This window comes from Saccoglossus kowalevskii, chromosome 22 (genome assembly GCF_978046115.1).
Source record: "Saccoglossus kowalevskii chromosome 22, keSacKowa6.1, whole genome shotgun sequence".
NCBI classification, from domain to species: domain Eukaryota; kingdom Metazoa; phylum Hemichordata; class Enteropneusta; family Harrimaniidae; genus Saccoglossus; species Saccoglossus kowalevskii.
This window is the reverse complement of record NC_140662.1, coordinates 12471849-12543937: the sequence shown is the minus strand read 5'-3', so window position 1 is coordinate 12543937 and position 72089 is coordinate 12471849. Positions and strand designations below refer to the sequence as shown.

At 38.4% G+C, this 72089-nt stretch overlaps 1 protein-coding gene across 1 annotated transcript; it reads left to right on the top strand.

Annotated features, from left to right (window-relative positions):
* The first annotated feature begins 21171 nt into the window (after positions 1-21171).
* LOC146729009 (polycystin-1-like protein 2) lies at positions 21172-46589 on the top strand. Its single transcript, XM_085495750.1, has 26 exons — positions 21172-21250; positions 23374-24117; positions 24286-24402; positions 29688-29807; positions 29999-30118; positions 35413-35526; positions 35707-36706; positions 36803-36981; positions 37678-37848; positions 38744-39033; positions 39122-39226; positions 39420-39464; positions 39565-39696; positions 40137-40236; positions 40321-40379; positions 40776-41012; positions 41105-41582; positions 41993-42090; positions 42198-42428; positions 42545-42715; positions 42812-42972; positions 43140-43722; positions 44177-44300; positions 44551-44657; positions 45529-45694; positions 45892-46589. Exons 1-26 carry the CDS (start codon positions 21172-21174, stop codon positions 46587-46589), a joined length of 6429 nt encoding a protein of 2142 aa, XP_085351876.1.
* Positions 46590-72089: the final 25500 nt, after the last annotated feature.

Here is a 72089-nt window from a genome sequence, read left to right as displayed (position 1 = left end):
GTAATTATGGTATGCTTGTCTGTTGTCTCATGGAATGTTCGCGGATGCCGCGATTCTATGAAAAGGTATCAATTATTTGAGTTTCTCAAGCTAAACCACCCAAGTAATTTTTATTTCCTCCAGGAAACCCATACCATTCTTTCTGATGAGCCCCAATGGCAAATAGTCTGGAGGGCTCCTATTCTATTTTCACATGGTAACTCACACTCAGCTGGTGTAGCTATTCTTATAAAACCCAATTCAAATATTAAAGTACTAAGTGTTAATAATGTGGTTCCAGGGCGGTTGTTGCATGTGCTTGTTAATTTGGATGGCTCTCTGGTTAACTTGATAAATGTATATGCCCCAACTGATGGGACAGAGCGCCTGGCTTTCTTTAAGATTTTGAAAGGCTTTTTAAATAAGGTTGGACAAGAACCAATTGTCATTAGTCGGGATTTTAACTGTACTACAAATCCCAAAATTGACAGGGTCAACAGCCCTGAACCTCATCCAAGGTCAGCTAGTCTTCTCTCAAACACAGTTTTGCATTTCAAACTCACTGACGCCTGGCGTCATGTTAACACCACAACCAATGAATATACTTGGATGCGGAATGATAGTAAATGTCGTATTGACAAAATATATATATCAAAATCACTTGTATCCAGAATCAAAGACGTCTCTATTCAACCACATTTTAACTTTTCGGATCACTGTTTAGTTAAATTAAATCTTACCTTTCAACACACCAATAACCAAAATCCCGTGTGGTGTTTTAACACCAGTCTTCTTCAGGATGAAAATTTCTGCAAAATAATCAACGGGTACTGGGTTATATGGCGTCGGGAAAAGGCACGCTTTGACAATATACAGATGTGGTGGGAGATTGGAAAATTTAGAATCAAAGAACTAACTAAACAGTACACTACAGAAATACGCAACAGCTATAAACAAACAAAACATTTTATACAATGTGAAATCAATAATATTGAGCAACAATTGCAGTCAGATGCTAATCTTGCCACGAAACTGAGAAAAAGTCGCTACTTGAACAACTAGTGAAAAACGAAACAAAGGGAGCTGCTATCCTAACAACAATGATGCCCCTACATCTTTTGTCTTCAATATGGAAAAACAAAAGGGTAGCAAAAAAGTTATAGCTCAGTTACAACAGAATGATGGCAATATCACTGATGATCCCAATACAATGCGTCAGCTAACTAGGGAGTTCTATTGTAACTTATTTTCGCCAAACCCAGTTTCATTAGACTGCCAGCAAAGATTACTTTCCAATCTCCCTCAACTTGATTCTACACTAAAAGACAACTGTGATGCGGACATCACACACGAAGAACTCACAGCAGCAGTAAAACTCATTTCAACTGACACTTTCTCAGGTATTGATGGCTTGCCTGGGGAGTTTTATAAACACTTCTAGCCGATTTGCATGAAGTTTTCTTGGCTTCAATTAAGAATGGTAAACTGCCGCTTTCTTGTAGAAGGGCTATTATAACCATTTGACCTAAAAATACTCCCAAGCCCAGTGTCTTGTTCGAGTCAACAGTGCCCTCACAAGTCCATTGTCATTCGCCAAGGGTGTTCGATGTCGGGTGTTCTGCATAGAACCTTTACTACACAAGGTTAGAACTGAGAGTGATGTACACGGTCTCCAAGTCAGTGAACCAACAAATGAAAAGACTAGCTTGACGCCATACGCTGATGACGTCAGCTTCTTTCTCACCCACAACAACGATTTCTGCTGGCTTCAAGAATGGATCTCCATTTATGAACGATCAAGTAATTCCCGCATTAATTACGGCAAGTCACAAGGTTTATGGGTCGGGCGCTGGACAACTAGAAGTGATAAAACCCTCAATATTAATTGTAACAATGAAGGACTTAAAGTCCTAGGCACATTTCTTGGTAACACTCCCACTTGGATGGACAAAAACTGGCAGGACATCGGGGACAAAATTGAATCTAAGATTGGACGGTGGGGCAAATACGCTCCAACCATGCCTTACAAAGGTCGATCACTAGTCATAAACCAGTTAATAACATCAAAACTACTTCACAGGCTAGTTTGCCTGTGTCCCCCTAGTGAATTTATTATTAAAATTCAGAAAATAATTGTTGATTTTTTCTGGCAAGGACGCCACTGGCTTCCCGCCGAGTCAATTTATCTAGCGCCCTCACAAGGTGGACAAGGACTTATACACTTACCTTCCAGAATTGCTTCTTCTCATTTGCAGTATATACAACGCTACCTCTACTCTAATCTAAATCACCCTTTTTCTACTTTACCAGTTACTTTCTTCGTCATGCCAATAATCTAAAATATGTTAAACAATTACTGATTACAAATGTACCGGTTTCTCTGGACAATATTCCAGTATACTACTGCGAGTTACTGAAAACCTGGGCTTCTTTGTAAACATTACGAAAAGATCAGCCAAAATCATACAATGCTGTCTGCCAAGAACTTCTCTTTCACATCAACTTAATACTACATCCAATACAAGTTCCACTTGTTCTTACTCATTTTTGTGAAGGGGGTATAACTAAAATTGGTGATCTCATGTCGAACAACAGATGGCTAGACACTGAAAGTTTATATGGCAAAGTACCATGTTACTCTAAAAGGTTGCTTAAAATTGCACTGGATATCACACACCGGGCGATCCCAGTAGGAATGAAAACAATTATTAACAATTACAGTAATGTTAGCACACAAGTCATTGACTCATCTTATCATCTTGAGCCTCTTTATCGTGATGATGATAATAATATACTACTCAACCGCCCACTTTATAAGTTACAGAAAGGTTCCATCTACAAATTTATCATTTCTACTAATTACCTATTGAAACACACTACGTACCGTTACAACATATGTTCAGATATACTCTCTCTGACAGATGAACATCGGCCAAATTACAACGACTGCTATATTTCGCCTATTACAAAAAAGGAAGGCGACCTCCAGTGGCGGCTCATACATGGCGCCTACCCCACCGGCAGCTTTCTACTGAAATCTGGTCTCCAAAATACTGATAATTGCCCATTCTGTAAACAAAATAAGGATATAGCTCACATTTTTGTAACATAACCAGATACAAGTGCAGCAGGAAGTCTTGCTAAACATGCAAGTCTAATTTAGTACAGTGATTGATACGACGATGATGAAGTTATGCCAAAAGTCGAATCAATTAGGCACCTAAAAAGGCCCTTCGCCTGGTGAAAACAGTACAAATAATTTTAAGCGTCCAAACCGAGGACAGGACTTCGAGGGTTGCGTTTTTTGCGTCCAAAAAACTGAACTAGAGATATGCAACGCTATTTTTTGAAAGTGGAAGACCAGTTTGCATCAGTGTTGGGACTCCCAACTCATAGGCTAAAAAGCATAGACTTACTTTACAGTAATAAATGGCCTAACTATGTAACTGATCGAAATTATTTTTGCACTGCCTGAAAGATTTAAGATAAAATATGTAACATGGAAAATTTCAAATATTATAGCAGTAGAAGAAATCCAATATGGCGGCCAAACCAAGTACTTTTCACATAGCAAACAAGTTTAATGTTTGATATGTAAAATGGTTCTGAAGATAATAGTTTTTGACGTTTATCAGAAAAGCATGATATTCATGATATTTGTATAACATTTACCAATGATGCTACAAAAACAAAAATATCTGTCAGTGCCTAATGTGAACTGGTTCACCTATCAGTATAGGAAATTCAGCTCATAAAAACGACGGAAAAGTGGAAGAAGAAACTGAACGACAAAAATAAGCCCTTTAACCATGGACCCCTATGAATTCGCTCTATAATTTAATTCAAGTATAAAGTCGGCCACATATGTCTGACTTGTCATACAAAACAGAATTCGCCCCGGACAATATATATATTCAACTGAAAGTTCCAGATCTACTGACTCATAACATTACATTATCTTACTACATACTATGTCGACGTTTCAAAGTTTTGCTAGTGTAAATAAAAAATACAATCCATGGTCATTTTAAAATTGAAAATTCCAGTCATCGTGGACCTTGTAACAGGAATTTACAATACATGGCTATTTCTAAGCGAGTATATATGGAACAATTTTCCCAGACTACATTTGGAGTCATTACGTTCAAAAGCAAAATCCTGCTTTGTTAAAGTGGATTTCTGATTTCAAATTTGACTGAAATAGCATATTTTAAGTAAGTTCGTTGTGCTAGCCCTCACGGTTGTCATACACGCGATTTAGAAACAAGCAATGTCAGGATTTTGGATTTTGATTGTAACCTATTATGCTTTTTACTTGTTTATTTCAATTTTACCCAGTATTAGTACTTACATTACGAGGCTCTGCGTAAATAGTGGATGTTAATCAGGAGAGGTCATCATGAACAAAAACGTAGTGCAACACGAACAAATATTGTTTTGAAAAAACACAGTAATTACGTTCTCTCATTAAAATGTGTTTCCACTCATTATATATAATAACCTGAATGTGAACTAACAGATACGGAGAAGCAGTTATAAATGGAAATGATTTCTATTTCATTTTGAGTGACATTTCAACAATAGCTGATTTTGAAATTCCTTGTAGTTAATGACAACATTAATGTATGTTGTTGTTGTTAGTTTCCTCTACTAAATGTCGGTCTGATAACACAACATGTGTTGTGTACTATTTTCCTTCATTACATCCTTTCAAATATATTCCTTTTAAAACTTTACATAAATTAATCACAGTAAAATTGAACATTATTGAGTGATAACATACGCACTTGTCATTATATATATTTTTTCGTTAAGAAAAAAAAAACTTTATATTTGTATGCATGTATAAAAAAATGAAGTAGTAATATTTCCCGGACATTTAATACGAACGATATTAATGAGCCACAAGTTTCGGATTGCCCTTATACGGGGTATGAACCTACTGGGTATGTTGACAGTACACATGAACTCTATACAAAGTTTGTGACGAAACATCCACATATGTGCTTTTTTATTTGTAATTTGTACATCCCCTTTTTAACATATATATTGTTTCCTGGTACCTAGAATACGATTGTGTATTACACATATTGGAATAAGCAGAAAAAAAATCAGAAATTGTCAACATTCACCATGGCGTCATCATTATTGGCTTGAATCATTGTCACATTCATTCCATATCCACACTATACAATTTGTGTATACATAAGCTATTGAAATAAGATTGACAGCTATTACAGTATAATAAACGATGTACGTCAAAAATTCGTTTTCGCGAGGGAATATTCTAAAATATGCTATGGTCATCAGAAAGCATTTCATATGCTTTTTCATTCATACAATGTGTGACGGGCCGGCGCTACCAATCAGTTTATTGATTTATTGAAAATAAAACTAACATAAATGTAGATCGTAGAAATGAGGGCGTCGAGCAAATATTTAACGTTTTAGGTGACCAGCATTCAAGAAGGTTTAAAATTACACCAGTTAATTAAATTACATCAAGTGAAATTAATTAACTGTCTCAACAATGAACAGTATTCTGAAGAACAACCTGCGACAAGCACAATGCAATATATGATGTGGTGAAGATATATCGACCTCAATACATATAGCTAATATACTGATAACATGCGCCCTATATAAATCCTGTTCATCAAAATTCTACCAGATTTTTTTTTTTAATTTCAAATTAGTATTGCTAATGCAAAGAACCATGTGCTATTTTTGCCAACATACTTTGGTCAACTCAATTAATAAGAAGAACTATTAGATCTGAAATTTGCTGCTCAATATTAAATTATATTATTCACCGTCTGGGACAATTAAATAAAGATTTCATGATCCCAAATTAACGAATGCATATAACTATAGATCGACATATTTTTTTTTCTTGTAGGGACAATTATAATAACAATTTAATTTAGCTCATATTGCGTACAATGTTTACAGGTTTTTTTAATTCACTCTGATTACTCCGTATGTATTTTCGATGGGACTAATTTTGGCAGAATGTGCTGGAAGATAAAATGTACAAATGCACCCATTCCACATTTGTGTTGTTGAGTTAACAGAACAGGGAACAACAATTATTCATTTGTCTTCGTTAAGGTAGCAACAGGGGAAATACCATTGTTTAGCTAAACTGATCTGAGCAATACAAATCAAGACATATTTAAGGCAAACTATATATTACATGAAAGTTGAAATATTCAGAAATTTGATAGTTCATGTTTGCAAAGATTGTTCATGTGACCGAAGATTAACTGGATCCTGTCGAAATAAGAAATCAAATATTTTTTGCCCGGCGATTTAACCATTTGATTTGGGGTTTTCAGAATAATTTATCTGTGTAAGGTTCTTATAAAATGTCATGAACGTTTTTATGTGATTATATTTCCAATAATTATCATAAAAACTAATTATTTCTTTAAAAAAATAAGTCACTTCTGAAACTCAGTTGTCATAAAACAAGAAAAAATGTAGCAAAACTCTCCCCGTCGACACTTTTATTGTTTGATATTCTGACAACACTTGGTGTTTATTTCAAGCGCGTACTGTGAAAGGAAGTACTGCCAACTTTTTTTGAAAAGTTCAAAATAGTGCACATGTGTGAACTGAGTAAACAATAAAAAACAAATTTACCTGGATGTTCGTTCTAAAACAACACATTTTTATCTTTTTTGCTTTTGAGAAATTATGATATTTAATTGGTATTATGATTGCACAACCATTTGTCATGTTTTTTTTTTACTAAAATAAACAACATCGAGGGTGAAATCGGCGAAAATCGAATTTGCGAATATTCATTGCACCGGTTCGCCAAAATGACGTCATATTCACTTCATTTTTTCAAATGCTTTGTTATGCTAAACATGTTATCTCAGTGGACTCTTCCACAAACAGAGCGTGGGTCATCCCACTCAAGTACATATACTGATTATGTAATTGCAATCATCTCCTTAAACGTATACATGAACAAACAAATGAAACTTCCAAAGGATCATCAAAGTTACGACGTGACAAAGTTACTTTGTGATGTTATACACCGGTTATATCAATAATTTGTCTTACTCAGTCAAAAAGCCATTCATTTTTTTTTTCTTTTTTAACATGAAATTAAAGTAAATATTTACTTAGTTTTAGCGAGAGCTAACGCAGAGCCGCCATGATTTGAATCATCAGTTGACCGGTACGTGTCTTACGTGTCAAGAATGCCATTGACGAATCATAATGCCGCATGGTATTATGATAGTAGTGATCATAAAAATTACATTGCGAAAGTAAAGCGATGTGCTGGCATGGATTTCAGTTGAAAACTGTATGAAAGTTTTCGGAAGAGGTGATTGACATGATTCGCGATGATAACAGTTCGAATGTATTTTACCCAATCGCGCAATAAACACGTTGTTTTTTTTCCTGAATACAACGTAAACTGATCGTGATTTCGCCTTTTACTATATTATATTGGGGTGGAATAGATTTTGAAGGGATTTTAGCTTTCAATTTAAAAGACTGTGTCTATCGTCAGAAAGTATTTACTTACAAACGAAGAGGTGCTAATTTTACAAAATTGACTAGTATTGTTAAGTCGCTACCACATTGTGCGACTAGGTCTATGTTGTACAAGTTGTAGTCCACAACTGACAGGATGCGTGTCGGTCTGTACGTAATTATAATAACAACCCCCAAAAAAATAAAATAAAAAAAAAGAACAGCAGACCTAACTTCTTTATATTTTTGTGTAGGCCAGACAAATTTCCACATACAAAAATACACATAATATTTCTATTTAATTTATTTTATTTTATAATATAATATTGTAACTGAATTCACTGAACACATCTTCAACCGACCACACAAATTGTAGCCATAATTGAACAACCAAGAATACAACAAATATCAGGCTGCATCATGAAAACAACGAGATAGCGCATAACAACCAGTCATTACAAACATGAAAACCTTCACCCCTCCCAATACACCCTACAGCATTAATGGTTCCCACACTCATTTGCATATATGTACAACAAGCTTAGACAATAGCTGCACCTGACTCATCAAACTTTTGACCAACCACTCATTCTAAATATTGTTGAGTGAGGGCGCTATTTACTAATGAGAGGATTATTTAAAAAAAAATAAACATATATATATATAAACAATGTTTTTCGATACACTTAGAGATTATCAGAAGTGAAACTGTTTGAACAGCCGGACTCGTATTTCCTATAGCTCATAGGCGTGACCCTCACGATGAAAACGAAAGTACACAGCATGGACACTGATAAAACTTAGAGGGTAGCATGCAACCAAATTGACAAATTTAACAAAAACACTTCTGAATGGAAACAAAAACAGCCTATGTCAGGTATAGAAGTCACATCATGCAATAAGATCATGAAATTTATCATGATGCGCTTCAATGTTATTAAAATCCAGATCATTCAGATCATTGAGTTACAAAAATATAAATAAATAAATAAAGTTTATTTGAACAGTCGGGCCGCCACCTGATTTGAAAAGACACACGACAGCCCTTTGCCATGAGAACAAGAACAACATTGAAATAAAAGTACCTTTGACCAGAGCCCCCACAACATTGAACAAATTACTTTCAGCCTGAAGTCACAGTGATTCCCATCATGCAATGTGAACATACAATTTTCCCAGAATACATTGCACTGAATAATAATTAAAACCAAACATCATAAAATCAGAAACAACAAACACAAATTCCAACATGCAATTGATTGAGGGATGGACTTCTATAAATTTCCCAGCATGCATCATCAATTTGGAATAATTGAACGTCATGTAATCTTAAACGAAACCTGGACTACATTTACGATAAACTGTACAAAGATAGAAAAATTCAACAAACTTTGCTACATACAGAAAATAAAATTTCACTGCATGCATTGTGATTACAACCTTCACCATAATGCATGCATAATTTAGATGTAATTCAAATTTCAAATATAAAACTTAACTGTGTGAGCCAATTTAATCAAACAATGGAGCACGGAATAGTGGGAGTTTTGAAGAATCCACTGATTAAATTGGAAATTTTGTAATGACTGATATTATAACAACTCTATGTAGCCAAAATAATTCCGTTTATTTTCCTGGCTGGCCACTGTTCTCATCGTAAATATCAACATGTCTGACCTACAATGGCAATTAATGAGCATGTTTTTGTTAACAGAAATAATTAATGTGCATGGCTTGAATAATTTCAATTAATTTTGTGAAATTAATTTACATAATGGTAAAGTGACATAAGATAATTTTCTCTCCGATAATTATTGTCATCAGCGAGGTCACTTGGATGGGATCATATTCGTTCTCCACCTGTCTCTACCTGGGGATATAAGCTTGTTAACTCGATAGTTCAGTCTAATATATAGATATTGCTAGCAGAGTGGTGACCAAAGCTTCCCCGGGAAACTCAAACCTTCAGTCAACAACTCAGCAAAAAAATAACAACACTTTTTACATCCTAGATGATTCTGACTTAAACTCCGCCCTCTAAAGTAGCGTGGGTCAATCACATAATGATGACTCATTATAAACAAACATTAAGACAATCATATACACTTCCGTTGACATTATTATTGATATCACTTTTAGGATGAGTTTGTATCTTTCAACAGCGAACATGGGTGGTCAACTGCCGAATTATACAGGTAAACAAGGGGGTCAATTACTCGCTTCAAGCTACTGTTAAGATGAAATCTGCTGACAACTCACAATAACATAGGTATTGTCTATAATCATTAGAAAACTTGTCTTCAAACTTGATTTCATCGCTTGCAATAACGATATTGCAGCTTAAAAAATAAATGTGTCATTATCAGACAAATGAATGTCGACGTAATACAGATTCATGGGCATCTACCAAACTGCCGCATAGAAAGATTATTGTAGATTTAGAATGTCAAATTTAAGGTTGCGAGACTATTGTTTGCATGCTTGTTTTCATTTTTTAATTGTAACTAATGGCTACAAAAAGTCCCAGGAAATTATATATTCGTGAAATCACCAGACTTCAAGCTTTTCAAAAGTGTGTTTTTCATGTTCGTGTCTGCATTCTACAACGCGTTGCTCAATCAAACGTAAAAAAAATACTTTTTCTGTAAACAAAAATAATTACGCATTTTTGCTGGTGATGAGGAGCTGTTTTTTACATTTTCCTAGTTCAATTGTCTGCTAAATTGAATGTGTCTAGTTAGTTTTTTTCAAGCAATGAGCTTTAAAAAGTAGCGTGCTGAACTTTATTTTTAGTATTAGTTGCATTGCCCCAACTCAAACCACACGTTGATAAATAATCCACAAAATAGCTTGTCTGAACACATTCAAGTTTCTCTCATTGCCACCTTAAAGCTGTGAAAATGATGTTAATCCGACGACAATAAGTATGCTTTATATTCGTATTTTGAAAAACATGGACTAGAATAAGTTCATAAAGTCATGGCAACGATTTTCATGTTTTTTTGTCATCGCAACTGATTTGTTTTCATATTAAGGTCTGTTTCAACATGTGTAGAAGCATTCCAATGTATGTAGCTATAAAATATAATTGGAAACCAACAAATAAAGGAATGGGATAGCTATAGTTCGGTAAAAATCGACGACTGTATGACACATTGTGTGACAAATTGATATGATATTAAACAAAATACATCGATGGTTCAGAGTTAGTTAGACATTTTGAGAACAATAACATTCATACTAACAGCCGCGTGTGTTTGATTAGAACTTCTAGTATGTAACCCCAGAACACCCTGCCATGACGACGCTCCGAATTTTCTTGTTTGACCAAATTTCCCGTTTTGCAGATATTGCAAATAAACTTTGCCCCAGTGTTTTATTCGGCATCACAAGGTCGATGATCATCATCATCTTCTTCATCGTCATCATCTTCTTCATCGTCATTTTATTTTCGGATACGAACATATTGTTGATATGGCATTCGTCACTGTATGTTGCGACAAACCATTCGGTCGCTATATCCATAAATTTTCTAGCCGCGCCTGGGTGTATCTTAACCTTGAACTCCTTTGGTCTGCCACGCTTTCTTCTAATCTTGCTCGCAATAAGATTTACTTGTTCTATACTAGACAAAGTGAAATGAGTGAACTGAACCAAAGTCACTAGTGTTTTTGACTGAACCTCGTCTCAAAAACCCCACTTCCTTTTAATGTTTTTTCACTGACTCGAACAAATGAGATGCACATATCTACATTACGAGTGCTGGCGAATAACCATTGCATTGTATTGAGTTAATCTTTGAAACGTATATGCACACCCATTAAACCTGGCTTAAACACCGCCGAGGCTGCCTTGTTAACCAACTTACATGAAATTCTATGTTATGTTGACTTTATTATTTGTAAGTTTATAGATCATTTCATCAATTAATAAATGAATGTAAAAATCATACTTTTCAACATAATAGTCTCGCCAGCTTAAGTAGAATTATCTAACTTACCTATTATGACTTATATAGCAAACATTTCCAATAATATTCACAAATTATACAGAGGCTTATATATTGGTTTACTGTGCATAAATAATACTGAATGTCTCCTATATCAAGGTACCGATTCAACGCTAAGTATGATTCTGGGATAAATGTGGGAACCCGAAAACAGTCTTCAAAATGAAAATATAACATATTCGAAATACTGCTGATCAAGTTGGTGTACTCAATACAATAACGATATTTAAATCTGTAGTGAATACAAGTTGCACAATTGCCTTGTAAAATCTCAAGTTTGTGTGTCCGTGTGTGTGCATGTACGTTTATATGCTTTTGAAAATTCGCAATATATCTCGAAGGGCAAAATAGTGTCTTCAGATTTGGCACACATGCTCCCTATTTCTCTCCAATAGACGAGATCATACATTTAGGAACAAAAGTCAAGGTCATATTTTTAGTATATGTATTATCATTCATATCCAAAAGGGCTTGACTATCAGTCACAGTATGTATTTTTGTATTTCCATATGGAACACATAAGACGTCCGAAAGAGCGAAGCCAAAGTATGGGCTTATGCATTTCGGTATTGAATTACTAGGACCTTCAAATTGTCACTTGCAACTTGCAATATTTGGTTACATTGAAAGGTCAATAATTAAGATCAAAGTATGTGTTTATGTATTTTTACAAGGTGAAAATAGCCATCCCTTTCAAACTTGGGACACTTTTTAGAATATTTGTTGGTCTTAGGGATGTGGGGACCATCGTATTTCTGTCATTTGCTTTTATTTTTCTACCAATCTGAATTTTATAAAAACAAGTACTTAAAGTCGAGTATTACGTTTTTTTTGAAACTGTGATTTACATATTGAGACAAGCGTGCTCTGTCTGAAATAAACAACTATTTCTCTGATGTACAGTATGAAATAGTTATTGTGCAACGCTTGAATAATTTTAATTAAATTCGTGAAATTAATTTACCTAATGATAAAATAACATAAGTTAATTGTCTCTACGATATTATTCTTATGGTCAAACTGTGGGTTTCCATGGCACCAGAGTCGTGTGATGGTCTGTTAAAAGCTATCCATTTACTTCAGTAGAAGTATTTGGAAACCTTGTTCTGCCAGGAGTTGGAAGAATATACGAATAAGGGAGTTGCGATGAGTGTTATACGCCTTGTGTGGTTTGGATACCTGCTTTTTCTAGCTATGAAACATCGCCAGGCGGCAGGTAAATAGTGTTCCTTTAGTCTATCACATCCGTTGACAATATGTACTAGACAATAAACTAGATCACTTGGTCAATCTCTCGTCGGTGATACTAGTGAACGCAATATTCTGTGTCGTCAATTTACAAACAGGTTACATGTAAGTGTAGGGGTTTATATCAGGTTGATACATATACGGATCATAACAGAAGGTAAATGAAATATATTCCTACGCAAGTGAATTCTTATACATAATGACGTCCGTATATGTTATTTGGAAACGATTGGCAATGTTCATCAACAGCATTTTCCAGTATACATGAATGTTTCAAAAATAACATTATATGTAGTAGTGCTAACATCTTTCCAGATTTCTGAAAAATAAAAAAATACTTTTCTTATATTACATACATATTCAAGCTTTGGATGTGTTAGTGGAATTTTATTTCAAACCAAGCTGCCTTTAAAAACGTCACAATCAGAGTGAATAGTCAGCTGGTTCTAATTTTCTAACGTTGCAAATACAAGTGTCGCTGGATTGAAACTTCGTTTTTGGAGTTTCAGTTATATTATTGTGTTCTATAAAATTTCATTTTAGAAAAAAATATAAGTATTTAATGATACTGGGGGATAGCTCTATGATGTTGTTCAGACGACAGGCGTGTGGATTAGTGTTAAAGCTTTGGAGATCATGAACATTTGTTTGCACTTATTTTTTTGATAAATTGATCGTCAATATTTGATTTAGTGGAATTCCCATCCTATGTTAACTTTCAGCATTGCATAACAATAAACATCAGAGGGAATCTATTTTATAGAGCAATATTGCTTCACATTTTTGCAATATTTTGCAATATTGTTATTTTCACATTGTTAATACATACAACCATAACACAGTAGAGTTACAGAGCGAACTACTTCAATTAATGTTATTGTATTTCTATATATGTCGACATACGTCACGCAGTTATAGCATTTCCATAGCAACAGTTTTCGTGTTTCGGACCGCCCAAACTTATTCCCAGACTTTTCCGCCTTCCCAATTACATTTCTTGGCTTTAACTTTTCCAACATTTCGGAATCTTCACCACATTGCAAAACGAGCTCCCGTCCTTAAAGATTATTATCGTAATTTTTATTGTTACCCGTATGAAAGATATATTCATGTCAGTGTTAATGATATTTATATTTTCATTATCAATCTGTTGGGTTGTTTTGGGCAGAAAAGAAAACTGCATTCACAATAATAAAGCAGTGTACAATGGTATAAAACGTTCGGCAATCTGAAATGCAAATTTTCAAATTTCTTGTAATTTCAAATCGCACATAAAAATGTAAAAAGTTTTCTAACCGTAACAGAGTAAACTAATATTATTCAGTGTTTATGACAATTGCAAATGAGCCAACACTCTCTACATTGACTTTAATACATCCTCACATACAACGATGTCTGCATAGTTTTCCATATTTAGAAGCTGTGAAATGACTATAGTGATTAAACAAAACGCATTTAGTGCATGATGGTTAACAAGCAATCGTAGAATTTCAAAATGTCTATACACATTTCATGCTTCACAATACAATACAATTCTCCATCCAATTGGTGCAGATTAAAAATTGTCTTTGCTACAATCCCTTAAAAAAATGATTAATTGATAATGTTTCAATTTTGTATTGTCGCAGGTTATTATCTTCCGATTTTCATAGTCTTAACTCATAGCACGCGGAAAAAGCTCACTAGGTCTCAACTAATTTAATAAATTCGGATCCTTACTAAACAACCCTAATATTTCTATTAACTCTTAAATCGAAAAAAACAAACAAATTCTGTTTTGCAATTATCCTGTAATGTTATTGCCATTGTGAGCTTCATTCTAATCATGTACCAAAATCTCTATTTATATACAGTATTTTTTAGTGATGAGATTGTGTTAATAGAGGTATGCCTTCATAACCTATTTAATAATGTTGATGATCCTCATGTATCTTGATATCCTCATCTTTCATACTTCTATTCATATATCAGACACATACAACCCCTGAATATTTTCTAATGTTGCATTTCCATTGCCATACATTGCATGAGAGTTGCAAAACATTATCTGGACAAATTTGCATATTAGATTTAAGCATATTAATGTCATCACATACTGATCATATACAACCATCTTATATTCAACTTGTCAGAATCCTGTGTTTCATGATGTCATATTGGTTCAGTACATCCAGTACGAATGAACACGAGAATTTCATAATGTAAAGTTCTACTATGTGCTCATTGCAGAAGTAAACGGTCAAATGATGATGTTAAACACTAATGGAGAAGAATGACCCAGTACAGGAGATCAGTGATAGACTAGTAAAAACGACTCGTGTCTTGTTCAAATATAATCTCATTGTAGTGTGAGCAAATCGTTCTGAGAAAAACAGAATAATTATTTCCTCATGTTTATCAACTTCCAAAAAACATTTTGAATAATTTAGACACATGAACTAATGTACTAAATAAAAGAAAACGCGTCTTTTATTCATTTCATTGCGTTCTTCCTTCACAGGAGTGAACGTTCGGATTCAGTCGTTCCATGGATATGAATATCAATGAAAAGACAAAATGTTAAAAAGTTAAAGACTAATGAGATGATCTAAAGACAGATAATGAAATCCATGTCAATGAGCGTAATACACAGACTTGCTTTCTAGATGTGTTTAAAAACAATCGTACAAAACTAAGGTACGAAACATGGGATATAAATACTTGACGTCATGTTTGCGAAAATAATTGGTTCTGTAGATAACTATAATTCAATACAAAATTACAAGGACAGAAATTACAGTGAAAATAATTGTAAAATGAGATGTATTGAAACACATCAGTGATTGTTTAATTAATTGTGTGTTAACCTCGCCTGTGCATGCATTGTAATCCAACCTTATGCGCAGGTTTGCTCTACCTACAGTTTCTATGGTGACAATGTTTGAACAGTTTTATGTTAATTAATACGACTAATTATCCCCACAAGCAAGATGCAATTAAAATTAAGTATGACGTATTCATCATTGTTTTGTCATGTTATACATAATGTTCACGTTATTTTATAAAATAAATTAGTAAACATGTTACACACAATATCTCTGCTTGCGCACAATTCATATTTAAACATTGGCGATCATGCGTTTATATTATTCATAGATAAACAATGTCACAGCTACCGACATTACTCATATGTAAAGAAAAACAAATGTACGTTGCAAATTTTCTGGTGACGGTCACAAAAATAGCTCTGAGGAGCTAGTCTAGTCTGTGACCGTGAAATAAATTATCTCAATGAGGTGGTGGTCTATTAAAGAAATATGTATCAAGACAGGTAATATCAGATATGTATACAATATTAACATTATACTGTGAAATGATAAAAAATAAATTAAAATACATACATATATTATCAGAAATATAAATAAATTAGATTGAAAGAATAAACTCTTTTAATTTTGATTTAAACTGATTCCTTTTAAATGCATGTCAAGAATTTTAAGAGAACGAAACAATGGGGCAGAGTGTGCACGAAAATTTGAAAAAGGAATGAGACGTACTAATTTCTTTTGTAGGCGCGAGAGGGGTTCCAGAAAAGTCTAATAAGTGTTACCCCAAATTTCATGTTAAATGAGGGAGAATTAGAGTATTATATAAGAGAACAAGAATATAACTTGAGACATAATGTCTGATATGTGAGATGACGCCAACCTTGGAACTGACAGTGTTAGTAATTTTGTTAATGTGTGAATTCCATGACATTGAGGGATTAATGTTAACTCCTAGATTGGTGACATTGGAAACGCCCTCTATCGGCGAGTTGTCGATTTTTAGGCAGCCATCAAATTTGACGTGTTTTTAACAGGTTTTATTATTATGTAGTTAGTTTTTCTCAGTGTTAATTGTGAGTTTATTTGCTTTACACCAGTCTACAACTTTTTATTACTAACGGATTATTACTGTTAAGATTAATTCTGTTAGTTTTCATGAAGTTAGATAAATTAGTATCATCATCGAAGACATTAGTACAGGTGTTAATATCGTTAATATAAAGTAGAAATAGCAAAGAACCGAGAACTGATCCTTGGGGAATTCCACGCTTAATTTGTCTTAGAGATGACGTACTGCCGTTTGCATTGACTGTTTGGTACCGACTATCTAAATAACTTTGAAGCCACTGAAGTGGAGACATCTAACCCCGAAATGTTCAAGTTTGCGAAGCAAAATAGCATGTTCTGTGGTATCAAAGGCTTTTTTTAGGTAAATGAAGATGCAAAAAATGACATAGCCTTTGTCCATATTTCCATAATGTCTGAAACAAGATCACCATGCGTAAGTTTAGTGCTATAGTGCTTACGAAAACCATATTGAGTGGCTAAGAGAATATTAAATTTATCAAGAAATGTTAGTAGCTGAGACTTTACAGTGGATTCTATAATTTTGCGACTGGTAAAAGTGAGATAGGTCTATAATTACTGACTTCAAGAGGAGACCTTTTTTATAAATTGGGGGTAATTTGGGCTACTTACAGTGTATCTGGAAATATGCCTGTGGTGAGGGAGAGGTTTATCATGTAAGCTAAACGACCAAAGATATTACGGGGTGCGTTAACAATTAACCTGGGATGATCTGCACTCATTGTTTTGTTTGAGTCAAGATTTGCAATTTGTTTTAGGACGTCAATTTCATTGACAAGGTGAAAGAAAAATGAATTTGAGAGATTATCAGCGGGGAGGTAATGGGAAAAATGTTTTGATGATTGGATTTGGAAAGGAAGATTAGGTACGATATTGATGAAAAAATCAGTAAACTTAGTGGCAATGTCGATGTCTTCAGACAACACTGTACCATCCTCATTGCAATTTAATTGTAAATGTAGCTCTATTATTATTAATATACTATTGATAATTTGCCACGTTTTATTTCTATTGTCAATCTCGTTTTGCCTTTCTAGGAGCTTTGTCAGAAGATTTCTATATTTCTTATATTTATTTCGGATTTCTACATTGTTGGGTTATTTTTTTTAATTTTTTTGTAAAGTCTATTTTTTGTTTTTGTCGAGGAAACGAGGCGTCTGGATAGCCAAGGTTTTCAAAAAGAGTAACATTCGCTACGACATACATTAGAAAACAATTCGCAGACTATTTTGAGGGCCTGATTGGGATCATTGCAATCATAAACTGACTGTCAACAAATATCATTTAAACCAGAAATAAACAGATTTAGATTATATGAAGAGAAATAACAATTGTAACATTTTGCGATTTGACTTAAGTTGTGAAAAAAACATTTTTAAAAATGGAAAATATGAGGAGGTGGTCACTGATATCAGCATGCAAAGTACCACACTCAACATAATAGTCGGCGATGTTGGTGATCCACGTGATCAACGATAGTAGTATTATTTGGGGTAACTCTAGTTGGGGCGTTAACCAATTGGGAAAAAAATATAGCTGTTTAAAAGTGTAGCATATGCAGAGTTTCTAAAAGAGGCCGTTCAAAGTGATATCAATGTTGAGATCACCCAGAATGATACATTTCTAATTTGCAGTGAAAAATAGTTTAAGGCCTAGTCAAAACTATTAATGAATTCCTGAAGAGGGGTGTTGTGTTTCCAATAAATAACTGCAATTACAATATTCTTTTTATCAAGGGTTGTTTCAACCTAGATAGATTCACAATGGGTTATTTGTAATTAATTGAATCGAGTAAATGATAATGAGTTATGTAAATGCAAGGCTACACCGCCACCTTGGGAATGTTGATGACTAGAGATGATAAGTTGTATGCTGCAATAGTATAAAGAGAACAATTTAAGTTATTATGTAACCAGGACAGGGCTATAATGGGGAAAGTGTGGTTAATAACATTGAAGAGGGGAACAAGTTCGTCAAAATGTTTGGAAAGAGATCTAATATTTAAATGCAAAACTGAAAAAGATTGTAGATTGTTTTTTAAGTGTCTACCTGTATTAAATTGTTCCAGTGAATATTCTTTAAAGTTATATTTAGTGGGTTGAGCTGTTTCCGCCATGGAATATTTACAGGTACAAATGGAATAATAATATTGTTTACTTAAACAATCTTGTTGAGGTCTTAGTATCTTTCTATATGTATGGCAGGCGCTCCGGGTACTTTTCTTACATATATTTTGCCACTATTTGTCAAGATGAATCTGTATTCGTTGTTTGTACGTTTCTGGTTTGCCTGGAAAAATAACTGTTTATTGCGTTGTGTCAAGTTTTCGTTGATTTAAATGAGGGTACTACCCCCCCGGTTCCAATATCCCGTGTTGTTTTACCTTTGAGGTGTTTTTTTGCTAAAGACAGTCTATTTTTGACAGTGCGTCTTGTAAACTTGACGATTATAGTTGCCGGTTGATTTCCACAACAATTTCTCCTTAGGGTAAACGATGCGATATGTCAATATCCTTAGACGATATATCAACACAAGCCTCCGCTGCAACTTTTACAACCAGATCGTCCGAAATTTTCACCATCTTCTTCCGTTACACCAGATATTTCAATATTATTTCTGCGTGAACACTGTTGCAAGTCATTTGTTTTATCCCTTGTTTCTGTCAACCTTTCTCTAAGGTCGTCATTTTCAGCATTCAGTTGTACGATCTGTTCTTTGAAATTGTCAAAGCAATCACTACCGTATGCGACGGATTACTGTAATTCCAATAGTTTAACGTCCATGTCAGTCTAGTTTATCTACATTGGATGTCAGTTCATCTAGGGTTGCGTGACTTTGGCACGAATGGGAAGCAAACAAACTGACATTTTTTACAAAGATATAAATCATCTTGGCACAGCTTAGTCCTTGCTTGTCCGCAGTCCTGACACTTCATCCTTGGATATGGAATCGAATGTATATTGGTAGTGTTTAAGGTGAAAATTGAAAATTTGATGACAGTGGCTTAATGGATGTTTCATGTCTGATACAACCATTAAGTTTAGCGACATCCTGTCACAATTTCAATATGCAACTCATATGATAAATATTGCAAAAAAAGTTTCAACTCATGCGCCATTTAGTATATTGAAGTATGACAAGCTCTCTGTTATCGACGTATTCCTAACAACGAATTCATGTAAGGCTAATGACAAGCCTCGATGAATGCAATGTAATGTATGTTGTGCGCTAAATAGTAGTTTATAGATGCATACAGCATTTGTTTGCCCCCTATATGAAAATGCCAAATTATCATTGAAAATGTATTTGCATTTCAAAACTTGTCAGGATGGATGACATCGCAACGTGTATCGTATTGTTAAAAAAAAACATGCTTGATTCACGCATCTTCGTATCTATTCGGCACCAACTGCGTTGTACACACATTGGATCTGTCGCATGATAACCCATTAATTAATAGAGCAGGTGTATTTATTTTATACCAGAATGATGATTTCTCGTAATAACACGTTACTTCAGCATGTTGCTGGTTGGCGATATGTGTATATGTCACATGATATCACAAAAACAATCCTGGCGTAAGTGTTAATTAACAAATATGTGTTTGTGAACAGAATATAGTCCGTTCCGTTTGAATGGCGTGTTTTTAATTGTTATCGTAAAAAATAAATTTCTTAATAGCAATTTTGTAATTCCAGGAGACAAACTCAATTATAAATACTTGACTTTTGAAGTGTCTGAATAGTAATAATGAACATATTATCGCGATCAATAGTTTAGTCGTTGAGTGGTTTAAATACAAGATACTCCTTGGCTTGTTACATTGCAATGCTCAACGATTTTTTTTATCGATTATAGAGATCTATTTATATTTTAAGATTTTGGGGTCCCGACAATTCCCGTCAGTAAAAACCAATTACGTTAAACCAGCTATGGCATACACATTTCGACATCTTTTTCATTGAACACTTTCTATGGCGGCATTTCTGTGAATTGCAAAATTATGAGCTCAAAAGCATAGAATAAATTGACGAGACGATTATTTTATATCCAAATAACCTGTGCATACGAACTCGCCATATTTGAAATAGTAATCTATGGAAAATTTGTTTTTGAAAAACAAAAAATGCATATTTGCCAATTTATAAGCCTCTGTATATTTTTTTATATAATGTTGAATAGTTATTAATCTATTTTTCAGTAAGTGAAGCAAAATACGTATCTAAACTATGAAGCTCCAAATGCATGTTTAGTATCAAACAAAATGTTAATGTAAATTATTTAGTTTGACATACTCGAATATTATCATTATCGCAATTGTGTGCATGGGCATACGTCACTCATTTGTAGTTCCTAGAGCAAAGCTAGCTACTTCATCATTCTCCTTGACAGAAACTATGGGTCTTTTATCACAAAGCTAGGTAGTCGCGAGTGAACGCCTACTCGTCTCTGTTATAGGTTAATTTAAATATTAATAACCGTATCTACTTTTCTGCCATGCGTCGCTTTTCCGCGTCGCTCCCTATTGCCCCAAGCGACGTGGCAGAAATGACCCGTGGCAACGAAAGGATCTCAGAGGAAGTAGATGTACTGGTCCGTTGCTATGCGAGCGAAACTCGTGCAAAAGGTATAAAATTTATTTTAAAATCACGCCCAGTTGCATTTTATTTTTGAGAAAATTACCTGAACACCTTTTTATCTATCGATTGTGTCCTTCGCTATCTTTTTTTCAAACATCACTAGTTATGCAAGCAGGAGTGATAAAACCTACCCCGCGTCGCCCCAGTTGTTGTGACGTCACATAGCAGTTGAACGAAAACTGGGCAGGCGCGAGGCGCTTTTGTCACCCAGGTGACGACGCGAACACACTCCATGTTGTATCGACGATTCACATCTACATCTCCTACCGCAGATTTTAGCACTGAGTGTAAAACTATTTGATATATTTATTTTTAATTAACACACTATTTTTTCAACAGAAGCTTATAATATAAGAAACAAATGAATTAAAAAAAAAGAACAACAACAAAGAATACCAACAATTTTGTTGTAAAATGTTGCCTGTGGCAGTGTCTAGTTGCAGTTCCCTGTGGCTCCCTAGGTTATGTCGTAAGCTCGAAAACTCCATGTACACAATGATGTTGATAAGTGGCTTGACTATGCACAACACGACGATAAAGACACTGTAAATTTCTTTCGTTTTAATCATATTTGCTAAAATTATTTTTCATACATGAGTTTTTGAATAAAATTACATAGTTTGTAATTTCATTCAGCTTCTTTCAAGACAAAAAAAAATGCAAGAATAATGAGAATAAAGCGACTTCTCATTTTTCTGTAATAGTCTTGTGTACAAATTATCATTGGTCTTCATATGGAATACATTTCTCCTTAAAAACAAAGGAATTTCACAATTGTCGAAAACGAAAAGTCTTCATCGTGGAGTTGCACTTGTCAGTTGCTTTGTTTGATGTTTCCACCAAGTCCGCAAATAAAGGGACCACTCTTAACAAGAATGAGAGCCGGAAAAACAATTTTCACGTCGATATACAACCCGTTACTTATCACATAATAAGGAAATTCTATATATTCCTCAAGTGTAAATATTTGCCGATATCTAGTCAATTTGGCATTCACTTCGTAGGAGTTTTTGGACAAACACTTCATCGCTTATTCTGACACAAATCCATTAATCCATTAATTTATCTGAACTTGCTATTCGCGCTGTATGACATTGTGTAGTATTTTTTTGTCTGCACCATGTACTTTTGGTATTTAATATATCAGTCTCGGTAGACAAGAAAATTGCCATCAAGGCAGTCAACACTATACATCGCAAAAGGCATATGTGATTTCAAAGCATTCCCTCCATTGATACTAAAATCTAGTTCATTCTAATAAACCCTCGGCCAGTATTTTAGTGGCTCGTTGTACTTAATAGACGCTAAAACGCTTAAAAGCAATTAAAAAATTATTCCATAAACCAGATGTTTAAGGATAAATGTATGTAACAGCTTTTATTTAAGTATAGGAACAATAAAACCACAATTATTTGCATACAGTGGTTCAGCTCAGTACTCAAGACCACATAGTGGCTGTCCCGCCAAAATATCAAAGTGTGAGCCACACAGTAAGTGGCTTTTAAAAACAAGTTATAGTACTATTTTGATGCTAAAGAATACTTCATACAGCTGTCAATAGACGTCATTTGAACACACTAAACACGACAGCATTCTTAACACGTTCTCTGCGTCAAAAACAAAACGAAAACAAACAAAAAATGATTCCAACTATAGTGGGCCTCAACATAGAGGGCCACAACAGAAAGACCTATTTATGAGTTTCAAAGTTAAGTTGTGCCTGTGATGGTAAGAAGCATAATCTATTTGTTTTTGCCTTAATAGTTGTCAGGTAGTTCTTGATTTGTCATTAGTGTGCTAACAGAAAATGTGTGTTGGGGAAAAGAGCTCTAAAATGAGAAACATAGCATAACAGATGAATTGTCATATGTTTACAATAGTTTTGTGCATACATTAAAATAATTTAAAATACCTAACAACGTAGCTGTTATCAATTTAGCTAGGAAATAATCTTTGTATAATAGTTTTTTACGAATAACAGTAAGTGTATCATTCTCGAAAAGGTACCTAAAATTTATTTGGACGGCATATCGTAGTCTCATTAGTATTACCGAATATTGTTCGATACTAGCGTTATTATCAATTTCATGGCGTGTACTTCTATTCACAGAGCCAGATGAACACTGGGATCTGAGCGGATACTGTGATAAAAATGAATCTCTTGCCAATCAATGTATGGAACAAATGTCATGTAATGATATCGCATCAAACGTGGATGGTGGAGAATCGGGAATAACATTCTTAACAGATGCACACACTGCGTTGACAGTTTCACATGAAACACTGGTTCCTTTCTGTGCAATAACACTCACAGGGAACCAATACATAGATTTTGGTGTTTATAAGGACAAATGTGTCAGTGATGTTTCTGAGTGTGAAAACGGACTAACATTGTCCCTGTGGATGAAGCTATCAGCAAACCAACACGCTGGAAGTATCAATCGCTGCATTCTGTCATCTGGAGGCCAGACCTCCTCTACGGGAATATCTCTGTTGTATCATACATTAGATCTTAAATTGAGTTTTACAGCTAAAAGTAGAGAAAAGAAGTGGGCGGTGAAATATACCGATAATGCTTTATCTAATAACTGGATTCATATTGTGTGCATATTTCACCCTAACGAAGGAGTGCATATGTATTACAATGCTGTTATGGTGGACGCAAACTTGAATCCAACGATGGTAACTCATTCGGATACGTATTCACGTTTAACACTCGGGACATGTAACAACTGCTTGTATTCTACATGTTCCGGGAATGTATGGACATACTTTGCCATCTACGGTTCTTTCTGGGATTTCAGGATTTACTACTCCGCCTTGAATGAGTCGCAAATCACTGGCCTATATACAGGTTAGTTCATGGAAATGGTATTCTCAATCTATTCGATTGACCGCGAGATGGCGCACCACAGCCGGATAAAATAGTGATTGATAACTTCTGCGATGGAAGTATAATTCTACAATTCATCATAAATACAAACACCATTTCACATATGAATTTTCTTTATCTGTATTGCAGAGTCACATGAGTGTGTCTACAGTCCTTGCCAACATAATGGAGTATGTAGTCATGCAGTTAGGATGTATACATGTAACTGTAATGGAACCGGATACAAAGGAGCAAATTGTGAAACAGGTGAATACCAATAATTAAAATAAATATGAAAATAATTTTTAAAAAAATCAATACAGTAATAGGTACAAAGCTGGGGTTTTGATTGTAAACGTGTTTATAGACAATTGTAAACGTCACTCTTCAGCTTCCATTCAAATTTAAACATATGCGCCCTCCTATATTAAAATGAGGTGCTTGCTGGTTGAACAATGTTGAACTATCTCATTAATATTAACTAACTAACGATGATGTCACAATACCATTTTTGGATAGGTCATTTTGAATTCTACCATCCATTTTGATCTATAATAAAACATGAATGTCACATTACCAGTTATTTGATTATAAAGTAATACAATGAACATCTGCAAACAGGTGAATGAATATGTACTCTGTGTGGGTACAACTCATCATAAAGTGATTTCCCATAACCTAGTTTTGTACTGACAACTACAAACTTCTACTGACTCATGTTCAGAGTCTCAGAGTACACAAGTGCAACAAAACTATTTGTCATACATGTATACTTGTTCAAGAAACAGCATTCATATCTCTGAGTGAACCTTGATGTATATGACTTCTTTGTTAATTCAGGTCTTAGTATATTACCGAACCTTAGTATATTGTTTCAACACAACCACTGGGCATGAGAATCATTCTCATGTTGTCAAATTAAATTTGTTATTAACACAGTAAGGTTTTCGTATTTAAAATGTATTTATTGTACATTGTAAAATTGTAAAAGCTATGTTTTCTGAGCAAGTACATGTAATAATTAAGGAAGCCAGTAGCGATAACGGTTGATCTGCTTATAACATTCAATAGAGAAGTAACAATAATTTTCATTGCTAGAAATATTCAGGATTTTATGGAATTTGTGTACAACATTTCAATAAAGTAACTGACACTCCATGTTGTAGGAACCCAGAAACAAATGCCTGCGAAATTGAAGCACTTCACAGCACGACTGTAAAAAATAGTTTAAAATGAGTATAATCAAAGATAGCTTTGAAAGAACACATGTGGGTTCATAGAACATATATGTACCAATCTGAGTGGTTCTAGAGATTAGTATCACAAGATTTTACTCTCCGTGATTCAATATCAGTCCTACTTATAAATTGTGTTGATCAGGCGAACTGCCGGATTTTGTCATAAATTCGCCCATCCGAAAAATCGTCATCAAATATGAATTCGTTGAATTGTTATGAAATGCAAATAAAATTCAAATTAGTTGCATCGTAAGCAAATGATTCCGGTCGAATATACTAGTAAACGCTCGATGCTGTCGAGTATCCGCCATGAGTATCCTCTTGCATGAGTTGACCTAATAGGTCGATTCGCTAATTAACCAATCAAAATGCAGGATGATGCCAACGTGTTCAAATTACCATAGCTCATTTAAATATGTTAATGTTGTTGAACGCAACGCGGAAGAGACCCATGTTGTACTTACGATCTTTTAGCTTGGATTTTGATGGGAAAACGGCATGATTTAAAAAAAAAAAGTTGTTTTCGAAAGATAAACTGAGCATTAGAAGAAGAATTTTACATTGTTTTCAATAATAACAGCTCATTGTCGAAACGAATCTTGAAATAAAAAATATACTATTTTAGGCGTCAGGAAAGATTGAAATGTCCGAATAATTACGCCAAAATATTAAAAAAACAACGATTTCTTGGTCTTAATTTATTTTTTGTAAAGTACCAAACTGCCGTTTAACGGCCCAGGGCAAATTTAAGGCAGAATCTGGTAATTTACAACGGCCCTACATACATCGTTTTGTATTCGATCAGGACAACTAGTAATACTAGCGACCTTGCATTAGAAAACCACTGTTTTTGGAGACATTCAAGACGATCGCTCTAAAATACCTTGTTCAAATATGACAATAGATATTTAACGGTATCATTTGATCACTATGTTGGGTGCCGCTAAATTAAAACAAAAATTAATAACTTTATTCACAACGCCGGGACGTACGCCCACCATTTTGGAAGTAGTGTAGAAAATACAACACAGAATAGTCATTTAAACGGTAAAATATAAGTTTATGCCGGTGAATTCTAAAGTTTAATACTATGTTTATTGCGAAGAGGATAAAACGTCAAACTTCGACCTCTACAATAATTTAAGGTAGAGATGCAGTTTACCTGACAGGTATTTTATTTAGTTAATTAGGAAACCAAGATGACCTCCCTTGTCCACAAAACTATATATTTTCGGAAAGCTTATTGTATGAATTTGAAATTGTTTTTAGTATTTTTTTTATGAACACTGTAGTTTGAAATATGCACAAAAATGTGCTTTTTTGGTCAAAAGTGATTTAAAAAAAAATAGCTCCTAAACCATGTTTCTGTTCCCTGTCAAACTTGGTTTGTGGGTACATCTGTTTACTATGAAGAACGTTCCGTCTTGAAAACTGTCTCCCAGTTGTCAATTTTGCAGGACAGCAGCCCAAATTTCACTATTAACACCCAGGCTAGTTGTCTGTACGATTGTTGTAACACTGTTCAGCCAAAAACAATGCCCCGACGGCGTTTTGAAAATTAACACATTGTCAATCATTTGTGAAAATTTCAAAACAAAAGGTCAAAGCGTCTAGGAGCTATTCTTTTAAAGGTTCTGGGATGTGCACTATAAAGAAGCTGAGATAATTGCTAATTTGCATAACAATTCACTAAGTAAGAAGTTTGCTAATGCTGATTGAAATGGCTGTAACAGTTCCAAATTTAAATGTTTCACCATGTTTCTTTTTTATTATTTATGTGCAGCCTTGCTAAATCTTGCTAAGCATTCAAAAGAGAGAATATTTTCACCTGTTATCTTTATTTTAAAATTGTTTTTTGAGTATGTTCCACTATTCACAATTCTACAAAATTCTAACAGTCTATAGCCAAGACTGTTTGGATAATAAAAAGCAAAAAAAAAAAAAATTCACTCCCAAGTGCTCACAAACCTGCATCTCTACCTTAATAGCATGCGAGTTTCTTTACAAACTAGCGTTTATATTTTTATTTCCTGGTTGTTCACGTGATTATAAACATGGCGATCAACATTACAATTCACATCACCAAGCACATCCATCAATTTACATCCCCAACACATTCAATTTTAATCAAAATAAAGAACCTACCTTTGTACACTTATAACGTCTTTGAAGCTCCTGCAATCTAGTAGATGAAATGAAACATGACTTTTGCTAAAAACGTAGCATGGTAAAACAGCGTGACTTCCGGATTCGTATTTAGATTGGATTCAATTTACTATTCAGGTGAAATTTGAAAACGAGGCTCAATTTATACAGTACCCAATTATCATGATTTAACTTTGGGAATCGTAAACTACATTTATTTACGTCCAATGCACAACTTATTCAATCATTATTGTAAAATACAATAACTATAATTGTGACAACTAATTTGTTAATATCATGTGCAGTAAAAAACACTACAAAATTTCACATTTTTAATACAAATATTTTTCTCACAATTTTTTGTTGGTAGAAAATCTATGATTAGAAAGCTTGTCTTCATTATACTTTGTACTTCTATGATACACATTAAAGGGTTTCCCTGCTTTACAACTTCAACATTTGTATCCAGGATTTGCTGAATATTAAAAACTGCACACATAAAGGAGATATACAATACTCATGTTTTTCGAAATAAAAAGTTTTTATTATTTTAATCAGTACATGAAATGTAATAATAATTTTAAAATTCATGATTGTAAGGCATGCTGTATCTTCATACTCTTTTTGAATATTTTCTGTAACCTAAATTCTTAGTCTCATTTTTTGTTTCTTAGTTACAGCTATGTATTTTCGATGTATAGTGCAAATTGAGTTTCTATTTCATTTATCTAGATACGAATACATTTGGTAAAACGTGTGAATCTGAAATCAATAATTCATGAATCTGAATCTCAATCTAACCGAATCAATTTATTCTGAGCATGCTCAGTTGCTTTGTCAGTCCAGTGGGGAGAGGTAATTTTGTATGAAAATCTTGAAAAAGACCCACATAGGATTTTCAGATCTGGAAAAACAGAGACTTGTTCATCAACCTGCCAAGTTTCAATGATATGTGTTGCAGTTGTTGGAGGCATGAAGGGTTTGGACGGGAGGAAACAAGAAATAAAAAATAATAGTCGCCTTTCAGGCTACGCCTGAACGGAGACTAAAATGCACATTTATAAAACGTTTATAGCGGCTTAATGCGTTTTACTGTACACAACTGCGCTTGACTTCAGTTTAAATAACACAAATTTAGCGACATAACATATTCATGAAATGAGTGCAAACTTTTAGCGATGACCAAATAGAAATTACTACACGAGCTTAATATGTACTATATTACACGGTCACGAATGTTGACATCTTATTTATCACATGTATGCATTTTCAGCTGTTTTACCAGTAGAACCTAATTATTAAAGTCGTTATTTGTTTGCGCACGCCATGAGCGCCTTAACGCATCATATTCATTTGCATACAACAACGCCGTTCTTCGAACGAGTGTTGTGGCCAGTTGAGACAAATAACCATTTTTTGGAACCATCAATGTATTTATGGTTATAGAAACATATTGTCAGCATTTTAACTAATTGTAGGCTCGATCTACCAGCTTTATTCACGCATTTTAAAGCGGTGTCGTTGTTTACAAACAAGTGTAATTATATTGCATTTCCATATAGGATTGCGATTTCTTTGAGTTGCTCCAAAGATTCCGGTTCGGATTTTACGTTTTATAGACTATTGGAATCTTGTTAAAGTCCGAGACGCAAGAAAAGTGACTATTGTTTATCCGTTATCTTAGGAGGCATCGATAACAAAATTATAACCGCAATTTTCGCACGTTTTTGTGATTTTCAACCGCTCAAAATGCAGTCACATCATGCAATAGTCAAAAAAGTTAATCTAGATGTATGCATAACAAAGGCCTACTTGTTACATTAAACACAAATCACATACCTCACTTGGGCTTTTCATTAGAATGTGATTAAACATCGTTCATCTGAAAATCAGTTGTTTAAATCCAGCTTCAGTAAATTCCGACTGGTTTCAATAAAGAAACTGAACTCTGGTGATGATAGACAAAAACTTCCTTCACTAACTAGTACTAGTAAGCATTATGAAGCAAGAACTGCACTTCGTCCAGTGAATGCGAACAACGGAACTGAAAAGCCACATATAATTTGATAATGTTTGTAGCCCATTGTGAACCATTGTCTCATGCTAGGTCAGTCAATTCCCAAACGGCGAAAATCTTTTACCAATTTTTGTGTTTCAACTGTTTTTCAGACATAGACGAGTGTTCAAATATTAGCCCATGCCAACACAGCGGTATATGTACTAATACAATCGGGTCATATACATGCAACTGTACTGGAACTGGTTACGATGGAACACACTGTGATGTTGGTGCGTAACAATAATAAGATATATAAAAAGGTGTTAAGATACAATGTTTTCCCCCATATTATAACTGATATTGAAGTGTATTTCAAATGAATACGCGAACCGTATAGGATATATGATTTTTGTTTTTTCAAATAAATGTGTTTGTACAATGTGCCATCTCATAACAATTTATTATTTTAACTGTCTTGCAGACATAGACGAGTGTTCAACTATTAGCCCATGCCAACACAACGGTATATGTACTAATACAGACGGGTCATATACATGTGACTGTACTGGAACTGGATACAATGGAACACATTGTGATATTGGTACGTACCAATAATGAATCGCACGCAGTTGCATACTCAATAGATATGCTGTATGATCGTTTGTCGGTGGAACCGGAATTGTGCAACTTGTAACTAAAATTCATATTAAGGAAATACGTTTCGTAGCTTTAAGTATATGATTTTTGGTTCATTTAAAGTATACCTAACTATCGCTTTACTCTAATCGTAATGCGGAGACACGCTATAGTAATTTTAAATTATTTAGTTTTGTATGTTTGAATTCAATTTATTTTAACTAGAATTTCTCCAAATATTACCACACTACACCACACCTCAGACAACTAATAAACAGATGTGCAACTAAGGTATTTCTTTCGATCTAACGTGTGTCTCGTGTTTACTTTTGCGATAACGTTTTAAGCTTATAAACAACTGGGAGAGGTAAGAAAATGTCCTGGAAATCACGCGAAAACGCACGAACTCGCGAGATACTGCGGTGTTTCAACAGGAAGTGACGCAAAAGGTCAGACCGAAGTTTCATACTTCCCCTACGTTAGTGACTCCCACTAAATATCAGTGGACATAAATCAGGTGGAAGTAAGAAATAAGCGTTCCCTCGACGCGACGTTGCGACAGACACATACACAATCAAAACATCGCGCCAGTATTATTTCGAGACCGTTATAATAATTTTGCCTCGATTTAGTTGACCGGTACACTTCTTGCCCTGATGTATCATATTTTCATAGGCTTCTTAATATATGATCGGAAAAAATTTAAAACCAGCTTTGTAGTAAACATGGCGACGTGAACTATCCCAGAAAAATCGAGTCAATATCGGAGAAAATGCCATGTTCAAGTAAAAGTCGTTACTTTTTCTTAATTACACATTCAAGAAAATGACTATGAAGATACATTCTATACATTCAAATAATCGTTGCTTCACCAAAAATCGGCCAATTTTGGCTAAAAAATATATTATTCGGCAACTTGAAGTAAAACTCTCTCCTTTCCAGGTGATCTGATCTGAACTGAATACAGAGGATGACTAAAATGCACGCGAGACCGAGGACTCCCGATGTGTGAACTCGTCATTCAGCAAAATTCGGAAAAGCGTAAGCCACGGCGTAGCCGAAAAACACGTTCGCATGGGATTAGGCCGATTGACACCTCTAAACAATTGCGTTGCCAGTCTGTTTATTAATTGTCTGAGCACAAAGTAATCAGACTCTACACTACCACTGTTCATTTCCACATACTAATAAAACTGTACAATACCACAAACTAATCTAACCATACACTCCCCACACTTCTGTAATATTATTGTGCACAAATTATCATTGGTAAAAACAAAAGAATTTCACAATTGTCGAAAACGAAAAGTCTTTATCGTAGTGTTGCACTTGTCAGTTGCTTTGTTTGATGTTTCCACCAAGTCTGCAAATAAAGTGATCATTTTTAACGCCGACAAAATGAGAACCAAGTCAAAGAGCCAGAAAAAAGATTTTCACAACGATATACAACCCGTTACTTATCACGTAGGAAGGAACATTCTCTATATTCCCCACGTGTAAATGTTTGCCAATATCTAGTCATTTTGCCTTTCACTTTGTAAGAGTTAGTAGACAAACACTTCATCGCTTGTTCTAACACAAATCAATTAATTCTACTAGCAGCTCTTCAAACATTCTAACTGAAGTTGCTATTTGTGCTGTATGACATTGTGTAGTATTTATTTTGTCTGTACCATGTACTTTTGGTAGACGAGAAAATTGCCATCAAGGCAGTCAACACTATACACCGCAAAAGGCATATATGATTTCAAAGCATTTCCTCCATTGATACTAAAATCTAGTTCATTCTAATAAACCCTCGGCCATTATTTTAATGGTTCTTTGTACTTAATAGACGCTAAAACGCTTAAAAGCAATTAAAAAAATATTCCATAAACTAGATGTTTAACGATAAATGTATGTAACAGCTCTTATTCAAGTATAGGAATAATAAAACCACAATTATTTGCATACATAATTTTTACTGTATTCGTTCAAAAATATTTAAATTAGTCATTAGGTCATTAATTCTAGTAAGTACATAACGCGAAAACTGTTCTTACCATCTACAAGGAAAAACGATACTCGTGCTGCTCTATTCTACTTTCTACTCTATTCTACTTTCTACACTTACGTGTTCGTACATATGTCCTGAGTTTGTTCGTCGGATGTTATTGTAGCAATGTGAGCTTCCTTGCTGCGGCATATATTTTTGGCTTGAGTGCGCGGTATGAATTCGTTTAGCATAAGGTAACACAGTTTTCCATCTGTGCTGATAACCCGGCCTCCAGGCCACACTGAAAAGGAATATGATATCAAGTCAGTTAAGAATTTGTCACTTAATGAGAAAGGGCAGATGATGATGGCACAAGCAGTGAACATTTGACCAGAGCTGGGATGTGACTATCATTTACAGGTTATGTGATTCTAAAAGCACAGAAATAGCTCAATCATTTGTTGAGATGCTTTTGCAATACAGTTCTGATTGTGATAAATTGTACGTCTATTGATGGGGTCGCGTGACATATCAAGCCAAACAATACGATGATGCCACCCAAACATAAAAAAACAAGTTATTTTTAGGATCCGTAATCACAATGCTACTCAAAATTTATATCAATAGTTAATTCAACCAATTTATACGTTGTACATAGTTTAAGTGTTATTAAAGTTAAGCTATGGTACAGTTTATACTATGACAGAATCCTCCACCCTGCCCGTGGCTTTCGTTGCGTATGAAAATTATTTTCACGAGTGATGCGGTGTATCCTGCGGCCGTACTTTCACGAGCGAAGCAGAATACACCGCATCTCGAGTGAAAATAACTTCCATACGCAACGAAAGCCATGGGCAGGGTGTGAGGTTCTGTTATTATTACATATGTTCCATAATTGATTATTTCATATTAAAGAAAGAACGTGCAACAAACCGGATGGAATTTAGATCGGGGAACCCCATTGCCCATTAATATGTTCCAAGACAGTGTTACGCCCTAGCAACGCGTGCCAGTGTAGAACGCGTGTCACTGCTGTGTGGAAATAAAATAATCATACGTCTAATCCGAATCACTGTCCGAATAAATTACTCGTGGACATTTAGTTGGTGCCACGACAGAGCCAGAACTTGAACTGGACGATTATAATACACAGTTTATGTTGAAGTTAAAAGTTCCTCCACAGAATTGTGCATCGACAAACAAGCCGTGCAACTGCGGTACTCCACAGACGGGATGACTTTCGTCGACAGCGGTCGTCGCTGAGCTGCAAGCTACAACTTATTTTGTGATATTGCTTGCTGGACGTGGATTGAATGAGTCTTGGTTACCGGTTAAAATGTTGCTCATTTGGCGTTAATAATCTTTATTTGGAACTCAGTAACGCCGCAACGTCACCAGCAGGAACTTCCTGGTATCTCGATGTTCAACGGTTATGGTTCTATAGTAATTGCTGATTTTCTGCAGGTGGGCCTTTCGAGAGCCCTTCAAGGTTTATATAATCAATTTCCACGTGATCAACATACATTAAGTTCTCTCAATCGTAGTATTCCATGTGATGTGACCTGACATGCCAAAAATGTTGCTGAACGATTTGAACCGGATAAAAAGAGCAGACGAAAATGTGTTTACAAAATAAAAATAGTTCGGTAGCCAATGGAAATACCATGTTCATTTGCATATCGACCGTGAAAATACCGAAAACATTTTTGCATGGGTGATTTGCAAATTAGTTTGACTCAAAATAAATGACTGCCTAAAAGTACCATTACTGTACCGCGGCAAGTATATTCATGTACCCCAATGGGAAAATATCGACCTTCTAAATATTGTTTATTTCGAAAAACGGTACTCCTGAAGGGACTACTTTGTTTGCTCTAAGACCTCATTTGCATATGGGTTGTGGAAATACCGATTTTGATTTCAGGGACGAATCAAAATAAACTGCAGTACATATGTAATAATAAATGTAATACAACTATACCATACAATACATACTATATTTAAAGTTAATTCAACTATATTAAAAGTAAATTCAACTATATTAAAAGTTTATCTAATGGAGTCCTCGGCGCATTAGAGCAATACAAGTATGTATATGTTTGTGCATAATTTGTACACATTCCTATACTGCGTCGGATTTTCAACGAATACCAATTGCCTCATTTGCCCTACAATGCATCATTGTCTAATCTACATTCCAATATGGTGTAACCGCCACATTTCACAGAAAACATCTTTTATGCCAGTTCTTTTGAACAGAACCTAGACAATGCTTCTATACATGATGCTTGCGTAAAGCTGTTTTAACCTAGTTATTTTAGCCCTGCCTCCATCATGTTTCAATCCACCATTACAAGTATTCAACAGCAAGCGAATTGAATCTTCTATATTAACAGTAGAGAAAGTACACCTAATATTTCACTGCTATGTTTCTCATTTTAAAGCTAATTTTCCCCAACAAACATTATTGAACAGTTTCTGTTGGCACACTAATGACAAATCCAGAACTATCTGACTACTCTTAGGGCAAAAACAAATAGGTTGTGCTTTTCATCATCACAGACATAACTTAATTTTGAAACTCATAAATAGGTCTTTCTGTTGTGGCCCTCTATGGTGAGGCTCACTATAGTTGGAATCATTTTTTTTTCTGTTTTGTTTTTGACGCAGAGAACGCTGTCGTGTTTAGTGTGTTCAAATGACAGCTATATGAAGCATTCTTTATCATCAAAATAGTACTATAACTTGTTTTTACAGGCCACTTACTGTGTGGCTCACAATTTGATATTTTTGGCGGGACAGTTACTATGTGGTCTTGAGTACTGATCTGAGCCACTGTATGCAAACAATTGTGGTTTTATTGATCCAAAACTTGAATAAGAGCGGTTACATACTTTTATCGTCAAACATCTTGTTTATGGTATCATTTGTTGTCTGTCTATTTAAAAGTACAACGATCCACTAAAATACTGACTGAGGGTTTATTAAAATGAACTGGATTTTAGTGTCAATGGAGAAAGTGTTTGTAAATCAGATATGCCTTTTGCGATGTATAGTGAACAATCAACAGGTAAATTCGAGTAGGATACAGCGTGTTGTTTCAAATTCAAACTTGAAAATTTTGCACTATTTCATGTTCAATATGTAACGGTAGATGCTTAGTGTTATCTCCTTGTGAGATGGGATGAGCGAAATACGTGTTGAAGGTTTGGCTACGTTATAAGGGCGTAATATCTTTTTGGAATTTTGCTAACTAGCTTATGTGTTCTCTTTTATAATTTCAGCCGATTGCTTGTTATTGAGTCCATGTAAGAACAATGGCACATGTACTAATTTAAATGGGTCGTACACATGCAACTGTACTGAAACAGGATACAGTGGAATGTATTGTAACATCGGTAGGTTACATTGTATATCATCTTTAATATGCAAACATATTTATTGAGAATTATATTAGCAGTCTTGTTATTTTGAGTATAATTTAATTTTGAATATGATATAAATCTGTGTATAAACCGTTTGAATGCAAAATAGCGTTTGCATTACATAAATTACATCAATACGTTTTTGTTTTTCAGATGATAAGCTCAACAATGAAATCCTCGTGTCCACGATATTATCAGTAAGTGACTATGAGCCTCAAGTAGGTCAGAACGTGTTGATCAGTGTCACAATATATAGTGATGTGCATGGTTATATGACATATGGAGACAGTACGCCACCAATATCCCTAGAACTACGCAACGGAACAGCAAATACATCAATACATTCCTATAGGACACCTGGTCGCTATATAATATACGTTGAAGTTGATGGCCTGAATATTGCATTCGCAAAAAGAAAGATGATTAGGGTCCACGGAAATTGTTCTAAACCTGACGTATGGATCTCTGGGGGTGGAAATCATTTCAGCGAACCACAAGTATATTACAAATCAGAGAATATTCAGATCACGAGCTCTACTATGTACGACTGTCATGAATCAGGTGCAGCACGTTTTACATGGCATATTTGGCATATTTTACCAAACAATGGGAACAGACTTCTAGACGACATGGTTTTTATTAATACAAGTGCAGGCAATCAGTTAATTATTCCAAAGAATAGTCTTAGTTATGGGTTGTACTATATCACAGTAGAGGTTACATTGAATGTTCGTGGTGGTAAGACTGACAACGACAGTGTTTATATTGAAGTGATTCCTTTTCAAACCGATTTAACAATCAAAGGAGGTAGCGAGCGTCTTCATTCAAAACACGACGATTTGATTATTGATGCATCAACAACACACAATTCCCATTCAGCAGCATTCCCCAATATTTCTTTCATCTACAAGTGGCAATGTGGTGAGCTCCACGATCTTGCTGCTAAATGGAGTTACATCGCTACTGGCAGTCTGAATAGCTGCTTCAACACTACATTGAACGATGCAGGATCCGTAGTTAGAATACCTCATGATGTCCTCAACACTGGGTGGTTCTTAGTATTTGTAAATGTTGAATTGATTGACGGACAGTCCATCACAACACAACAATTAATCAATGTTGTGGACGAAACCATTTTGTCCGTACAAATCGTGTAAGTATCATCGTGATAATTATTCAACAGAATAATCGAAATACAAATATAATAATAAGCATAAACCACTACTAATCAGAATATAATTACTTGTAGATGCGTTGAAAATTGTTATCCATTGGTTGTACAATCTCAACGTTCATCATTTATTGTGGATTGCAATGATTGTGAATATTTTGAAATTGACTATCAGTATAACTGGACGCTGTATAGATTGGAGAAGAAATCAAAGCAGAGTGAACTGACACAATTTTTAGAGGAAATGACTTATTCTGGTAATTGTGTGCATGATCGTAATGCTCTCTTCACTTAATGCACTTGTTTCATAGTAACACGATGACAAAATGTACTATTTCATTACACATATAAACAACACAAATAGATTTTTGAAATTAGGTGTGATTGTAGCTTAGATCTTGATTTAGCCAGTGATTGTATCTCGCTGAACAATAACCTCCCAGTTCGTCTGCATTTGCAATTGCTGTGTTTAAAATCATTTTATCTCACATTGAGATTAATAATAATGTCATGTAATATGTTATTACATGTTATTACGAGGATACCACAAAGTATACACGAAGACAGTATAACGGGAGTATCGAGCGCGCAGCGGTGGTCGATGACAGCGTACTGTTTGAGTGTACATCATGGGAATGCCGAAATCCAAAACAAAAAGCTTAGAACAGAATCAGCGAAATTTTTTGTGTGGAGTCCAGTCAAACCCTGGTGATAGCCATGTTTGTATGTTATTATTAGAGGACGCTTACGCGCGTAATCATACCATATTTGGAAATCGAATTTTCTAATATGGTAGAATGAAAATACCCCGTAAAATACCGTATAATTTCGGCACGCTGTAACTTATGGCGATACTGTGACAGATGTATAACAATATTAATTATATTGTGAAGTCACTCAGATTCAAATTATTTATATGTTATACTTGAATAATTAATTATCAATCTTTGCAGGAGTACATGGTCCATCCATAATTATACATGAACACATGTTTGAACAAGGAGTAAGTTACACATTAAGAATAGATGTCCAGGCAAGAAATGGACCGAAAGGTTATTCAGAAATGATTTTGACAACAGGTAACGCTCCCAAAGATGGATATTGTGAAGTGGATCCGGACTCAGGTAATCAACCTCGACTGCTTTCTTTTACAATCAACTCTTCTACACATAACTTAAATATGAATCAGGATTGCAAGTAGTCAAATGGGGCAGTTTATTGTTGGAATTTCCCTTTAAACAGGGTAGCGTACATCATAAAATTTGAGCGAACACTATTTTTACATGGGCATTGAAACGCAATCGCTCTTTGTGGAAATATAATTCATCACTCACGCAAACGTTGATAAATTTTTTTTTCTCATTAAATTATTCCTACAAGCAGGACAAAGCTGCATAATAATACAATCATATATTATCACCAACATTTTAAACTCAGAAACAGGACAATTAACGCATGCTTTTGCTTGTCGGCTTTTATTTTGTTTATTCCAACCATGTCAACCCTATTAACTACCCGTTCCGATTTGTATATCCTGGTGAATTTCATTGGTTGATCAAAGTTGGTTGACAAATGTTTTGACCCTGTGTAAAGAACTTACTATAGCAGTATCTTAATGTCATCTAACCTGTATTTCGGTACTTGTTTTCATTTGACATGGTAGACTAGAACCGCTTGATGAATAAGTGATCATGTGAGTTGTCTCAAGTAAAGTTTGCCAATTAATATGGTAAACATAGAGAACAGTGGAAGATGTATCCTCCTTATAAAAGTAAATAAATATCAGCCACTATATAATTTTACCATGCACATACAATAAACATGTGTGAAGATGTTTCTGTGTTTTAGTATTGGGAGTGTTATGCTAAAATAGTGTTATCTTTTGAAAAAAAATGTTAATGAAATAAAAAAATAGTAATTTATTTATCAGGTCGAAATGGACAACATATTGAACCCAAGTACAGTAAAATTATGTGAACATGTAAGTCACACGTATTTGGGTATGCCTTACATTTACAGGAACAGCTATTGATACTCTGTTTTACATTTCGTGTCATGGCTGGAGAGATCACACCAACACTTACCCTTACCCCTTAGAAGAAGGAGAAAACACACCGGGATTGATGTATACAATTCACCTATCTACAAATGGAGAAGTGATCGCCCATGATTATTACCATGGAATGGACGCATTCATGCCAGCAATGATGTTGCCAGCTGGACATCAAGACAGCAATTATGACATAGATGTGTTGTTATATGTTGAAAATCGCTTTGGAGAACATTCTGAGACAAGGCTAACAATCAAGGTAAAATACATTTATAAATAATGTAATCATAATGCATATAGTATTGCGAGTATAAGCTAAATGTATATATATTGTGTATATGTAATAGGTCGAACCAAGTAACAACACAGGGAATATTAATATCATTGAAGAAAAATATTATGATATGACTGTTCCGATGATTCAGAAAGCTATAATGTTATCACTGTTCTTGGTAGGTAAATTTTTAATGTGATATAATGTATAAACATCAAAAAGAATTAATATGTTTAAATGTCACTGGCAGTGGCAATGAACACATTACAGGCGCGACAGAAATTACGTCAATTTCAATATTGACAGACTGATTATATGGTCAAATTCGCGAGAGAAAACAAATAATTAATAATACCTGCTTTTATATCCAGGAAAGTGACCATGCACATACAATTGTTGAAAATGACTACTCACAGGTAAGAACACTATGAACAAACTCGACCTAAATAATGAACCGAATATCTTATATTGTCACGTTATAACGTACTGACTCTATAATATTTCGACTGTTTACAGATATATGACACAATTATAGATGCAATACGTTTTACATCAAGGAAGATAGCAACAAAAGAATCTCTGCTTCAGTGTACATCTTTATTGCGACTCGTGGTCAGTACACTAAACAACTTAAACATACAAAATCAGGTAAATTATAAATCAGCAACTGAATTATCAATATAATCATAAATTTCATGAAGCATATTATAATATTTAAAAGAGATAATATTGGAAGAGTATGTGTAATGCTCGGCATAGTTTTATTATTATAGGTTCACATCATCACACTATCGAATATGAAAGCAAATATGGGGGTTATCGGGTCATTTGTAGTGATACAAGGTTTATAAAGTCATGGAATATGGTCAAATTGATATTATTGCACTGGTTGCTATGGTAAAATTGTTCATTCATGTCTTGAACTAATGCTGTGTTAAAATACTTCAAAAAGTTGACATAAGATTCTAGTGTTATGATAGTTTTCAATTATTTTGCAATGGCAAGTTTTCATTTATATTGCATTGCAAATATGAGTAGCAACAAACTGTCCTGAAATGTATATTTATTTTTGTACACATTTTTAACAGATGACTTTAACTTCGGCATCGAAAGCGTCTGCAGTTGTCTTGGCATCGTTAAGGAAGCAAGAGTTTGTGTCATATGAGGAATTCATGACTGTATCAAAAGGTATATAATACATTTCATTGTAAAATGCAAATTATTTTTATTGGTCTCTTTATGCGCTGATCAATTTTATCAATTAATCCATAGATATACTAGAAGTGGTTTATATGGGATTTGATAACTTTCCAAAGGCAACTATCGGACAGGTAAATGAACATTCATTTAATTTGCATATCGTTAAGGTCACGGGCGAATGAATGAATGAATAAATGAATATAATATAATATAAGGTCGTAAACAAAATACAAGAATGGCAATTATGTTTTTCAACATTTTCACATAAGTATCCTCAGTCATATGAAAATAGTCATTCAGCACGTATCTAAGTTTGAATAGTCTATATTTCATTTTGAATACGAAAATATATATTCGGATAAAAGTTAACCTGATTAAAATGTTTTTTTGGTTTTTTTTTTTTCTGGTTTTACAAAATGTTAAACGGCATTAAATAACGTTGTAAATTTGCTTCCAAATTTGCATAATGATTGGGTGATGAAACTTCAAGGCCTACAGTAGTTGATGTATAGTAATATTTCTTACAGATTGAGACAATAATAAAAGATGTAATGATTATTCAAGACAAATTGTCGCACGTTATCATGGCGAAAATTCTACCCGGAGATGAAAATGTGATGCTCGTATCCCGATTCCACAAGATGCAATTGAAAAGTTACACATTACACGATATGCCAAGTGTTATTGCAATGGAAACTGGTGATTTCACAGTACGGCCAATTATTAACATGCTGCGAGACGATGCTTGGTATATTGGCACTAGGGTATGTTGAATATGTATGTTACTTCTAAACTGAACATGTTGCAAAAATATATACAAAAGTGTGCACGGTGGATTAAAACTCTTATTTTGCAGGTTATTGAGTATCTTTCTAATCCATTTGTGTGGGACGTTTCTGCAAGCAATGTGAATTCTCCAGTCATATCTTTGGATTTGTATTATCCAAATGGATCCACCATAAAAGTTAACGACCTTGAAGATCCATCAACTATAACAATCAAACGCGATTTGATTGACACTGATTTACAACTTATCACCGTTGATGGTACCTATAGCGGAACAATCTATCACACTTTTCCACATTCTGATGTTCGCAATGCTCTCAAACTATCTGTACAATCCAATGACAACGTTGACACGATTTCGATATATTTAAAACATTCTAACTGGAGCCTAGAGAATACATATGAGTATACTGCAACAGCAAATGTTACGGATATATATGACAACACTGAATGCCATACTACTTTTTCGGCTGATTTCTTTATACAAGATAACACACTCAGTCAGGCTGGGGTATACGAGATAGTGATCGCAGGGAACAGAGACAAAAGTGAGTATAGCAATACAAATTACAAACTATTGATTTAGTGCGAAAGGGGATTGGGTTGACCAATGTTGATGTATGAGCCTGTTCATCCGAACGTACATCCGTACGTCCCATACATTTGAGCATTCGCATTCACACTACACATCCACCATACTTCTATTAGGTTCATGTTTCAATTCACGATTATTTAATGGCGGCATGTATTGTTTAAAACATTTCGGTTGCGTTTAGATCTTGTTAGAACTGTAATCGGTCATTATGGAGCCGCATTATGCACTTCATTGTGTTTTGAGATTATATTCAAGCCTTGATTGATTGCAATTAAACATGACACAGCATTATAAATCACATCATATCATATTTATAATAATAATAATAACATGCATGCTTTCTAATTCTCGTTCTCTATACAGCTGATGACATTAAATTTCCATATACCATGGAATTATTTGAATCAAGTTGTTCATTCTGGGATGATGACGATGACACATGGAAGTCAAATGGATGCCGGGTAAGACTTTGTTGTAACAGAACATGGAAGTGTGTCACGGAAAGCTCATTTCAGCACGTTCAATAAGACTAATTCTTAAAATACTTTTTTCTAAAATTATTTTGCAGGTCAGTTCATTATCAACGATGTCTGAAACTATATGTCTGTGTGACCATCTCACGAATTTCGCAACTATGGTATATGTTCCAGTCAACGAAATTCATTTTGATACTGTATTTCTGAAATTCAAAACTCTTGACGAAAATGCAACAGTCTTTTGCACTGTCATAATGTTCATTGTTCTATATTTCGTAATATTACTGTATGCACGAAGGCAAGACAAGAATGACGTATTAAGAGTAAGTGTCTAACTATTAAATGTATGAAAATAGTGTGCAAACACCGATTATTCAAATTCTTGTGTCACTTGTACGGAAGCAGTGCATTTACACATTATCTATATGATTCCTTACAGTGGAAAGCCTCACCCTTGTTAGACAATAATCCCGATGATAAATATGCATATGAAGTCACAGTGTGTACCGGGTTACGACTTGGTGCTTCTACTAGATCGAATATTGCTTTTAGCCTTCATGGGGAAAAATCTTCAACAGGTGAACGCTGCTTAATGGATAATGGAAAAAAGGTATTATTATTATTATTGTGAATTGGGCTTGTCAATTAAATTAAACATTATTTTGATATAAAGTATAACTTATCTACTCAATGTTCTTTATATTAGAAATTCCTGTCTGGGAGTGTCAATCGTTACAAACTCACAGTGCCAGAATGTCTGGGGGATTTATTTTACTTACGAATCTGGCATGATTCATCAGGTCGTGGTAGCTATGCATCATGGTATTTAGAACGTGTCTATGTCACGGATATTCAAACAAATCAAACGTAAGTACTAAATAATATTACTTAGATTTTAGATAAAATCTTGACTACTTCCTGTCAACATAGTTATAGGTTTTAATTGATTTGTATTTAGTTTTATTTGTAGGTTAAAAATATCACGCTTAACATTATATATTTATATTGTAAGTACATACACTTTATTCATTTAGGTACCGTTTTACATGCGAGAAATGGTTAGCAGTTGACAAAGACGACGGCAGTGTTGTTCGTGGTCTGCCAGTTGCAGGACGAGACAACCTTGCTAAATTTGGTACTGTCCTTGGTTGGGAATGCCAAAGGAGTCTGACTGACGATCATCTGTGGATTTCTCTGTTTATTCGTCCATTACAAAGCAACTTTTCGCGTGTACAGCGTCTGTCATGTTGCCTTTCGTTGATATTCAGTGCCATGCTAACAAACGCGATGTTTTACAAAACACGTGATGATGATGAAGTACGAAGTGATTCAATATTGACTGAAATGTTGGGTCTGATTTACGTTGCTACCATCAGTGCTCTCATTGTGTTGCCTGTTAATATGGTCATAGTGAATTTTTTCCGTAAATCTGGGAATGCCAAATGGCCATGGTGGGTTGCGTACATTGCGTGGACAATTACGATCATCGTCACTCTCGTCTCTTCGTTTTTCATTATTCTATACAGCATGGAATGGGGACCAATACAGTCTGAAAAATGGTTGCTGTCGTTTATCACATCATATTTCGAATCAACCTGTCTTGTCGATCCTATAAAAGTGAGTATTCAAGAAACAAAACTTACCAACCCTCGACTTTCTTGACTAATATTAGATAAATGCCAAATAAATTATGAATTTGTTCCCATACGTCCAGTGATTGTGTACAAATTATTTTGACACGGTACATGGCATTGATTTTTAAGTAAGTGTATAATAACGCTACTTTACTCAGTGTGATCAAAACTCGGTGTATCGCATATTTACGGGCTCCAAATATGTTTTTCGCTACTGCAATGTGGACTGTGCCGTTATATGAAAAAGAAAGATGTGCAGATCGCATATTAAATATAGTTTACATAACGTGAACAAACAAGAGCGTTCCACAATTTGCAAATAATCAGGGTGCAATTACACTGCGCATATCTCGATAATGCTCATGGTTGAAAAGGCATATTTCATTTATTACGTAATAAGTCTCCAATTTGATTTATTTTATCTTTCCTTGTTTAAGGCTATTTTTATAGCTGTCATAATTTCAATTTTGACAAGAAGATCTGACAAGCTAGACGCCGATCTCATTCCGTCTAATGAAAAGAGTGATGTGGAAGCTCCTACAATGAGTGATCTGAAAGACGGTGAGTGATTTTATTTTATTTGATAATGGTGTTATTGACTCACATTTGAAACATACATACTTAAAATGGCATGGATGATACTAATGCTGAAAATGTGTCCACATAACGTAACATGAGCTCATATTCAATCAAAAAACAATCAGAATTATTTTAAGTACCAGATAACATATAAACTGATATTCCCTGGTAAATGGCTTGCAAACTTTTCCCGTATAGCTTTCCATGGGTCTTTGTTCTAATATCCTTACAGATGAACTGACTTCAGTTAAATCTACTTCTCATATCTTGGATGAGGTAGAAGCAAGTTTCATCAGACGTCGCCGTGACAACGAGAAAATGATGGATTATATCATGCGAGTAATATCTGTATATACATTTTATGTGATGATACTGTTCCTTCAAAGTAGACAATATAGAAGTCCTGATTTGTACTACTTGACCAAGTCAATAGACATGAGTCTGCAAAATACAAATGCAAATGAGGTCAGTAATGTATAATGCTTTAGTAACCATGTTCTAATTTGCATTACAGTACATCGTATGTTTATTCTACTTAAACATTGAATCACCCAATTACTTATACTTAAGTAAACACTGCATGTATAACTCCTATAAATCTTTATCTTATTTTACTTGAATTACTTTAAATTCAATACATCTGTACTTTCCACTGAAATGGGTTCATACTAAGAAATGAATTATTGAAATATACGGGTTCGTGCACCATTTTCCTAATTACTATCATGTGTGAATAGTTCGTCTCGGGTTGCAATTGTTTTAAAAAACATACTCAATACTGTCAGCCTGAGTATAATTATAGTCAAAAAGATTTTCCCAAAAATAAGTCATTAATATTACCCGATTGTGTCTCTTCCCCACTTCGAGATATGGTTTATTACTACACTCTCATCATTTTGGTAATTAGTATACACATTATACGTGGTTTGTCACACAAGTCATTTCACTCGATGCGTCTGATGAAATAGTTTGTAGCTTTTATTTATTCCACTTATCCAAAATAATTTAATTGTCTACTGTACTCTCAAATTATGGTAACCATTTTATATGTCAAAAATTTCTAATCCAACTGTAAGTAGTATTGTAGGTAGCAATCATTTTGGGGTAATTTCCAGTTGCCCAATTAATTCATACATATATTTATACAGTGCAACAAAGTGCCACTTAATAATTGTGTACAAGCCACTTGTAATTTACTTTTACGTCACAGGTTCAAACAATGAATCATTTCTGGGAATGGATTGACAAAGACATTGCACCTTCACTGTATGATAATGAGACGCCATATGACAGGTATCATCATTTTGGATCTTTCACTACTGGAAGCACACATCTTTTTGGAGTACCAAGAATTTGGCAGATCAGACAGAAACAATGTAAGTGGAATTCATTACGTTTTTTCTCATATAAACATATTACAATGTCATTTGTCTGCTAGGAAACTATGGATATGCTAAAGAGAACAACTTTGTTTGTTATTTTATCAAAATTACACTTGAATATCATTTCAATTTAAATATTGTTGAGTTCAATAATTATATATTTGTTCATATATTTATGTGTTTCGTTGTAGATGATTGTGACATTGATCAACTCATTCGTAACAGTTGTAATATTCCCGAAAAAGATGAAATAACTGAATCGTATGACGGGAAGTGGGGTACATTACCTCTTAGTCAAACTGAGTCACCGTGGATGTATACTGATGAGAAATCACTGAAATTAACATCCGATTATGATAACTATAGATATGGTGGTTACGTGGTCTATCTTGGAAAAACCTTGAACAAAACTACCATCACCGTCCACAATCTTTCAGATGCTATGTGGATAGATGGGGATACCAGAGCCATAGTTATGGAATTCATTCTCTACAACTCAGCTCATAAAATGTTCATTTTGGTCACATGTTCTTTTGAGAATCTGGCAGTTGGAGAAACCAAGCACTCTTGCTATATAAAACTGGTTAGACACATGAATGCCTTTGATACGAAGACATTATCTCTGTCGTTGATGACTTACTGGGTGATCTTATTCGGCTTCACGTGTTATATGGCATACAGAAGCCTGCTAAGTATGATACATTTGAAACGACGGTTCTGCAGCGACTTTTGGAAGTGGTTGGAATTGTGTATGGTCTTGACATTGGTGACTATGATTGGATTGATGATTGCCTGTGAAGTTAACACGATGAATATTGCTAACAAGAGCAATGCAGGTCAGAGAAATTATTTCATGCAATATTGCATCTCAACGTCTCAATTTCACTAATAGAATGTTAGTATTGAGCCAGGAAACCTAGATTGTAGTCGAAAAAACTGTTCATGTTTCAACACATCCCTGCATAGTTTTTGTCATAATCATAAAATACAAGATATTGTATAGCAATAGGCATATTCTCATCCATTCCTGTATATCAAACTGTTCATGAAATACTAATCTCTGCATAGCAAAAGGGATATGCACTACGAGTGGCGGCATAGGAATGGGTGAATGCTGTACAATTCCCTCCATATCAATTGGCATATGCACTACCGGACCCAGCATAGCAATGGGCACAGGCACTACTAGGCCTTGCATACCAACTCAGCATATGCACTACTAGCCATGGCAACCAACTCAGCACATGCACTACTAAGCCTGGAATACCAGCTCAGCTTATGCAATAATAGCCTTGGCATACCAAGTCAACATATACACTACTAGCCATGGCATACCAAGTCAGTATATGTACAAATAGCCCTGGTATACCAAGTCAGCATATGCACTACTAGCCCTTCCATACCAACTCAGGAAGTGCACTGCTAGTCCTGGCATATCAACTCAACATATGCACTACTAGCCCTTCCATACTCACTTAACATACGCACTACTAGCCTTTGCTTATCAACTCAGCATATGCACTACTTGCCCTGCCATGCCAAATCAGCATATGCACTACTAGTCCTGGCATACCAACTTAGCATATGCACTACTAGCCTTTGCTTACCAACTCAGCATATGCACTACTAGACATTCCATACCAACTCAGCACATGCACTACTAGCCCTGGCATACCAAGTCAGCATATGCACTACTAGCCTTTGCTTACCAACTCAGTATATGCACTACTAGCCCTGGCATTTAAGTCAGCATATGAACTACATGCCCTGGCATACCAAGTCAGCATATGCACTACTAGCCTTTTCTTACCAACTCAGCATATGCACTACTAGCCCTGGCATACCAACTCAACACATTCACTACATGCCCTGGCATACCAAGTCAGCATATGCAATACTTGCCTTTGCTTACCAACTCAGCATATGCACTACTATCCATGGCATACCAAGTCAGCATATGCACTACTAGCCCTGGCATACCAAGACAGCATATGCACTACTAGCCTTTGCTTACCAACTCAGCATATGCACTACTAGCCATGGCATACCAACTCAACATATGCACGACTAGCCCTAGCTTACCAAGTCAGCATATGCAATACTAGCCTTTGCTTACCAACTCAGCATATGCACTACTTGCCCTGGCATACCAAGTCAGCATATGCAATACTAGCCTTTGCCTCCCAACTCAGCATATGCACTACTAGCCCTGGCATACTAAGTCAGCATATGCAATACTAACCTTTGCTTCCCAACTCAGCATATGCACTACTAATCGTAGCATACCAAGTCAGCATATGCACTACTAGCCCTGGCATACCAAGTCAGCATATGCACTACTAGCCATGGCATACCAAGACAGCAAATGTACTACTAGCCTTTACTTACCAACTCAGCATATGCACTACTAGCCCTGGCATACTAACTGAACATATTCACTACATGCCCTGGCATACCAAGGCAGCATATGCAATACTAGCCTTTGCTTACTAACTCAGCATATGCACTACTAGCCACGGCATACCAAGTCAGCATATGCACTAGTAGCCCTGGCATACCAAGACAGCATATGCACTACTAGCCTTTGCTTACCAACTCAGCACATGCACTACTAAGCCTGAAATACCAGCTCAGCTTATGCAATAATAGCCTTGGCATACCAAGTCAACATATACACTACTAGCCATGGCATACCAAGTCAGTATATGTACGAATAGCCCTGGTATACCAAGTCAGCATATGCACTACTAGCCCTTCCATACCAACTCAGGAAGTGCACTGCTAGTCCTGGCATATCAACTCAACATATGCACTACTAGCCCTTCCATACCAACTCAGCACATGCACTACTAGCCCTGGCATACCAAGTCAGCATATGCACTACTAGCCTTTGCTTACCAACTCAGCATATGCACTACTAGCCCTGCCATTCAAGTCAGCATATGAACTACATGCCCTGGCATACCAAGTCAGCATATGCAATACTAGTCTTTGCTTCCCAACTCAGCATATGCAATACTAATCATGGCATACCAAGTCAGCATATGCACTACTGGCCCTGGCATACCAAGACAGCATACGCACTACTAGCCTTTGCTTACCAACACAGCATATGCACTACTAGCCCTGGCATACCAAGTCAGCATATGCAATACTTGCCTTTGCTTACCAACTCAGCATATGCACTACTATCCATGGCATACCAAGTCAGCATATGCACTACTAGCCCTGGCATACCAAGACAGCATATGCACTACTAGCCTCTGCTTACCAACTCAGCATATGCACTACTAGCCATGGCATACCAACTCAACATATGCACTACTAGCCCTAGCTTACCAAGTCAGCATATGCAATATTAGCCTTTGCTTACCAACGCAGCATATGCACTACTAGCCCTGGCATACTAAGTCAGCATATGCAATACTAGCCTTTGCTTCCCAACTCAGCATATGCACTACTAATCATGGCATACCAAGTCAGCATATGCAGTACTAGCCCTGGCATACCAAGTCAGCATATGCACTACTAGCCATGGCATACCAAGACAGCATATGTACTACTAGCCTTTACTTACCAACTCAGCATATGCACTACTAGCCCTGGCATACCAACTGAACATATTCACTACATGCCCTGGCATACCAAGGCAGCATATGCAATACTAGCCTTTGCTTACTAACTCAGCATATGCACTACTAGTCATGGCATACCAAGTCAGCATATGCACTAGTAGCCCTGGCATACCAAGACAGCATATGCACTACTAGCCTTTGCTTACCAACTCAGCATATGCACTACTAGCCATGGCATACCAACTCAACATATGCACTACTAGCCCTAGCTTACCAAGTCAGCATATGCAATACTAGCCTTTGCTTACCAACTCAGCATATGCACTACTTGCCCTGGTATACCAAGACAGCATATGCAATACTAGCCTTTGCCTCCCAACTCAGCATATGCACTACTAGCCCTGGCATACTAAGTCAGCATATGCAATACTAGCCTTTGCTTCCCAACTCAGCATATGCACTACTAATCATGGCATACAAAAGTCAGCATATGCACTACTAGCCCTGGCATACCAAGACAGCATATGTACTACTAGCCTTTACTTACCAACTCAGCATATGCACTACTAGCCCTGGCATACCAACTGAACATATTCTCTACATGCCCTGGCATAGCAAGGCAGCATATGCAATACTAGCCTTTGCTTACTAACTCAGCACATGCACTACTAGCCATGGCATACCAAGTCAGCATATGCACTAGTAGCCCTGGCATACCAAGACAGCATATGCACTACTAGCTTTTGCTTACCAACTCAGGATATGCACTACTAGCCCTGGCACAACAACTCAACATTTGCACTACATGCCCTGGCATAACAAGTCTGCATATGCATTACTAGCCCTGGCAAACCAATTCAGTATATGCAATACTAGCTCTGCCATACTAACTCAGCATATGCCTTACTAGCCCTTCCATACCAACTGAACATATTCACTACATGCCCTGGCATACCAAGGCAGCATATGCAATACTAGCCTTTGCTTACTAACTCAGCATATGCACTACTAGCCATGGCATACCAAGTCAGCATATGCACTAGTAGCCCTGGCATACCAAGACAGCATATGCACTACTAGCCTTTGCTTACCAACTCAGCATATGCACTACTAGTCATGGCATACCAACTCAACATATGCACTTCTAGCTCAGGCATACCAACTCAGCATATGCACCTCGAACCCTGCCATACCAACTCAGCATATGCACTACTAGCCCTGGCATTCAAGTCAGCATATGAACTACTAGCCCTGGCATACCAAGACAGCATATGTACTACTAGCCTTTGCTTACCAAGTCTGCATATGCATTACTAGCCCTGGCAAACCAATTCAGTATATGCAATACTAGCTCTGCCATACTAACTCAGCATATGTACTACTAGCCCTTCCTCACCAACTCAGCATATGCACTTCTACTCTGGCATACCAACTCAGCATATGCACTTCTACTCTGGCATACCAACTCAGCATATGCACTACTAGCTCTCCCATTCCAACTCAGCATATGCACTACTAGCTCTGCCATACTAACTCAGCATATTCCTTACTAGCCCTTCCATACCAACTCAGCATATGCACTACTAGCCATGGCATACCAACTCAACATATGCACTACTAGCCCTGGCTTACCAAGTCAGCATATGCAATACTAGCCTTTGCTTACTAACTCAGCATATGCACTACTTGCCCTGGCATACCAAGTCAGCATATGCAATACTAGCCTTTGCTTCCCAACTCAGCATATGCACTACTTGCCCTGGCATACCAAGTCAGCATATGCAATACTAGCCTTTGCTTCCCAACTCAGCATATGCACTACTAGCCCTGGCATACCAAGTCAGCATATGCAATACTAGCCTTTGCTTCCCAACTCAGCATATGCACTACTAATCATGGCATACCAAGTCAGCATATGCAGTACTAGCCCTGGCATACCAAGTCAGCATATGCACTACTAGCCATGGCATACCAAGACAGCATATGTACTACTAGCCTTTACTTACCAACTCAGCATATGCACTACTAGCCCTGGCATACCAACTGAACATATTCACTACATGCCCTGGCATAGCAAGGCAGCATATGCAATACTAGCCTTTGCTTACTAACTCAGCACATGCACTACTAGCCATGGCATACCAAGTCAGCATATGCACTAGTAGCCCTGGCATACCAAGACAGCATATGCACTACTAGCTTTTGCTTACCAACTCAGGATATGCACTACTAGCCCTGGCACACCAACTCAACATTTGCACTACATGCCCTGGCATAACAAGTCTGCATATGCATTACTAGCCCTGGCAAACCAATTCAGTATATGCAATACTAGCTCTGCCATACTAACTCAGCATATGCCTTACTAGCCCTTCCATACCAACTCAGCATATGCACTACTTGCCCTGGCATACCAAGTCAGCATATGCAATACTAGCCTTTGCTTCCCAACTCAGCATATGCACTACTAGCCCTGGCATACCAAGTCAGCATATGCAATACTAGCTTTGCTTCCCAACTCAGCATATGCACTACTAATCATGGCATACCAAGTCAGCATAAGCAGTACTAGCCCTGGCATACCAAGTCAGCATATGCACTACTAGCCATGGCATACCAAGACAGCATATGTACTACTAGCATTTACTTACCAACTCAGCATATGCACTACTAGCCCTGGCATACCAACTGAACATATTCACTACATGCCCTGGCATACCAAGGCAGCATATGCAATACTAGCCTTTGCTTACTAACTCAGCATATGCACTACTAGCCATGGCATACCAAGTCAGCATATGCACTAGTAACCCTGGCATACCAAGTCTGCATATGCATTACTAGCCCTGGCAAACCAATTCAGTATATGCAATACTAGCTCTGCCATACTAACTCAGCATATGCCTTACTAGCCCTTCCATACCAACTGAACATATTCACTACATGCCCTGGCATACCAAGGCAGCATATGCAATACTAGCCTTTGCTTACTAACTCAGCATATGCACTACTAGCCATGGCATACCAAGTCAGCATATGCACTAGTAGCCCTGGCATACCAAGACAGCATATGCACTACTAGCCTTTGCTTACCAACTCAGCATATGCACTACTAGTCATGGCATACCAACTCAACATATGCACTTCTAGCTCAGGCATACCAACTCAGCATATGCACCTCGAACCCTGCCATACCAACTCAGCATATGCACTACTAGCCCTGGCATTCAAGTCAGCATATGAACTACATGCCCTGGCATACCTTGTCAGCATATGCAATACTAGCCTTTGCTTCCCAACTCAGCATATGCACTACTAATCATGGCATACTAAGTCAGCATATGAACTACTAGCCCTGGCATACCAAGACAGCATATGTACTACTAGCCTTTGCTTACCAAGTCTGCATATGCATTACTAGCCCTGGCAAACCAATTCAGTATATGCAATACTAGCTCTGCCATACTAACTCAGCATATGTACTACTAGCCCTTCCTCACCAACTCAGCATATGCACTTCTACTCTGGCATACCAACTCAGCATATGCACTTCTACTCTGGCATACCAACTCAGCATATGCACTACTAGCTCTCCCATTCCAACTCAGCATATGCACTACTAGCTCTGCCATACTAACTCAGCATATTCCTTACTAGCCCTTCCATACCAACTCAGCATATGCACTACTAGCCATGGCATACCAACTCAACATATGCACTACTAGCCCTGGCTTACCAAGTCAGCATATGCAATACTAGCCTTTGCTTACTAACTCAGCATATGCACTACTTGCCCTGGCATACCAAGTCAGCATATGCAATACTAGCCTTTGCTTCCCAACTCAGCATATGCACTACTTGCCCTGGCATACCAAGTCAGCATATGCAATACTAGCCTTTGCTTCCCAACTCAGCATATGCACTACTAGCCCTGGCATACCAAGTCAGCATATGCAATACTAGCCTTTGCTTCCCAACTCAGCATATGCACTACTAATCATGGCATACCAAGTCAGCATATGCAGTACTAGCCCTGGCATACCAAGTCAGCATATGCACTACTAGCCATGGCATACCAAGACAGCATATGTACTACTAGCCTTTACTTACCAACTCAGCATATGCACTACTAGCCCTGGCATACCAACTGAACATATTCACTACATGCCCTGGCATAGCAAGGCAGCATATGCAATACTAGCCTTTGCTTACTAACTCAGCACATGCACTACTAGCCATGGCATACCAAGTCAGCATATGCACTAGTAGCCCTGGCATACCAAGACAGCATATGTACTACTAGCATTTACTTACCAACTCAGCATATGCACTACTAGCCCTGGCATACCAACTGAACATATTCACTACATGCCCTGGCATACCAAGGCAGCATATGCAATACTAGCCTTTGCTTACTAACTCAGCATATGCACTACTAGCCATGGCATACCAAGTCAGCATATGCACTAGTAACCCTGGCATACCAAGACAGCATATGCACTACTAGCCTTTGCTTACCAACTCAGCATATGCACTACTAGCCATGGCATACCAACTCAACATATGCACTACTAGCCCTAGCTTACCAAGTCAGCATATGCAATACTAGCCTTTGCTTACCAACTCAGCATATGCACTACTTGCCCTGGTATACCAAGACAGCATATGCAATACTAGCCTTTGCCTCCCAACTCAGCATATGCACTACTAGCCCTGGCATACTAAGTCAGCATAGGCAATACTAGCCTTTGCTTCCCAACTCAGCATATGCACTACTAATCATGGCATACCAAGTCAGCATATGCACTACTAGCCCTGGCATACCAAGACAGCATATGTACTACTAGCCTTTACTTACCAACTCAGCATATGCACTACTAGCCCTGGCATACCAACTGAACATATTCTCTACATGCCCTGGCATAGCAAGGCAGCATATGCAATACTAGCCTTTGCTTACTAACTCAGCACATGCACTACTAGCCATGGCATACCAAGTCAGCATATGCACTAGTAGCCCTGGCATACCAAGACAGCATATGCACTACTAGCTTTTGCTTACCAACTCAGGATATGCACTACTAGCCCTGGCACACCAACTCAACATTTGCACTACATGCCCTGGCATAACAAGTCTGCATATGCATTACTCGCCCTGGCAAACCAATTCAGTATATGCAATACTAGCTCTGCCATACTAACTCAGCATATGCCTTACTAGCCCTTCCATACCAACTCAGCATATGCACTACTAGCCCCGGCATACCAACTCAGCATATGCACTTCTAGCTCTGGCATACCAACTCAGCATATGCACTACACTCCCTGCCATACCAACTCAGCATATGAACTACTTGCCCTGGCATACTAACTCAGCATATGCACTACTAGCCTTGGAATACCAACTCAACCTATGCACTACAAGTCCTTCCATACCAACACAGCATATGCACTACTAGCCCTGGCATACCAACTCAGCATATGCACTTCTAGCTCAGGCATACCAACTCAGCATATGCACCTCGAACCCTGCCATACCAACTCAGCATATGCACTACTAGCCCTGGCATTCAAGTCAGCATATGAACTACATGCCCTGGCATACCTTGTCAGCATATGCAATACTAGCCTTTGCTTCCCAACTCAGCATATGCACTACTAATCATGGCATACTAAGTCAGCATATGAACTACTAGCCCTGGCATACCAAGACAGCATATGTACTACTAGCCTTGGCTTACCAAGTCAGCATATGCACTACTAGCCCTGGCATACCAACTGAACATATTCACTACATGCCCTGGCATACCAAGGCAGCATATGCAATACTAGCCTTTGCTTACTAACTCAGCATCTGCACTACTAGCCATGGCATACCAAGTCAGCATATGCACAAGTAGCCCTGGCATACCAAGACAGCATGTGCACTACTAGCTTTTGCTTACCAACTCAGGATATGCACTACTAGCCCTGGCATACCAACTCAACATATGCACTACATGCCCTGGCATAACAAGTCTGCATATGCATTGCTAGCCCTGGCAAACCAACTCAGCATATGCAATACTAGCTCTGCCAAACTAACTCAGTATATGCCTTACTAGCCCTTCCATACCAACTCAGCATATGCACTACTAGCCCTGGCATACCAACTCAGCATATGCACTTCTAGCTCTGGCATACCAACTCAGCATATGCACTACACTCCCTGCCATACCAACTCAGCATATGAACTACTAGCCCTGGCATACCAACTCAGCATATGCACTACTAGCCCTGGAATACCAACTCAACCTATGCACTACAAGCCCTTCCATACCAACTCAGCATATGCACTACTAGCCCTGGCATACCAACTCAGCATATGCACTTCTAGCTCAGGCATACAACTCAGCATATGCACTACTAATCATGGCATACAATGTCAGCATATGCACTACTGGCCCTGGCATACCAAGACAGCATACGCACTACTAGCCTTTGCTTACCAACTCAGCATATGCACTACTAGCCCTGGCATACCAACTCAACATATTCACTACATGCACTGGCATACCAAGGCAGCATATACAATACTAGCCTTTGCTTACCAACTCAGCATATGTACTACTAGCCATGGCATACCAAGTCAGCATATGCACTACTAGCCTTTGCTTACCAACTCAGCATATGCACTACTAGCCCTGGCATACCAACTCAACATATGCACCACTGGCCCTGGCTTACCAAGTCAGCATATGCAATACTAGCCTTTGCTTACCAACTGAGCATATGCACTACTAGTCCTGGCATACCAAGTCAGCATATGCAATACTAGCCTTTGCTTCCCAACTCAGCATATGCACTACTAGCCCTGGAATACCAAGTCAGCATATGCAATACTAGCCTTTGCTTCCCAACTCAGCATATGCACTACTAATCATGGCATACCAAGTCAGCATATGCACTACTAGCCCTGGCATACCAAGGCAGCATATGCACTACTAGCCTTTGTTTAACAACTCAGCATATGCACTACTAACCCTGGCATACCAACTGAACATATTCACTACATATCCTGGCATACCAAGGCAGCATATGCACTACTAGCACTGGCATACCAACTCAACATATGCACTACATGCCCTGGCATAACAACTCAGCATATGGAATACTAGCTCTGCCATACTAACTCAGTATATGCCTTACTAGCCCTTCCATACCAACTCAGCATATGCACTACTAGCCCTGGCATACCAACTCAGCATATGCACTTCTAGCTCTGGCATACCAACTCAGCATATGCACTACACTCCCTGCCATACCAACTCAGCATATGAACTACTAGCCCTGGCATACCAACTCAGCATATGCACTACTAGCCCTGGAATACCAACTCAACCTATGCACTACAAGCCCTTCCATACCAACTCAGCATATGCACTACTAGCCCTGGCATACCAACTCAGCATATGCACTTCTAGCTCAGGCATACAACTCAGCATATGCACTACTAATCATGGCATACAATGTCAGCATATGCACTACTGGCCCTGGCATACCAAGACAGCATACGCACTACTAGCCTTTGCTTACCAACTCAGCATATGCACTACTAGCCCTGGCATACCAACTCAACATATTCACTACATGCACTGGCATACCAAGGCAGCATATACAATACTAGCCTTTGCTTACCAACTCAGCATATGTACTACTAGCCATGGCATACCAAGTCAGCATATGCACTACTAGCCTTTGCTTACCAACTCAGCATATGCACTACTAGCCCTGGCATACCAACTCAACATATGCACCACTGGCCCTGGCTTACCAAGTCAGCATATGCAATACTAGCCTTTGCTTACCAACTGAGCATATGCACTACTAGTCCTGGCATACCAAGTCAGCATATGCAATACTAGCCTTTGCTTCCCAACTCAGCATATGCACTACTAGCCCTGGAATACCAAGTCAGCATATGCAATACTAGCCTTTGCTTCCCAACTCAGCATATGCACTACTAATCATGGCATACCAAGTCAGAATATGCACTACTAGCCCTGGCATACCAAGGCAGCATATGCACTACTAGCCTTTGTTTAACAACTCATCATATGCACTACTAGCCCTGGCATACCAAGTCAGCATATGCAATACTAGCCTTTGCTTCCCAACTCAGCATATGCACTACTAGCCCTGGAATACCAAGTCAGCATATGCAATACTAGCCTTTGCTTCCCAACTCAGCATATGCACTACTAATCATGGCATACCAAGTCAGCATATGCACTACTAGCCCTGGCATACCAATGCAGCATATGCACTACTAGCCTTTGTTTAACAACTCAGCATATGCACTACTAGCCCTGGCATACCAACTGAACATATTCACTACATATCCTGGCATACCAAGGCAGCATATGCACTACTAGCCCTGGCATACCAACTCAACATATGCACTACATGCCCTGGCATAACAAGTCAGCATATGCATTACTAGCCCTGGCAAACCAACTCAGCATATGCAATACTAGCTATGGCATACCGACTCAGCATATGTACTACTAGCCCTTCCTCACCAACTCAGCTTATGCACTTCTACTCTGGCATACCAACTCAGCATATGCACTTCTACTCTGGCATACCAACTCAGCATATGCACTACTAGCTCTCCCATTCCAACTCAGCATATGCACTACTAGCTCTGCCATACTAACTCAGCATATTCCTTACTAGCCCTTCCATACCAACTCAGCATATGCACTACTAGCCATGGCATACCAACTCAACATATGCACTATTAGCCCTGGCTTACCAAGTCAGCATATGCAATACTAGCCTTTGCTTACTAACTCAGCATATGCACTACTTGCCCTGGCATACCAAGTCAGCATATGCAATACTAGCCTTTGCTTCCCAACTCAGCATATGCACTACTAGCCCTGGCATACCAAGTCAGCATATGCACTACTAGCCTTTGCTTACCAACTCAGCATATGCACTACTAGCCATGGCATACCAACTCAACATATGCACGACTAGCCCTAGCTTACCAAGTCAGCATATGCAATACTAGCCTTTGCTTACCAACTCAGCATATGCACTACTTGCCCTGGCATACCAAGTCAGCATATGCAATACTAGCCTTTGCCTCCCAACTCAGCATATGCACTACTAGCCCTGGCATACCAAATCAGCATATGCACTACTAGCCCTGGCATACCAAGTCAGCATATGCACTACTAGCCATGGCATACCAAGACAGCAAATGTACTACTAGCCTTTACTTACCAACTCAGCATATGCACTACTAGCCCTGGCATACCAACTGAACATATTCACTACATGCCCTGGCATACCAAGGCAGCATATGCAATACTAGCCTTTGCTTACTAACTCAGCATATGCACTACTAGCCACGGCATACCAAGTCAGCATATGCACTAGTAGCCCTGGCATACCAAGACAGCATATGCACTACTAGCCTTTGCTTACCAACTCAGCATATGCACTACTAGCCATGGCATACCAACTCAACATATGCACTACTAGCCCTAGGTTACCAACTCAGCACATGCACTACTAAGCCTGAAATACCAGCTCAGCTTATGCAATAATAGCCTTGGCATACCAAGTCAACATATACACTACTAGCCATGGCATACCAAGCCAGTATATGTACGAATAGCCCTGGTATACCAAGTCAGCATATGCACTACTAGCCCTTCCATACCAACTCAGGAAGTGCACTGCTAGTCCTGGCATATCAACTCAACATATGCACTACTAGCCCTTCCATACTCACTTAGCATATGCACTACTAGCCTTTGCTTACCAACTCAGCATATGCACTACTAGCATTCCATACCAACTCAGCACATGCACTACTAGCCCTGGCATACCAAGTCAGCATATGCACTACTAGCCTTTGCTTACCAACTCAGCATATGCACTACTAGCCCTGACATTCAAGTCAGCATATGAACTACATGCCCTGGCATACCAAGTCAGCATATGCAATAATAGTCTTTGCTTCCCAACTCAGCATATGCAATACTAATCATGGCATACCATGTCAGCATATGCACTACTGGCCCTGGCATACCAAGACAGCATACGCACTACTAGCCTTTGCTTACCAACTCATCATATGCACTACTAGCCATGGCATACCAACTCAACATATGCACTACTAGCCCTAGCTTACCAAGTCAGCATATGCAATATTAGCCTTTGCTTACCAACGCAGCATATGCACTACTAGCCCTGGCATACCAACTGAACATATTCTCTACATGCCCTGGCATAGCAAGGCAGCATATGCAATACTAGCCTTTGCTTACTAACTCAGCATATGCACTACTAGCCATGGCATACCAAGTCAGCATATGCACTAGTAGCCCTTCCATACCAACTCAGCATATGCACTACTAGCCATGGCATACCAACTCAACATATGCACTACTAGCCCTGGCTTACCAAGTCAGCATATGCAATACTAGCCTTTGCTTACTAACTCAGCATATGCACTACTTGCCCTGGCATACCAAGTCAGCATATGCAATACTAGCCTTTGCTTCCCAACTCAGCATATGCACTACTAGCCCTGGCATACCAAGTCAGCATATGCAATACTAGCCTTTGCTTCCCAACTCAGCATATGCACTACTAATCATGGCATACCAAGTCAGCATATGCAGTACTAGCCCTGGCATACCAAGTCAGCATATGCACTACTAGCCATGGCATACCAAGACAGCATATGTACTACTAGCCTTTACTTACCAACTCAGCATATGCACTACTAGCCCTGGCATACCAACTGAACATATTCACTACATGCCCTGGCATACCAAGGCAGCATATGCAATACTAGCCTTTGCTTACTAACTCAGCATATGCACTAGTAGCCATGGCATACCAAGTCAGCATATGCACTAGTAGCCCTGGCATACCAAGACAGCATATGCACTACTAGCCTTTGCTTACCAACTCAGCATATGCACTACTAGCCATGGCATACTAACTCAACATATGCACTACTAGCCCTAGCTTACCAAGTCAGCATATGCAATACTAGCCTTTGCTTACCAACTCAGCATATGCACTACTTGCCCTGGTATACCAAGACAGCATATGCAATACTAGCCTTTGCCTCTCAACTCAGCATATGCACTACTAGCCCTGGCATACTAAGTCAGCATAGGCAATACTAGCCTTTGCTTCCCAACTCAGCATATGCACTACTAATCATGGCATACCAAGTCAGCATATGCACTACTAGCCCTGGCATACCAAGACAGCATATGTACTACTAGCCTTTACTTACCAACTCAGCATATGCACTACTAGCCCTGGCATACCAACTGAACATATTCTCTACATGCCCTGGCATAGTAAGGCAGCATATGTAATACTAGCCTTTGCTTACTAACTCAGCACATGCACTACTAGCCATGGCATACCAAGTCAGCATATGCACTAGTAGCCCTGGCATACCAAGACAGGATATGCACTACTAGCTTTTGCTTACCAACTCAGGATATGCACTACTAGCCCTGGCACACCAACTCAACATTTGCACTACATGCCCTGGCATAACAAGTCTGCATATGCATTACTAGCCCTGGCAAACCAATTCAGTATATGCAATACTAGCTCTGCCATACTAACTCAGCATATGCCTTACTAGCCCTTCCATACCAACTCAGCATATGCACTACTTGCCCTGGCATACCAAGTCAGCATATGCAATACTAGCCTTTGCTTCCCAACTCAGCATATGCACTACTAGCCCTGGCATACCAAGTCAGCATATGCAATACTAGCCCTTGCTTCCCAACTCAGCATATGCACTACTAATCATGGCATACCAAGTCAGCATATGCAGTACTAGCCCTGGCATACCAAGTCAGCATATGCACTACTAGCCATGGCATACCAAGTCAGCATATGTACTACTAGCCTTTACTTACCAACTCAGCATATGCACTACTAGCCCTGGCATACCAACTGAACATATTCACTACATGCCCTGGCATACCAAGGCAGCATATGCAATACTAGCCTTTGCTTACTAACTCAGCATATGCACTACTAGCCATGGCATACCAAGTCAGCATATGCACTAGTAGCCCTGGCATACCAAGACAGCATATGCACTACTAGCCTTTGCTTACCAACTCAGCATATGCACTACTAGCCATGGCATACCAACTCAACATATGCACTACTAGCCCTAGCTTACCAAGTCAGCATATGCAATACTAGCCTTTGCTTACCAACTCAGCATATGCACTACTTGCCCTGGTATACCAAGACAGCATATGCAATACTAGCCTTTGCCTCCCAACTCAGCATATGCACTACTAGCCCTGGCATACTAAGTCAGCATAGGCAATACTAGCCTTTGCTTCCCAACTCAGCATATGCACTACTAATCATGGCATACCAAGTCAGCATATGCACTACTAGCCCTGGCATACCAAGAAAGCATATGTACTACTAGCCTTTACTTACCAACTCAGCATATGCACTACTAGCCCTGGCATACCAACTGAACATATTCTCTACATGCCCTGGCATAGCAAGGCAGCATATGCAATACTAGCCTTTGCTTACTAACTCAGCACATGCACTACTAGCCATGGCATACCAAGTCAGCATATGCACTAGTAGCCCTGGCATACCAAGACAGCATATGCACTACTAGCCCTGGAATACCAACTCAACCTATGCACTACAAGTCCTTCAATACGAACTCAGCATATGCACTACTAGCCATGGCATACCAACTCAGCATATGCACTAGTAGCTCTTGCATACCAAGACAGCATATGCACTACTAGCTTTTGCTTACCAACTCAAGATATACACTACTAGCCCTGGCACACCAACTCAACATTTGCACTACATGCCCTGGCATAACAAGTCTGCATATGCATTACTCGCCCTGGCAAACCAATTCAGTATATGCAATACTAGCTCTGCCATACTAACTCAGCATATGCCTTACTAGCCCTTCCATACCAACTCAGCATATGCACTACTAGCCCCGGCATACCAACTGAACATATTCACTACATGCCCTGGCATACCAAGGCAGCATATGCAATACAAGCCTTTGCTTACTAACTCAGCATCTGCACTACTAGCCATGGCATACCAACTCAGCATATGCACTACACTCCCTGCCATACCAACTCAGCATATGAACTACTAGCCCTGGCATACCAACTCAGCATATGCACTTCTAGCCTTGGAATACCAACTCAACCTATGCACTACAAGTCCTTCCATACCAACACAGCATATGCACTACTAGCCCTGGCATACCAACTCAGCATATGCACTTCTAGCTCAGGCATACCAACTCAGCATATGCACCTCGAACCCTGCCATACCAACTCAGCATATGCACTACTAGCCCTGGCATTCAAGTCAGCATATGAACTACATGCCCTGGCATACCTTGTCAGCATATGCAATACTAGCCTTTGCTTCCCAACTCAGCATATGCGCTACTAATCATGGCATACCAAGTCAGCATATGAACTACTAGCCCTGGCATACCAAGACAGCATATGTACTACTAGCCTTTGCTTACCAAGTCAGCATATGCACTACTAGCCCTGACATACCAACTGAACATATTCACTACATGCCCTGGCATACCAAGGCAGCATATGCAATACTAGTCTTTGCTTACTAACTCAGCATCTGCACTACTAGCCATGGCATACCAAGTCAGCATATGCACAAGTAGCCCTGGCATACCAAGACAGCATGTGCACTACTAGCTTTTGCTTACCAACTCAGGATATGCACTACTAGCCCTGGCATACCAACTCAACATATGCACTACATGCCCTGGCATAACAAGTCTGCATATGCATTGCTAGCCCTGGCAAACCAACTCAGCATATGCAATACTAGCTCTGCCAAACTAACTCAGTATATGCCTTACTAGCCCTTCCATACCAACTCAGCATATGCACTACTAGCCCTGGCATACCAACTCAGCATATGCACTTCTAGCTCTGGCATACCAACTCAGCATATGCACTACACTCCCTGCCATACCAACTCAGCATATGAACTACTAGCCCTGGCATACCAACTCAGCATATGCACTACTAGCCCTGGAATACCAACTCAACCTATGCACTACAAGCCCTTCCATACCAACTCAGCATATGCACTACTAGCCCTGGCATACCAACTCAGCATATGCACTTCTAGCTCAGGCATACAACTCAGCATATGCACTACTAATCATGGCATACAATGTCAGCATATGCACTACTGGCCCTGGCATACCAAGACAGCATACGCACTACTAGCCTTTGCTTACCAACTCAGCATATGCACTACTAGCCCTGGCATACCAACTCAACATATTCACTACATGCACTGGCATACCAAGGCAGCATATACAATACTAGCCTTTGCTTACCAACTCAGCATATGTACTACTAGCCATGGCATACCAAGTCAGCATATGCACTACTAGCCTTTGCTTACCAACTCAGCATATGCACTACTAGCCCTGGCATACCAACTCAACATATGCAGCACTGGCCCTGGCTTACCAAGTCAGCATATGCAATACTAGCCTTTGCTTACCAACTGAGCATATGCACTACTAGTCCTGGCATACCAAGTCAGCATATGCAATACTAGCCTTTGCTTCCCAACTCAGCATATGCACTACTAGCCCTGGAATACCAAGTCAGCATATGCAATACTAGCCTTTGCTTCCCAACTCAGCATATGCACTACTAATCATGGAATACCAAGTCAGCATATGCACTACTAGCCCTGGCATACCAAGGCAGCATATGCACTACTAGCCTTTGTTTAACAACTCAGCATATGCACTACTAGCCTTGGCATACCAACTGAACATATTCACTACATATCCTGGCATACCAAGGCAGCATATGCACTACTAGCACTGGCATACCAACTCAACATATGCACTACATGCCCTGGCATAACAACTCAGCATATGCAATACTAGCTCTGCCATACTAACTCAGTATATGCCTTACTAGCCCTTCCATACCAACTCAGCATATGCACTACTAGCCCTGGCATACCAAGGCAGCATATGCACTACTAGCCTTTGTTTAACAACTCAGCATATGCACAACTAGCCCTGGCATACCAAGTCAGCATATGCAATACTAGCCTTTGCTTCCCAACTCAGCATATGCACTACTAGCCCTGGAATACCAAGTCAGCATATGCAATACTAGCCTTTGCTTCCCAACTCAGCATATGCACTACTAATCATGGCATACCAAGTCAGCATATGCACTACTAGCCCTGGCATACCAATGCAGCATATGCACTACTAGCCTTTGTTTAACAACTCAGCATATGCACTACTAGCCCTGGCATACCAACTGAACATTTTCACTACATATCCTGGCATACCAAGGCAGCATATGCACTACTAGCCCTGGCATACCAACTCAACATATGCACTACATGCCCTGGCATAACAAGTCAGCATATGCATTACTAGCCCTGGCAAACCAACTCAGCATATGCAATACTAGCTATGGCATACCGACTCAGCATATGTACTACTAGCCCTTCCTCACCAACTCAGCATATGCACTTCTACTCTGGCATACCAACTCAGCATATGCACTTCTACTCTGGCATACCAGCTCAGCATATGCACTACTAGCTCTCCCATTCCAACTCAGCATATGCACTACTAGCTCTGCCATACTAACTCAGCATATTCCTTACTAGCCCTTCCATACCAACTCAGCATATGCACTACTAGTCATGGCATACCAACTCAACATATGCACTACTAGCCCTGGCTTACCAAGTCAGCATATGCAATACTAGCCTTTGCTTACTAACTCAGCATATGCACTACTTGCCCTGGCATACCAAGTCAGCATATGCAATACTAGCCTTTGCTTCCCAACTCAGCATATGCACTACTAGCCCTGGTATACCAAGTCAGCATATGCAATACTAGCCTTTGCTTCCCAACTCAGCATATGCACTACTAATCATGGCATACCAATCAGCATATGCACTACTAGCCCTGGCATACCAAGACAGCATATGTACTACTAGCCTTTGCTTACCAACTCAGCATATGCACTACTAGCCCTGGCATACCAACTGAACATATTCACTACATGCCCTGGCATACCAAGGCAGCATATGCAATACTAGCCTTTGCTTACTAACTCAGCATATGCACTACTAGCCATGGCATACCAAGTCAGCATATGCACTAGTAGCCCTGGCATACCAAGACAGCATATGCACTACTAGCTTTTGCTTACCAACTCAGGATATGCACTACTAGCCCTGGCACACCAACTCAACATATGCACTACATGCCCTGGCATAACAAGTCTGGATATGCATTATTAGCCCTGGCAAACCAACTCGGTATATGCAATACTAGCTCTGCCATACTAACTCAGCTCATGCCTTACTAGCCCTTCCATACCAACTCAGCATATGCACTACTAGCCCTAGCATACCAACTCAGCATATGCACTTCTAGCTCTGGCATACCAACTCAGCATATGCACTACACTCCCTGCCATACCAACTCAGCATATAAACTACTAGCCCTGGCATACCAATTCAGCATATGCACTACTAGCCCTGGAATACCAACTCAACCTATGCACTACAAGTCCTTCCATACCAACTCAGCATATGCACTACTAGCCATGGCATACCAACTCAACATATGCACTACTAGCCCTGGCTTACCAAGTCAACATATGCAATACTAGCCTTTGCTTACCAACTCAGCATATGCACTACTTGCCCTGGCATACCAAGTCAGCATATGCAATACTAGCCTTTGCTTCCCAACTCAGCATATGCACTAGTAGCCCTGGCATACCAAGACAGCATATGCACTACTAGCTTTTGCTTACCAACTCAAGATATGCACTACTAGCCCTGGCACACCAACTCAACATATGCACTACATGCCCTGGCATAACAAGTCTGCATATGCATTACTAGCCCTGGCAAACCAACTCAGTATATGCAATACTAGCTCTGCCATACTAACTCAGCATATGCCTTACTAGCCCTTCCATACCAACTCAGCATATGCACTACTAATCATGGCATACCAAGTCAGCTTATGAACTACTAGCCCTGGCATACCAAGACATCATATGTACTACGAGCCTTTGCTTACCAACTCAGCATATGCACTACTAGCCCTGGCATACCAAGACAGCATATGTACTACTAGCCTTTGCTTACCAACTCAGCATATGAACTACTAGCCATGGCATACCAAGACAGCATATGCACTACTAGCCATGGCATACCAAGTCAGCATATGCACTAGTTGCCCTGGCATACCAAGACAGCATATGCACTACTAGCCTTTGCTTACCAACTCAGCATATGCACTACTAGCCATGGCATACCAACTCAACATATGCACTACTAGCCCTAGCTTACCAAGTCAGCATATGTAATACTAGCCTTTGCGTACCAACTCAGCATATGCACTACTTGCCCTGGCATACCAAGTCAGCATATGTAATACTAGCCTTTGCCTCCCAACTCAGCATATGCACTACTAGCCATGGCATACCAAGTCAGCATATGCACTAGTAGCCCTGGCATACCAAGACAGCATATGCACTACTAGCTTTTGCTTACCAACTCAGGATATGCACTACTACCCCTGGCACACCAACTCAACATATGCACTACATGCCATGGCATAACAAGTCTGGATATGCATTACTAGCCCTGGCAAACCAACTAAGTATATGCAATACTAGCTCTACCATACTAACTCAGCATATGCCTTACTAGCCCTTCCATATCAACTCAGCATATGCACTACTAGCCCTGGCATACCAACTCAGCATATGCACTTCTAGATCTGGCATACCAACTCATCATATGCACTACACTCCCTGCCATACCAACTCAGCATATAAACTACTAGCCCTGGCATACCAATTCAGCATATGCACTACTAGCCCTGGAATACCAACTCAACCTATGCACTACAAGTCCTTCCATACCAACTCAGCATATGCACTACTAGCCATGGCATACCAACTCAGCATATGCACTACTAGCCCTGGCTTACCAAGTCAGCATATGCAATACTAGCCTTTGCTTACCAACTCAGCATATGCACTACTTGCCCTGGCATACCAAGTCAGCATATGCAATACTAGCCCTTGCTTCCCAACTCAGCATATGCACTAGTAGCCCTGGCATACCAAGACAGTATATGCACTACTAGCTTTTGCTTACCAACTCAAGATATACACTACTAGCCCTGGCACACCAACTCAACATATGCACTACATGCCCTGGCATAACAAGTCTGCATATGCATTACTAGCCCTGGCAAACCAACTCAGTATATTCAATACTAGCTCTGCCATACTAACTCAGCATATGCCTTACCAGCCCTTCCATACCAACTCAGCATATGCACTACTAGCCCTGGCATACCAATTCAGCATATGCACTACTAGCCCTGGAATACCAACTCAACCTATGCACTACAAGTCCTTCCATACCAACTCAGCATATGCACTACTAGTCCTGGCATACCAACTCAGCATATGCACTCTAAGCTCAGGCATACCAACTCAGCATATGCACCACGAACCCTGCCATACCAACTCAGCATATGCACTACTAGCCCTGGCATTCAAGTCAGCATATGAACTACATGCCCTGGCATACCTTGTCAGCATATGTAATACTAGCCTTTGCCTCCCAACTCAGCATATGCACTACTAGCCATGGCATACCAAGTCAGCATATGCACTAGTAGCCCTGGCATACCAAGACAGCATATGCACTACTAGCTTTTGCTTACCAACTCAGGATATGCACTACTACCCCTGGCACACCAACTCAACATATGCACTACATGCCATGGCATAACAAGTCTGGATATGCATTACTAGCCCTGGCAAACCAACTAAGTATATGCAATACTAGCTCTACCATACTAACTCAGCATATGCCTTACTAGCCCTTCCATATCAACTCAGCATATGCACTACTAGCCCTGGCATACCAACTCAGCATATGCACTTCTAGATCTGGCATACCAACTCAGCATATGCACTACACTCCCTGCCATACCAACTCAGCATATAAACTACTAGCCCTGGCATACCAATTCAGCATATGCACTACTAGCCCTGGAATACCAACTCAACCTATGCACTACAAGTCCTTCCATACCAACTCAGCATATGCACTACTAGCCATGGCATACCAACTCAGCATATGCACTACTAGCCCTGGCTTACCAAGTCAGCATATGCAATACTAGCCTTTGCTTACCAACTCAGCATATGCACTACTTGCCCTGGCATACCAAGTCAGCATATGCAATACTAGCCCTTGCTTCCCAACTCAGCATATGCACTAGTAGCCCTGGCATACCAAGACAGTATATGCACTACTAGCTTTTGCTTACCAACTCAAGATATACACTACTAGTCCTGGCACACCAACTCAACATATGCACTACATGCCCTGGCATAACAAGTCTGCATATGCATTACTAGCCCTGGCAAACCAACTCAGTATATTCAATACTAGCTCTGCCATACTAACTCAGCATATGCCTTACCAGCCCTTCCATACCAACTCAGCATATGCACTACTAGCCCTGGCATACCAATTCAGCATATGCACTACTAGCCCTGGAATACCAACTCAACCTATGCACTACAAGTCCTTCCATACCAACTCAGCATATGCACTACTAGTCCTGGCATACCAACTCAGCATATGCACTCTAAGCTCAGGCATACCAACTCAGCATATGCACCACGAACCCTGCCATACCAACTCAGCATATGCACTACTAGCCCTGGCATTCAAGTCAGCATATGAACTACATGCCCTGGCATACCTTGTCAGCATATGCAATACTAGCCTTTGTTTCCCAACTCAGCATATGCACTACTAATCATGGCATACCAAGTCAGCATATGAACTACTAGCCCTGGCATACCAAGACATCATATGCACTACTAGCCTTTGCTTACCAACTCAGCATATGCACTACACTCCCTGCCATACCAACTCAGCATATGAACTACTAGCCTTTGCTTACCAACTCAGCATATGAACTACTAGCCCTGGCATACCAAGACAGCATATGCACTACTAGCCATGGCATACCAAGTCAGCATATGCACTAGTAGCCCTGGCATACCAAGACAGCATATGCACTACTAGCCTTTGCTTACCAACTCAGCATATGCACTACTAGCCATGGCATACCAACTCAACACATGCACTACTAGCCCTAGCTTACCAAGTCAGCATATGTAATACTAGCCTTTGCGTACCAACTCAGCATATGCACTACTTGCCCTGGCATACCAAGTCAGCATATGCAATACTAGCCTTTGCCTCCCAACTCAGCATATGCACTACTAGCCATGACATACCAAGTCAGCATATGCACTAGTAGCCCTGGCATACCAAGACAGCATATGCACTACTAGCTTTTGCTTACCAACTCAGGATATGCACTACTAGCCCTGGCACACCAACTCAACATATGCACTACATGCCCTGGCATAACAAGTCTGGATATGCATTACTAGCCCTGGCAAACCAACTAAGTATATGCAATACTAGCTCTGCCATACTAACTCAGCATATGCCTTACTAGCCCTTCCATACCAACTCAGCATATGCACTACTAGCCCTGGCATACCAACTCAGCATATGCACTTCTGGCTTTGGCATACCAACTCAGCATATGCACTACACTCCCTGCCATACCAACTCAGCATATAAACTACTAGCCCTGGCATACCAATTCAGCATATGCACTACTAGCCCTGGAATACCAACTCAACCTATGCACTACAAGTCCTTCAATACGAACTCAGCATATGCACTACTAGCCATGGCATACCAACTCAGCATATGCACTAGTAGCTCTTGCATACCAAGACAGCATATGCACTACTAGCTTTTGCTTACCAACTCAAGATATACACTACTAGCCCTGGCACACCAACTCAACATATGCACTACATGACCTGGCATAACAAGTCTGCATATGCATTACTAGCCCTGGCAAACCAACTCAGTATATGCAATACTAGCTCTGCCATACTAACTCAGCATATGCCTAACCAGCCCTTCCATACCAACTCAGCATATGCACTACTAGCCCTGGCATACCAACTCAGCAGATGCACTTCTAGCTCTGGCATACCAACTCAACATATGCACTACACTCCCTGCCATACCAACTCAGCATATGAACTACTAGCCCTGGCATACCAATTCAGCATATGCACTACTAGCCCTGGAATACCAACTCAACCTATGCACTGCAAGTCCTTCCATACCAACTCAGCATATGCACTACTAGTCCTGGCATACCAACTCAGCATATGCACTTCTAGCTCAGGCATACCAACTCAGCATATGCACCACGAACCCTGCCATACCAACTCAGCATATGCACTACTAGCCATGGCATTCAAGTCAGCATATGAACTACATGACCTGGCATACCTTGTCAGCATATGCAATACTAGACTTTGTTTCCCAACTCAGCATATGCACTACTAATCATGGCATACCAAGTCAGCATATGAACTACTAGCCTTGGCATACCAAGACAGCATATGTACTACTAGCCTTTGCTTACCAACTCAGCATATGCACTACTAGCCCTGGCATACCAAGACAGCATATGCACTACTAGCCATGGCATACCAAGTCAGCATATGCACTAGTAGCCCTGGCATACCAAGACAGCATATGCACTACTAGCCTTTGCTTACCAACTCAGCATATGCACTACTAGCCATGGCATACCAACTCAACATATGCACTACTAGCCCTAGCTTACCAAGTTAGCATATGCAATACTAGCCTTTGCTTCCCAACACAGCATATGCACTACTAATCATGGCATACCAAGTCAGCATATGCACTACTAGCCCTGGCAAACCAAGACAGCATATGCCTTACTAGCCCTTCCATACCAACTCAGCATATGCACTACTAGCCCCGGCATACCTACTCAGCATATGCACTTCTAGCCTTGGAATACCAACTCAACCTATGCACTACAAGTCCTTCCATACCAACACAGCATATGCACTACTAGCCCTGGCATACCAACTCAGCATATGCACTTCTAGCTCAGGCATACCAACTCAGCGTATGCACCTCGAACCCTGCCATACCAACTCAGCATATGCACTACTAGCCCTGGCATTCAAGTCAGCATATGCACTACATGCCCTGGCATACCTTGTCAGCATATGCAATACTAGCCTTTGCTTCCCAACTCAGCATATGCACTACTAATCATGGCATACCAAGTCAGCATATGAACTCTAGCCCTGGCATACCAAGACAGCATATGTACTACTAGCCTTTGCTTACCAACTCAGCATATGCACTACTAGCCCTGGCATACCAAGGCAGCATATGCAATACTAGCCTTTGCTTACTAACTCAGCATCTGCACTACTAGCCATGGCATACCAAGTCAGCATATGCACTAGTAGCCCTGGAATACCAAGACAGCATATGCACTACTAGCTTTTGCTTACCAACTCAGGATATGCACTACTAGACCTGGCATACCAACTCAACATATGCACTACATGCCCTGGCATAACAAGTCTGCATATGCATTGCTAGCCATGGCAAACCAACTCAGCATATGCTATACTAGCTCTGCCATACTAACTCAGTATATGCCTTACTAGCCCTTCCATACCAACTCAGCATATGCACTACTAGCCCTGGGATACCAACTGAGCATATGCACTTCT

What these genes read in the sequence shown, in the direction of transcription:
- LOC146729009 (XM_085495750.1), top strand. Translation starts at nt 21,172, where the DNA reads ATGACCCGTGGCAACGAAAGGATCTCAGAGGAAGTAGATGTACTGGTC. An exon ending in AATCACTGGCCTATATACAG is followed by an intron (nt 24,118 to 24,285) that starts GTTAGTTCATGG and finishes TCTGTATTGCAG; the next exon opens with AGTCACATGAGTGTGTCTAC. An exon ending in AGACAAGGCTAACAATCAAG is followed by an intron (nt 39,034 to 39,121) that starts GTAAAATACATT and finishes TATATGTAATAG; the next exon opens with GTCGAACCAAGTAACAACAC.